General features: G+C 40.3%; 1 protein-coding gene across 4 annotated transcripts; it reads right to left on the bottom strand.

Moving 5' to 3' along the window:
- Positions 1-39,127: 39,127 nt before the first annotated feature.
- LOC129696174 (GATA-binding factor 6-B-like) lies at positions 39,128-62,535 on the bottom strand. 4 transcript variants are annotated; one of them, XM_055633746.1, is made up of 8 exons: positions 62,410-62,535; positions 61,801-62,129; positions 58,959-59,856; positions 49,970-50,181; positions 43,060-43,185; positions 42,504-42,591; positions 42,287-42,408; positions 39,128-40,206 (listed from the first exon to the last, which is right to left on the bottom strand). In XM_055633746.1, exons 2-8 carry the CDS (start codon positions 61,852-61,854, stop codon positions 40,144-40,146), a joined length of 1,563 nt encoding a protein of 520 aa, XP_055489721.1. In that variant the 5' UTR covers positions 61,855-62,129; positions 62,410-62,535; the 3' UTR covers positions 39,128-40,143. The 4 variants fall into 4 exon arrangements, with proteins under 4 accessions (XP_055489721.1, XP_055489723.1, XP_055489722.1 ...); XM_055633748.1 differs by having other exon boundaries at positions 39,129-40,206; positions 50,015-50,181; XM_055633747.1 differs by lacking the exons at positions 61,801-62,129; positions 62,410-62,535 and adding an exon at positions 60,648-60,802 and having other exon boundaries at positions 39,129-40,206.
- Positions 62,536-72,089: the final 9,554 nt, after the last annotated feature.

Genomic DNA, 72,089 nt, shown 5'->3' with positions numbered 1-72,089 from the left:
GATTTACCATCGCCCGGTGGGGTATCGCCTCAGCGCAGAGGGAGAAGAGGAGGGAAGAGACTGCAGCCCTAAGATTTTTGCCTCCATCACAGTGAGGAGGTGCTTGGTGGACTCACTGTGGTGGATGTTAATTTGTGTTTACTGTCTGTTCTGTTGTTTATTATTGTATTATTGTATGTATGACTGCAGGCATGAAATTTCGTTCAGACTGAAAGGTCTGAATGACAATAAAGGAAATTCAATTCAATTCAATTCAAGAGGGAAACGAGATTTTGCGGTGCTTCATCATAAAGAAAAATATTTAAATCCCTCTCATTTTGCACAAAGGTGCTTTTGAATTGCATCCATAATATAGTTTGGGAGTGTCAGACTAACATACACTCTAAAAACTGCAAGGATTGCTTGCACAAAACAGAACCAGTGAGGCACTTTAATGTTCTTCACAAGGAATACAATCAATCAACAACTGCTTATGTAGGGTGCAGAACATTTTGTGCAGCTATTTTAATGTAAGGAAATTTTAAAACACTCCTCTGCATCTCAGAAAAATGGAGGTCACGGAAATGCTCAGGAATGCCATACATAAAAGCTTCATAGACAGCAAAGCTTTAGATTGATTAATCTATTAAGTGGTTCATCTTATCCTTATATGTGTTTCTAATATTTGGCTTGGGGATGGTCTCTCACTGAAAGATATATGATTCACAAATTTAGCAGTCTACAGACAGAAATAATATTTATTGATTGGCATCAGTAGTAATATAAAACATATGGTGGATCATAGATCTCTGAGGCCTTTAAAAAAACATTTTAGCAGTTTTACCACTCATGATTACTTGCTCAATTTCACTTGATAGACAAAAGATGAAGAAGTCAGGGATGCTACAACACATTAGGTATTGACATGAGTTTGCAAAGTAATTCCATTTATATAATAGGCATTTTCCACGTTAAGGCTTAGAATTAAAGATGAGTATTTTACGGTAAGGTTTGGAAACATTCACGACTGGAGAAAAGGCACATGTACCTTTCAATCCTTGTTTTGTTATTTTGACATGGCAAAGGAATTTTGGAGAAATTGAGACAAAGATACAAATACCAGACATCCTCTAGTGCGGATATACCGCAGGCCGATGCAGATTGAAGTACTCTGTAACATTAAAGTAGATCTGACATGCATGAGTTTCCATTTTGTTTCTCGGGTTTACAATAGCCAGAACTGCATCAATAGGCCCCAATTTCAAAAATCTACTGGGAACTATCAAGCTAGTGCCATTTATTTCTAGTTACAACATATTGTTACTGAAAGGTTTAATTTTAATGTTATGGCTGCGCATAAATCAGATTTAAAATATACAAGACTTCAATGAAAGCATTAAAAAACAGGCACTTTGTATTTTGATGGTGCCTCTATCATATCTGCCTCCACAATTTTGCCCACTGTGTCGATAAAGGCGAAACAAAGATGCATCCAACTATAGCTCTGCTTCTTCATTCTCCTATGGACTCATTCAGAGAAGTAGGGTCTTGGCCCGAAACGTCACCCATTCATTCTCTCCAGAAATGCTGCCTGGCCCGTCGAGTTACTCCAGCATTTTGCGTCTCGCCTCATTCAGATTGATTTCTTCTTCTTGCGTATGGCGTGCACAGCCTAAAGTTGTAGGACAACTTGTTCTACTTGATCTATTTGTTTGTGCATGTTGGATTGATTGCATTAGTCGAAACAGGGTGGACCACGTGAAGGTTGCAATCACCCACCCCATTCAGATTGACTGAAAGATTGACAGATGTAATGTGGAAATAGGATCTATGGCCCATCGAGTCCACACCGATGATCGATCACCTGCTCACACTAGTTCCATGTTATCCCACATGCCACATTCCCTACACATTAGGGGTTCAGTTTACAGAGGCCAATTAACCTACAAACCCGTATGTCTATGGGATGGAAATGCATAAATTTAACAACATGCAGGGTAGACTGTTCTTCACAGCACAGGGCATTTAATATCCAATGATAAACCTTTGACAATGATTTAGGTTGCACATTAGCTGGTGAAGAAAAGATATTCAGAAACTCTGCCTTGACTTCTGTGACTTAATGAATACAGAGAAATCAAGCTTTTTAAGGGGGAGGTTCTGCCTGTCAGGACCTGCCCTACACTGTTGCACAAGTAGGCAAAGGCAGGAATGTACTATGTGGATGAGACATAGACCCAGAACAAAACCGCGCAAGAAAATGCTCCTCGGCCCACAAGGACTGTGCTGAACAATGAGGCCAGGTTAAATTAACATCCTCGTCCTACATGTGATTCATAGTCCAACATACACTGCATATCCATGTGTCTATCAAAATGCCTCTTACATCCCACTATTGTAACTGTGTCCAACGCCACCTCTGCACCACATTCCAGGCACCCAACAGTCTCTATGTAAAGAACTTGCACCACACATCTCTTTAAAATGTTTCCCCAATCACCTTAAAGCAATGCCCTCTCATCTTTGACATTTCCGCCCTACGGAAAAGGTACACTCGATCTATGTCTCTTATAGTTTTCTATACGTTGCTCAGGCCTCCCCTCAGTTTCCAATGCTACCTTTCCTTATCACCAGTACCCCGTAATCCAGGGATCGGCAACCTTGTTCTGCAAAGGGGCCAGGGCACATGCCTGTGAGCGGATGGATGGCTACATCTATCACGTGTGCACATGGATCCCGCCCCCATCCCGCCCCAGATGGCAGGCATCAAATCACGTGTTCACAGAAGGTAGACAAAAATGCTGGAGACACTCAGCGGGTGAGGCAGCCTCTTGCAATCCTTGCATGTCTCACCCGCTGAGTTTCTCCAGCATTTTTGTCGATCTTCAATTTTACCATCATCTGCAGTTCTTTCTTAAACGTGTTCACAGAAGGTGCGCGGCCGTGCCGGTGGGCTTTGCGCAGGATGCAGTACAGCCAGAGTTTGGTGCTCGGCGCTCGGCCGCGCTTGGGGCTGGGCGGGCCAGATGATTACGGGAAAAATAATCCACCTGCGGGCCGGATGATTTCGGGTTACGGGCCGCATTTGGCCCGGGGGCCGTGAGTTGCTGACCCCTACCCTAATCCAAGCAGCATTCTGCTAAACTTTCTCTGCACCCTTTCCAAAACCTTCCTGTGATGGGGGAATCATAAAATGCACAAAATTCTTCAAATGCAGCTTAATGAAACTCATATAATGCTGCAGTATGACTTCCTGACTCTTATACTCAATGCCCTGACCAATGAAGGCAAGTGTATTATATACTTTCTCTATCAATCTATCTATTTGTGTTGCCAATTCAGGAACCTATGAACTTGGACCCCAAGATCCCTCTGTCCATCAATGCTGTTAAGGGTCTTGCCATTAACTGGATTACTTTCCCCTTACATTCAACCTCCCAGAAATGCAACTCCTCACACTTGCTCAGAGTAAACTTCATCTGCCATTTCTCCGCCCATATTTGTAGTTGATTTATATCCTGACAACTGTCTGCAACTCCACCAATTTTGTTGTCAGCAAACTTACTAACCACTCCATCTACATATCATCCAAGTCATATATATATATATATATACATATATATATATATATATATATATATATATATATATATATATATATATGTATCTATATATATATCCCAGATATCCCAGCACAGATCCCTGTGGAATTCCACTGGTCACCGACCTCCAGCCAGAATAACATTCTTCCCACCATTATCCTCTGTCTTCAGTGGATAGTGGATACTGTCTTCAGTACTAAAAATGAACGACAAGTCACTGTGGATCACCACAGCCTTTGAGAGGGAAAGGAAAGGAACAATGCTGGTTGCTCTCCAGCCCTCCAGGGCTTTGCTATAACTAGAGAAGATATAAAGATCTTTGTCAAGGCCCATGCAACCCCTCTTTCCTCCTGGGATACTATCCCAGTAACCTGGGATAGATCCCATCTGGTCCTGAGGATTTATCCACCTTAATACTCTTCAAGAGCCTCAACACCAGCTCATTTTTTATTTCATACTGCCCTAGTATATTAATCTTCCCCACATTGATCTCACTATCCTCCACGTCGTTTTCCTTGGTGGGTACAGATACAAAGTTGTTGTTTCATACCTTGCCTTCATCCTCTGACTCCAAGCATATTCGTCCTTCTTTACTCTTGTGCGATGCTGCCTTCTCCTTGGTTACCCGTTTGTTTTGAATGTACCACCAGCCATGTCATTCTCTCAGCAGTATAAGGTAGAAATCATTGCTAACATTTTGCTTCCCATCAGATCTTATTAACTTATAGTCACTGAAATTAAAGTCACTTTTGCAACTGCTAATATCAACACATTTAACATAGACAAGGAATAACGTAGACCTTCCTTTGGCCACAGGGCTTAACCACCCATGGCATTACCAACCTGACCTACAGGACAATGGAACACCAAATCTAATGGATCATAGTCATAAGCCAATGGACCTAATAAGAAAGAAAATAAGAATAAGTTAAAAATTTGGCATTTCTGAAATAAAGATAGAAGATGTTGAAAACATTCAATGAATCAGATTACATCTGTGGAAAGAGAAACAGCTTTTATTTTTTAGGTAGGTCAAAAGCAAAAATAATAATTCCTTATTGTAATGATGGGACTAGTTCTGGTGTCTCTTCTTGTGCCTTGGTTAAAACACCAGCCTTTACCCCTCCCCACCCCCTACCCCTTCCAGACTGCAAATGAGAGTGCATTATGCAAGGGGAGACAATCAAGGGATATGGGTCAGTGCAGGAACATAGTGCCGAAAGTACTACTCAGGTTTCTATTTCTTGTGTTGTAATGTTTCCTCTTGTGTCAAATCCATAAAGAGCGGTGCTTCATTCTAATGATTTGCTGACAGTAAGAAACTCAGACTCGGGCATCATAATGTCTCAAGATGCCTAGTGGACAAGTGGCAGTGTACAAAGTCCTAACACATTGACTTCCAGAAGGAATGGGTGACGTTTCGGGTCTAGTCTAAAGAAGGTCTCAGCCCGAAATATCACCCATTCTTCACTCCAGATATGTTGCCTGTTCCGTTGAGTTACTCCAGCATTTTGTGTTTGTCTTCGGTGTTAACCAGCATCTGCAGTTCCTTCCTACACAACGTTCATGGCCACCTGTTGTGAGGCTGATCCATCCTTGAATGCTTAAAAACAGATTGCATTGAATGACACTTTCCAAAATAATAATTGTCCCAGAGTAATTGGAGAAGGGAGAGCATGGTTCAGTAACAGTGTTAAAGGAGAATATTTAATATTGGATAAAGCATCTCAAACTATATTGTCTAAATCGTCATTTGGACATTTTATGATTAATTATAATTTTATTTTTTTAATCAGAAACATTACCTGAAGGTAGTTTTACTGATTTCCCAACCCAAGAACACAGTAGCTAAATGAGCTTTCATCAGATTCAGATTCAGATTCAGATTCAATTTTAATTGTCATCGTCAGTGTACAGTACAGAGACAACGAAATGCATTTAGCATCTCCATGGAAGAGCGACATAGCAAACTATTTGAATAAATAATAATAAGTGTCCAGAGGGGGGGGGTGGGTGGTGATTGGCAGTCACCGAGGTACGTTGTTGAGTAACTTCATCGTACACTCCATTATGAGAGGCTGTCTGTCCTTGATGTTAATACATGCTAGATGAGGACTAGTGGTGCTGGAGGCCTGAATATTCAAGAGCTGTGCTCACAATGTTCCAAGAAGTATATGAGGATGAAAAAAATAGTGCAAGGATTGTCTGAAGAACACAGCAGTATGCAGTATTCCAATGGAATTCTCCTGGAAATGTGATCATCTTGGAGAGATGAAACGTTCGTGAACTGATTATTAGAAAGGTGCATTTCACCAATGAACCATCAGGCATCCTTCATCAAGCATTGCATGAAGATCTTTATCTTGCAAGGCAGTTGGGCCTGTACCTCGTAAATGGACTAACAGGGGGGCAATCAAATCACCACTGAATACCCAGCCTCAATGTTCAAAGATTCTTTATTATCATATATACCGAGGTACTTAAGGGATTGGACAGGCTAGATGCAGGAAAAATGTTCCCGATGTTGGGGTAGTAACCAGGGGTCACAGTTTAAGAATAAGGGGTAGGCCATTTAGGACTGTGATGAGGAAAAACATTTCACCTACAGAATTGTGAATCTGTGGAATTCTCTGCCACAGAAAGCAGTGGAGGCCAATTCACAGGATGTATTCAAGAGAGAGTTAGATATAACTCTCTTAGGGCTAATGGAATCAAGGTATATGGGGAGAAAGCAGGAACGAGGTACTGATTTTGGAGGACCAGCCATGATCATATTGAAAGGTAGTGCTGGCTCGAAGGGCCGAATGGCCCTACTCCAGCACCTATTTTCTATGTACTGTAAAATTATTTTTTTTGCATACTGTTCAGTAAATTATTACTACACAAAAACACAATCCCAGATAAAATACAAAGTGTATAGAAATAGTCCATTGCGACCATATACAAGAGTTGCCAGAATTTGGCACAATTTTCAGAGACCAAGTTGCTTTAAGTGGGGCTGGCCATAAAGGATCTGACCTGCTCTTGCAGCCATATTATTTTATGTAGTTCAACCAGTTGAATTTCTGGTCTGTAGTGATCCCCAGGATGTTGATAGTGGGCGAATCAGCGATGAGGTAATGCTACAAAGGTCAAAGGGTGTTTGAATCCTGTCTCATGGATAATGGTAAGATTAAATGAGAACTTACCAGTTCGAAGTTTGATCGTTATTTTATGAGGAGTAGCGTTGAGGGATTACGTGAAGAACCCGCCAGGACGCATGCGTGTCATTCTTCAAAGCAGCGGTGTGAAATCACAGATAACAGTAGTGACTGAACATAGTAAGGTTAGAGAAGAGGATATCAGTTGAACTTTATGATCAAGGGTGGGAGCGGAGGGCACGTAATCCCTCAACGTTACTCCTCATAAAATAACGATCAAACTTCGAACTGGTAAGTTCTCGTTTAATCTTACTATTTTACTTCAGAGTCACGTGAGTGACTACGTGAAGATTTCAAAGCTCTGTAATTTCATGCCGTGGAAACGAGTCCATGCATCACATCTGCCTTAATTGACTAAGGGAGGAATTGTGTTAACATGTTTAAACATTAATCCGACATTGAAAATCCATGATAAATTCATTAACAACAAATTATAGCCCCTATTTCATGGGGTGAAATCATATTATAGAACTTAAAATTGATTCTGCAAAAGTTCCAGGTTTAACCACTGGTTTGTGGTAGAATTGTTGGAATGTATTTTCCCTTGACCATCTTGCTGTCTCCAGGATTTGGTCCATCGGTACGTCCAACTCCATAGCTGCCGATGTAGCTGCAGCCCTGGTGGAATGAGATTTGAATATGTTAGTATCCACCCCAGCTGTTGTTAAAACCTGTTTCAGCCATCTGGGAATAGTTTGAACCGACACTTTTTTGTGGGGTTGCTTGTGGCTGATTAGTAGTGCCATCTCATTGCCTCTGATGTTTTTGGTGTTCTCCATATATAACAATAAATGTCTTATTATACAGAGACGATCATCTATAGGGTAAGCCCTAAATTCTATTTTGAGGCCTGATGATCCCGGTCTGTTCTGTTTGACTAATTCGTGAATATGAAAAGTTATATTTCTAGTCGAAGAAGTCATATTGTCCAGCCTTAACTCATGTAAAGACTGTACCCTTTGTGCTGTGACCAAAGCCATCAGCATGACTGTTTTATGCGTCAGTTTTTACAGGGACAGAGCTGTTGCTGGAGACCAGTTCCTTAGCAACGTTAGGACAATACTCACATCCCATATTTGAGAGTACCTGGTTCTTGGGGGATTGATATTAAAAATTCCCCTCATAAGTTTGGTTACCAGGGGGTGAGTCCCAACAGAATGACGCTCTGATCCTCACCATAGATATGCTGAAAGGGCACTTCTGGCGCAGTTAATGGCACTGTAACTGAGCCCCTCATCATAATGGAGGCCTGCCAGGAATTCCAGAACAGACGTTATGTTCATCGAGCTGTAAGTGATGTTGTTTCTGTGACAATATATCTCCCATTTCCTGATGTATACCAGATATTGTTTTTTGGTGGACTGCCTGTGAGCCGCTGAGATAATGTTCAATGTTCGGTCCGTCAGTCCCAGTTCCAGTAGAGGTTTCTTTAGACTCTACAAATTAATAAGTTTGTCGTATTATGACATGGATGGCTATCCCCAGTTACGGGATGAACCAACAAATCTGGTCGTTTCAGGATGGTGATACATGGTTCTAAGACCATGTCGAGTATCACAGGGAACCATGGTTGAGTAGGCCAATCGGGCACTACCAAAATACCAGACGCCGAGTCTTGTTGTATTTTGCGTAATACCCGACTGATGAGGCAGAAAGGAGGGAATGCATAGAAAAACAATTTCCCCCAATGCAGCGAAAAAGCATCTATCGCTGATGCCCCAGGGTCTGGTTCCCAAGAAACATAGTTTGGTAACTGGTGATTGAGTCTAGATGCAAATAGATCGATATCTGGTGTTCCATACCGTGCTACAATATCAGCAAATATTTTTATATCCAACATCCATTCGATGTTTTCATTGAATTTGCATGACCTGGTGTCTGCCACTGAATTTAGGTTGCCTGGTAGGTAAGTAGCTGATATCCAAATATTTCTCTGGATACACCATTGCCAAATTGTATTAGCCAGATTGTCACATGATATCGATTTGATTACACCCATATGGTTAATATATGCCACCACGGTGGTATTGTCTATCTGTAGTCTAACATGCTGGTGATATGACCCAGTACAATATGACTTTAGGCCATAGAATGCACCCAACATTTCCAGGTAGTTTATGCCAAGTGTCTGTAGTAATGATGCCTCCTGTGCATTCCATCTACCTCCACAGCTGGAGATGGAATTGGTAGCACCCCAACAAAGTGTACTGGCATCAGTTTGTAGCACCACTGAGGGGTTGCTAATAATGATAGGGCTGGAACAATGCCGAATGTTATGCCTCCACCATTTTAATTCCATAATTGCTTTGATTGGTAGCTTCATTGGTCTGTCGAAATGACCAGCATTAATTTTGAGTGCTTGTATTTTTGCCCTTTGTAAATTTTGATAATACAAAGGTCCAAATTGTGTGGCTGGAAAAGCAGCCACTATTTTGCCAATCACCCTTGCTACCAATCTGATAGATGGTTCACTGATGTCAATGAGGTTGTTGCAGGCCTCAGTTAATACTGTAGCCTTGTCCTTTGGTAAAGTCACCGACATGTGAACTGAGTCAATAGTGAACCCCAAATAATACATTATGGTGGAATATAACCCAGAACAATATGACTTAAGGCCATGGAACGCACTTAACATTTCCAGGTAGTTTATGCCCAGTGTTTGTAATAATGATGCCTCCTGTGCATTGCATCTCCCTCCACAGCTGGAGATGGAATTGGTAGCACCCCAACCACCTCTGTTGGTAGCTTCATTGGTCTGTCAAAATGACCACCATTAATGTTGAGTGCTCGTATTTTAGCCCTCTGTAAATTTCGATAATGTAAAGGTCCGAATTGTGTGGCTGGAAACGCAGCCACTATTTTGCCAATTATTCTTGCTAGTAGTCTGATGGATGGTTTAGTGATGTCAATGATTTTGCTGCAAGCCTCTATTAAGGCTGTAACCTTTTCTTTCGGCAAAGTCACTGACATGTGAACTGAGTTAATGGTGAACCCCAGATAATCCATTGTGTTAAATAACGTCTGTGGTCACCTCTTATGGGTACTGTATAGTAAGCATCTTTTAAATCGATGCTTGCCATGTAGTAACCTTTGGAAATCAATTGCTTAGCAGTAACAAAGGTTTCCATCTTGAAATGAATATATTGTACGAAAGTATTCAAATTAGTCAAATTTATGATGATACGGCAACCCCCATCTTTCTTGTTTATGATAAAGATTTTGGACACGAATTCCTGTGATTCGTGTTGGGTTTTCTCAATTACTCCTTTTTTATAAAGCTGCTGTAGTTCAGCATGTGCTTTTGATTTTTCTTTGCCTGTAAGCACGAACATTCGGTTCGGTACATGCTGAACTGGAGGGGAATGTTTTTGCATAAATTCTATGGTATAACCCTATACTGCTTAAAAATATAAGTGTAGGTAGTTAACTTATTCCATGCATCCAGATAGAATTGTAATCTCCCACCAACCTCCATGCTCCCTTCAATTTGTAAGGAACCAGACCCACCTACCTCCATGGTTACTAGTGGTAGGTTTGTTACTTTGTCGGCATCCTCCGTGGACGTTGAGGCGCCGGTGTCTGGGTCTGTAGTTGGATTGGTGTTGAGGTTTTGCGCATTTTCCAGGAAGGCCGGTCTGGGCCATGGCCTAAAAAAAGACCGATGTTGAGTGTTCCTGGCCTTCGAGCTTTCACCAGTTTGTCTTAGCCGACTGGTGGGTGCGTAGGGGTGCTGTTTCTGGCCGAAGTAGTTTTTGAACATTGCTTTAATGAGCCCCAGGGTTTTAGCCTCTTCGTCAAGTTCTTTTGCCTGTTTGGATAAGTCACCTCCAAATAGTAATATTGGTGGTTTGGAGGTTCCAGGTTTGCACAGGCCTGCAAATTTGGGGTCTGAAGCCGGTTGGATGGCACTCTTCCTAATACTATTTAACTCATATTGGGAGTTGCAAAATAAAGCCAGTGCATCCTGGTGATCTTGTGTCATGTCTTGTTCGTTTAATGTGCGGCAAAAGCCGTAATTCCTGCTGTTAGGACTTTCAGAACTTTCTGTAGTTTCAAGTCCCTGGCTCTGATTGAAGCTCCGACATGTTTCCAAATACACTGGTTGACACTGGGAACATCTAGTGATTTGCAGTTCCCTGGTGGTAAGTGTCTTGCTGTGGTGTCCAATAATGCCTGTCCTTGTTGCTGGTTGAATGACAAGTAGTCAATATGCAGCTATTTTAGGCTCCAGGTTTTGGCCAGCTTGGTCGGGTTGAATGAACTGGAACACCATATCCAATAGGTTTTCTTGCACCCCATGCACACTAGGGGTATGTTCTGCACACCCCTCTTCAGGGTCAGCCCAGAATTGACCCCCCGTACTCCCCTCTGATGAGGGAGAAACACTGTGCAGCCCTACAAGAGGTACTGCTGTAGGACTTGGTAGCTGCCCACTGTGACTAGGCTCCCTCTCCCGGAGCCTGGCACTTTGGAGTATTTGCTCCAACAGCCGCTCCAACCGGCTCCAATGCTCTCGGGTACTGGCCGCTCGCGGCTGCTCCTCAAGCGCTCCAACCGACTCCAATACTCACGGGCACTGGCCGCTCGCGGCTGCTCCTCAAGCCGTTCCAACCGGCCCCAATGCTCACGGGCACTGGCCGCTTGCAACTGCCCCTGAAGCCGCTCCAACCGGCTCCAATGCTCACGGGCACTAGCCGCTTGCGGCTGTTCAAAGTCGGACTCATTGGAGTCAACGACTTTGTTCGTTTTTTGCTTCGCTTTACCGCCCGGTCATGGCCGGTGCGGGAGCGAAGTCGAGCACAGCTGCTCCCATTACGGGAGATTGGTGTGCCGTTGGCTGCTGCTGGCTGCCCGCAACTCCGCGGTTCTCCCCCGCTAGCTTTTTCGCAGCCTTCTTGTGCCTCGTGGATCTGTCCATGCCTCCACCTGTGAAGTAAGTGGAAAGAACGCAGAGTCTCCTTACCTGCTGTTCCCGGCTTTCAAATTCTGCTGCTAAGGAGAACGTTGTTCCCCCTGCTGTGGCTCGTTGCAATGCGTGTAGCGATATATATGTCACGCATGCGTCCTAGCGGGGTTCTTCACGTAGTTACTCACGTGACTCCGAAGGAAAATTATGTGAATCATTACCATCTCTCTTTGTGGAAGGTATGACTCTAAGCATTGCAGTGTTTTCTCCTTCATGTCCATTGCCTTCGCATTTACCTGGGTGCCTTTATGCCACAGTCCATCAAGAGCTGCCTTGACATTAATGGCAGCCACCCATCCCTCAAGTCTGGAATTTCGTATTTTGGTACACATTCAAAACAAGGTATGATGATGTTTGGAGCCCAGTGGTCCTGCAAATCACAAACTGGGCATCAGTGAGTGGGTTATTGTTCAACACTTGCCATTTGGTAGGACCATCAATGACACCCTCAATCACTGTGATGTGAGTGACAATAGACTGATTGGATGGCAATTATCTGGATTTATCTTACCCATTGTAAACTCAAATTACCTGGGTAATTCTGTGTTGTACTATAACACCTTGGCTGGAGATGTGGCTAATTCTGGTGCACAGACCTTCAGTACTAAAGCTAAGATTATTATGAATGCACTTTACACTGTACAGTGTTCTGAAATGTTATGTGTTACCCCGCTACACAACGGACATGATAACACTGGAGATGGTGCGGAGGAAGGCACCAGGATTGGAATTTAATAATTCAGTACAGAGGGGGGATGGGAGAGGCTGATATCATTTTCCTTGGAGTAGAGATTGAAAGGAGAAAATGTTGAGGGACATAGATAAAATAGATTTTAGAAATTTTAGAAATGTTTGAATGGTGCACTGACTGGCTGACATTTTTAAATTTCATTGTACATGGTTCATGTTACAATGACAATAAAGAAACTATTCTATTCTATTTATTCTATTCTATTCTAGATAGTAGGACACCTTTCCCCACAATAAAACAATTTAAAACTACTGGCCAAGGGCATAGAACAAGGGACAAGAGGATATTTAAGGAAGAATGTTTTCACCGGGAGGGTGATTTCAATTTGGAATGCACTCCCTGAGGGCTGGTGAAGGCAGATACTCTCACAACATTTAAGAAGTATTAGACTAAGTGGGACACATTGGGCCTCATGTTCACAACGGAGGGCTGGTCCCCCAACGCAATATTCCACCGCTCCACTAATTACAATATTGGTGGCCAGTGGGGGGGGGGGGGCTTTCTGGAGTGCTAGTATGGGTGTTGTGGGCTGAAGGGACTGGTTTCCAGACGGCTAGTATGGACATTGTGGGCCAAATGGATTATTGATCTCACAGGGAGCCAATGAAGTGAGGGAGAAAGGTACTGGGGTGAGGTTTAATACTTGCAGGGGGAATATTTACTGATGGGCCGAAGGGACTCCTCCTGGGCTAGTACAGATCTGATGGGTGGAAGGGTCTCTTTTTAAAAAATCTGAGTGAAATCTCTGAAAGGCACTTTTTCTGGACTTTTCCTCGCCTGGCACAGGCCTTTTGGGCCAAAATGCTCTTCCTGGGCTTATAGGGGCATTTTGGGCTAAAGGGAATGGTTTCTCAGCTAATAGGGGCCTTATGGGCTGAAATGAGTGGTTTCAGGCAGGCCAAACAACTAATTTCATTTCATTTCAATTGCCATTTCAGTTTCAAGTACAGGGTAGGCCAAACAACTCAGCTCATTTTCATTTCATTTCATTTCCATTGCCATTTCAGTTTCAAGCACAGGGCAGGCCAAACAATTAATCTCATTTTCATTTCATTTCATTTCCATTGCCATATCAGTTTCAAGCACAGGGCAGGCCAAACAACTCATTTTATTTTCAGTAAGGGCTACAATGTACTTCATTAAGTACATTGCAGACTCACAGTTCATAGAAAATAGGTGCAGGAGGAGGAGGCCAGCACCGCCATTCATTGCGATCATGGCTGATCGCCCCCAATCAATAAACCCGTGCCTGCCTTCTCCCCATATCCCTTGACTTCACTAGCCCCTAGAGCTCTATCCAATTCTCTCTTAAATCTATCCAGTGTTTTGGCCTCCACTGCCCAGTGTGGCAGGGAATTCCACAAATTCACAACTCTCTGGGTGAAAACGGTTTTTCTCACCTCAGTCTTAAATGACCTCCCCTTTATTCTAAGACTGTGGCCTCTAGTTCTGGACTCGCCCAACATCGGGAACATCTTTCCTGCATCTAGCTTGTCCAGTCCTTCTATAATTTTATATGTATCTATAAGATCCCCCTCATCCTTCTAAACCAGTGAATCCAAGCCCAGTCTTTTCAATCTTTCCTCATATGACAGTCCCGCAATCCCAGGGATCAATCTCATTTTATTTTGTTCAATCTCGTTCAGTAGACGCCCAGAATCAGATTTGTGGCCTCTCCCTCGTGATCTTCCAGAGTGACTGACTCACATCCAGGCATCGGGGGTTTTATAGTCCTGTCCCCCGCCGGAAGGGGCGTTACCGTCATCATGGCGATTGACAGGCGAGAGTACCAATCAGCTGAGTACCAATCAGCTGATCCCAAGGTTTTTTTAAACACTCAGAACTTTTTTGTTTTTCATCGATCGGAAAAATCCTTGGGGCTGCCTCAGCAGAGGAAGACTATGAGTAAGATTGCCAAAAATCATGGACAGGGTGAGCTGAGGTGCCTATTTCTAGGATGTTTGGCTCTATAGCACTGTGCTTCTTGATATCATAGATAATGCATTGAATTGTTTGAAGACCGGCTTCTATAGGAGATGCCAAGAATATTATCCACTCCACATCATTGGTTGAACATCATTGTGTGCAGATACTTCAGCCTTGACTGTAGCAATCACACGCAAATATTAGAATTAGGGATTTTCTTGGAGCCACTTCATCCAGTTGACTGTTTAATTCTCCAGAACTTCAGAACTTTGAGTTGAGCCACAATTTGTGAGAACCATATATAACGGTCTGTTCTATGCTATTTTTACAGTTTAATAAGCAAGTAGATGCTGTAGGTACAAAAAGCTGAAGTAACTCAGTGGGTCAGACAGTATCTCTGGAGAAAATGAATAGGTGACATTTTGGGATGAGACCCTTTTCTCCAGAGATGCTGTCTGACCCGCTGAGTTACTCCAGCTTTTGGTGTCTATCTTCGGTTTAAACCGGCATCTGCAGTTCCATCCTACACTTAATAAGCAAATAGTTCTGCACTACATGTCCTTTAGTTTGGCACCACATTTGTTGATCTGGCTCCTGCTGCTTCTGAACTGCTCCACTACACACCAGATTGAACCAAGGTGGATTCATTGGTGTGATAGGAACGGTGGAGTATAATATATATGTTGAGCCACAAGGTTACAGTTGGGGTGGTGAACATATCTGTTGCTGCTAAATATTTGATGATGCCTCAAGAATGCCCAATTTTGAACAACCTAATCTATTCTAAGTTCATCACTACAGTGCTTAAGGACGTCGAAAAATAGAAAACATAGAAAATAGTTGCAGGAGTAGGCCATTTGGCCCTTTGGGCCAGCACTGTCATTCAATATGATCATGGCTGATCATTCAAAATCAGTACTCCGTTCCTACTTTTTCCCCATATCCCTTGATTCCAACAGCCCTAAGAGCCCTAAAGATAGATTAAATTTAAAAATAAGGCATTTTATTAGTTTTTCTCAGAAGGCAGTGTTGTCTTTCTCCCCATATCACATGATTCCTTTAGCCTTAGAGCTATATCTAACTCGCTCTTGAAAACATCCAGTGAATTGGCCTCCACTGCTTTCTGTGGCAGAGAATTCCACAGATTCACAATTCTCTGGTTGAAAAAGTTTTTCCTCATCTCAGTCCTAAAATGGCCTATCCCTTACTCTTAAACTGTGAGCCCTGGTTCTGATGTGGGTCCCCAGCATCGGGACCAATTTTCCTGCATCTAACCTGGGCAATCCCTTAACAATTTTATAATTCTACAGGATCCCCTCTCATCCGTCTAAATTCAAATGAATATAAGCCCAGTCAATCAATTCTTTCATCATATGGTAGTCCCACCATCCCAGGAATTAACCTGGTGAAACTATGCTGCACTCCCTCAATAGCATGAATATCCTTCCTCAAATCAGGAAACCAAAACTGCACACAATACATAGAAACATAGAAACATAGAAAATAGGTGCAGGAGTAGGCCCTTCGGCCCTTCGAGCCTGCACTGCCATTCAATATGATCATGGCTGATCATCCAACTCAGTATCCCGTACCTGCCTTCTCTCCACTCCATTCCATATCTCATACTCCAGGTGTGGTCTCACCAGGGCCCTGTACAACTGCAATGAGACCTCCTTGCTCCTATACTCAAATCTTCTCGCTATGAAGGCCAACATGCCATTTGCTTGCTTCACTGTCTGCTGTACCTGCCTGCTTACTTTCAGTGACTGGTGTACAAGGACACCGTCTTGTTGCACCTCCCCTTTTCCTAATCTGACAGCATTCAGATAATAATCTGCTTTCTTGTTCTTGCCACCAAAGTGGACAACCTCACATTTATCCACATTATACTGCATCTGCCATGCTTCTGACCACTCACCCAACCTATCCAAGTTACCCTGCAGCCTCATAGCATCTTCCTCGCAGCTCACACTGTCACCCAGCTTTGTGTCATCCGCAAACTTGAAGATGTTACATTTAATTCCTTTGTCTAAATCGTTAAGATATATTATAATTGACAGGGGTCCCAGCGCTGCCTTGTGGCACCCCACTAGTCACTGCCTGCCATTCTGAAAAGGACCCGTTAATTCCTTCTCTTTGCTTCCTGTCTGCCAACCAGTTCTCTATCCACATCAATATCCTACCCCCAATACCATGTGCTTTAATTTTGCATATTAATCTCTTGTGCGGGACCTTGTTAAAGACTTTTTGAAAGTCCAGATACAGACATGATGGATCCTCTTTGAGAAGGCAGGACTTCGCCTCCATGAAGACCATTCGATGATCGCTCTTATCAATGCTGTCACAGACTGAAGTATCTGTAACAGGCAAATTTGTGAGGACAAGGTCAGGTAAGTTTACGCCTCATGTTAGTTTCCTTGTTGCCTGCTGCATTCCCAGTCAGGCAGATATGTCCATCAAGTCTTGTCCAGCTCAGTTTATGGTCAAGGTTGTTGTGATTCCCAACCCATGTTTCCAATATGAATCAAATGCCAATTATGAATTTTTAAATTATAGTCATCTGTAAATTAAATTTGCTGTTCACAATATATACACTTTCTTTGGAAAAGGTGTAATCTCAAACCAGGCTTTATATTCACAGATCAACTGTTCCGCACTTGTTGACTGCGCAATTTCTGTTTCTATTTTTATGCTTATCTCAACAATCTTACATTTCATCTTTATTTTTATTTAGAGTGATAATTCCTATGTGGAAAAATATCTGCAAAATTAAAAAGAAAATGCATCCCATGTTTAAGAGCAGGGTGCAATGTTATGGAAATAATTTCAAGGTTTGTTTGTGGTTCTACCAACGTAGAAGATAGAACAGGACAGCACAGGAACAATCCCCTTTGGCCCATAATGTTCATTCCAAATATGATGTCAAGTTAAACGGACCTTCACTGCCTGCACCAAGAGCTCAACTTACACAATGGGCTGTACGGCAGTGGTTAAAAGTTCCATTGCACGCATAACTCAGATCAACAAAGCTCGCCATTTAATAAGATCTTTACTTCCTGTAAGAATTGTTGTGTTTTAGCAAAGTAATATGTCAATAGATCACTTGCCTTTATCATAAGCAAATCTACATACCGGTTTCTTCAGTGACACATGTGGCCACGTTGCTTAGCAATGCATGTTTGTAACTTAAATACCTTTTAATTGATTTGTTGGTTCAGTTACTAAGTTCCGACAAAATTGCTCCTGAATTACTATTTCTATACATTCCGATCTGATACAATGTTTTCAAGGAAATGTGGGGGTGAGGACACATTACATTACCATTACTCATTTGTAAAGTCTTTATTTATGTGCATTAACATGACTAATTCCACCTCAAGAAGTTAGACTGACCTGAAGTGCAGCCTCTGCCTCCATGTATCTAATGTTCTCTAAATGACCATGTATCACAAACATATACAAAATCAGACCCTGAAATCTGTGAATTAAAGAGGTTTGAAGCCGATGCACATGTAGATTGTATTAAAACTGGCCGTAATAAATGAGACAGCTTGTATTCTAAACTTGAGAATAAAATTAGACTTGGCTCCTTACTGCCTTACATGATTTACACCCCGAGAGCAGTAAAAATGCTTTACTGCATGCTCTGTACAGACTGACTCCTCTCCTACACATTATTTGGAATCTGCAGTCGGTGAACTCTTTCATAAACTTTTTTTTTCTTTTTGTAAAATAAGCACAGGAAAATTTTCACAAGGTTCTAGAGAAGATCCTTTCAATAACTGTGCTGAAATGTTGTTACTGGTGTTCATTAAGTGCTGCAAAGTTTAAACATGAAATGTCCATTTATTCTGCTCTCTTCCACATGCCAACAAGTGATTGGTTTGAAACATCAACATCAATGGTCTATCCTGATATGAACTGTCCTTTACAGTTTTCTGCATTTGGAAAGTTCGATTGTTTTCCTAAGAAGAGCACAAATTCAAAACTTTAGGATTGTGCAAATATAATACAATTATTATTGTATAATAATGCAAATAAACACTATTATATAACTGTTGCTTTGAAAATGGTTACATTCAGATCAAATGTTGACATGGAACCCTATGCATGTAACAGCTTGAGACTTCTATCTTCTGAAATAACACTTAACAAATAATGTTATCATACAATATTGCTGTCTGTTTAAGGCAAGTGGGAATGGGCAAAACTTTGTTTAACAGTGGCACAAATGCACTTAGATTCAAAGTTGAGATCAAAAGCACAATTACCTCTGCGCTAGACTTTTTTTTAATCACAAAGTAAGTTGCGAAAGTGGTAACAATGGAGGGATTATGTTGTACGCATATTGTCATGCAAACATTTATAGAGTTAATCTGTAATTCCTTGATCATTTTATTTTAGAAAGTGCTTTTTGTAGACTAATCTGTAAACCCATTGGGCAAAATATTTCCACGCAATAAAGACCTGATTATAATTGGGCAGAATGGGGAGGTGGAATGCTGCATGTGAATCTCCTTTGTCATAATCTGTGTGGGTTGGTGTCATTTCAATTTTAAAGTCATCCCCTGGTAATGAACGAGTTCAATTTTTATCGTTGCCCTTAAATTGATTTTGTCCATGTCAGAACATGCACAAAAATCATTTGCTATGGTAAACATACCTTCACAGTATAGTAATGAATGGCATCAAAAGCACATAGCACTGATAAGAATGAACAATTGCTAAAGTGGAGACAGAGAGGAAACCAGACTTTGTACATACATCAGACTTTTGAATTTAATTATGTTATGGGAGCTCATTTTTATGCCGAGTGTCCTTAAAGTCAGACATTCATGACCCTTTGCTGCACAAATTTCTGAGCTTTTCCAATAAAGGCCTGTATGAGGAATACTCAGGGATCTGTACTGTGAAGATGACTCTCATTCATTCTTATGTTCCTGTCTGGTCTTCGGGCTTACCAATGAAATGGGTGTTTGGAATTCAAGGCTGCAAACCCAGAACCAAGTCGATAGTGTAGGCATGAACTTTACTCTCTTCAACAATGTGCAGCAGAGCTCCCAGAGCATTGGAGCATCACAACCAACTCTGACTCCACAAAATCCTCCAAATCCTCTTTTTCCTCAGAAGGCTCAAATCCTTCAATGTGCGTAATGATATGCTGCACATGTTTTACTACACTGCGGTTGCAAGTGTTATTTTCTACGCTGTTAGAAACATAGAAACATAGAAACATAGAAACATAGAAAATAGGTGCAGGAGTAGGCCATTCGGCCCTTCGAGCCTGCACCGCCATTCAATATGATCATGGCTGATCATCCAACTCAGTATCCTGTACCTGCCTTCTCTCCATACCCCCTGATCCCTTTAACCACAAGGGCCACATCTAACTCCCTCTTAAATATAGCCAATGAACTGGCCTCAACTATATTCTGTGGCAGAGAATTCCAGAGATTCACCACTCTCTGTGTAAAAAATGTTTTTCTCATCTCAGTCCTAAAAGATTTCCCCTTTATCCTTAAACTGTGACCCCTTGTTCTGGACTTCCCTAACATCGGGAATAATCTTCCTGTCTAACCCCTTAAGAATTTTGTAATTTTCTATAAGATCCCCCCTCAATCTTCTAAATTCTAGCGAGTACAAGCCAAGTCTATCCAGTCTTTCTTCATATGAAAGTCCTGACATCCCAGGAATCAGTCTGGTGAACCTTCTCTGTACTCCCTCAATGGCAAGAATGTCCTTTCTCAGATTAGGAGACCAAAACTGTACACAATACTCCAGGTGTGGTCTCACCAAGACCCTGTACAACTGCAGTAGAACCTCCCTGATCCTATACTCAAATCCATTTGCTATGAATGCTAACATACCATTCGCTTTCTTCACGGCCTGCTGCACCTGCATGCCTACTTTCAATGAAACAATGACACCCAGGTCTCGTTGCATCTCCCCTTTTCCTAATTGGCCACCTCAGGATTGCTCTCAGGTAGTGTCCACATTGTATTTTATGTATTTTCTGTCTGTGTTCGTTTTGAATGTGTGGGTTTGTTGGTTGGGGGCTTCTGGAAATCTGAATTTCCCTGAGGGGATCAATAAGCTATTTATTTATTATTATTATTATTATTATTATTATTATTATTATTATTATTATTATTATTATTATTATTATTATTATTAAATCCAATGACTGATTGGTAAACTAAAGTCGTCACCCAGGCCAACTTCTCCAGCACCAAAACCCTGATTGGGCTCAACTGACTTCAGTGGCCAGACCACAACTTCCGCATGGCCGATCCAACCTCCCAAACACTTAAGTCTGAACTCCATCACAAAAAGAGATCTCTGGAGAACAAAGAAGACATGTCAGGGTCATTCACAAAGCCCCCTTGAAACAATGCACCATCCTAACTCATTGGTCAATTCCAATGACCACTAAGGCCACTGGAGTCAGAGAAGGAGCATCTGCAAAGGTAACCAATATCATGAGTTCATACACTGGAATTTTCAATGGCCATCCACACAATCAATGGATGAGGAATACTACATCCCAACAACTTACACATTCAACCCCATATGCTCTAACAATAGCATCATCTGCCCAATCTATCAACCTGCACCCAAATCCACTGGCACTACAATTCCACCTCTGTGTCCGTTAACCTCCTCTGTCTGAATGATCCCCTCAAATTCAGATGAAATGTGTAGGAGGGAACTGTAGATAGACACAATATGCTGGAGTAACTCAGCGGGACAGGCAGCATCTCTGAATAGAAGGAATGGGTGACATTTTGGGTTGAGACCTTTCGTCAGACTGAGAGTGACTGAAGAAGGGCCTCGACCTGAAACATCACCCCTTCCTTCTGTACAGAGAAGCTGCCTGTCCCGCTGAGTTACTCCAACATTTTGTGTCTATCCTCAGATTCAGATCGGCTTATTGTGATGTGCACCAGGTTGCAATAAAATTCCTCGTTCACATGAAGGTCACAGAGTACACAGTGTACATGCTGTGACGAAAAATTCCAAACCAAATGCAATGAGTGCAAAACGGCAAAACGATGCAAGATTGTAATGAAGAATCTGGGTAATGCAAAAGAATATTGAAGCACAATAATATAATATCAGAATGAGATAAGGTTATGGGTGGCGGTACCTCCTGAGATGGGTTGTGAAAGAAGTCAGATAACAGTGGAGAACAGCAGTCGTAGGGTGGTACGGTAGCGTAGCGGTAGAGTTACTCCCTTAAAGTGCCAGAGATCCGGGTTCGATCCTGACTACGGGTAACGTTGTCCCCGTGACCTGCGTGGATTTTCTCCGAGATCGTCAGTTTCCTCCCACACTCCAAAGACGTCCAGGTTTGTAGGTTAACTGGCTTGGCAAAAGTGTGACCTTGTCCCTAGTGTGTGTAAGATGGTGCTAATGTGCAGAGATCGCTGGTCGGTGCGGACTCGGTGGGCAGAAGGACCGTTTTCCGCGCTGTATTTCTAAATTATACTAAACTAGACTAAACAAGCTGGCCGTATGTATGGAAGTCTGAGCTTTCAAACTCCTGTATCTTCACCCAGAAGATAGAAAAGAAAAAAAAGGAATGGTGTTGACTGCTTGCTGTACTACTAGCTGTCACGATGCAACACACTGTAAAGATGAGCTGGATGGATGGAGGTGATGCGCCTGTGATGAACTGGGTTGTGTTCCCCATTTTATGCATGCTCAGGCTGTCAATAGAAGAGAAGTTGCCTAGCCAGGCTGAGATGCATTCCATCAGAACACTTTCCATAGCTCATCTGTAGAAGTTCAAGAGAATCCTCATAGAAATTGTATTGTATTGTATTGTATTGTATTGTATTGTATATCTTTATTGTCATTTCCTGAGTATTCGCATACCCAGAGGAAACAAAAAAACGTTTCTCAACCAGTGTCCATTCAGTGTGCATGAAAAATAAATAGAAATAAAAAATACATGTATCATGAACAAATTTAACACTCTACTAAACATTCAACAGGCGTTCCGATCGGCAGCGGCACAACAGTGGCTCTGCTGCAGTGTGTCCAGGTTGGGGGTTTGTGCGCGATACTTGGCAGGGGGCAAAGTCCATTTAGCAGTCTTATAGCCTGTGGGAAGAAGCTGAGGAGCATCCTGCTGGTTTTGCAGCTAATGCTCCTGTACCTCTTCCCAGATGGCAGGATGGAGAAAATGTCATGCGATGGGTGGTAGGGGTCTTTGATGATGGAGATGGCTCTGCTGATACATCTCTTCCTGTATATGTCCAGCAGGAAGGGGAGTGGAGCACCAATAATCCTGCTGGCGGTCTTCACTATCCTGTCTAGTTGGTGCCGTTCGTACGCCTTGCAGCTCCCGAACCAGGAAGTGATGCCGTAGGTCAATGTGCTCTCGACAGTCCCCCTATAAAAAGTCCGTAGGTGTGTGGTGGGGAGACCTGCTTTACGTAGTCTTCGGAGAGGGTGTAGTCTCTGAAGTGCCAAATCTTCTCAGAGACTGAGAAAAGTATGTATGCTGATGTACTTTCGTGATCACCATGACCATTTTCATCTTTTGGTCTTGGGTTCTATGTACCTTTAACTAACAAAAGCCTCACCAGCCAACTTCCATGTTCCCATCATCCTTTCTGTGGAAATGTGCTTCCTGATAGTGTCATTTTTCATTATACATATGGTATCAATCATGATTAATCAGGAACCAGGCCACCTGCTCATCAGCTACAAGTAACATTAGTACAGATGCCCAAGACTCATTACCCACTTAAAATGAGGTGGTATCAACTACTTGAGGTTCACTGATATCCACTGAAGTACATTTGAGGACATCTTGGTTATTGAGATGTCAATTATTTTCTGTTTCATCACTGAAGATCAGTTTAGTTCAGTTTTATTTGTCACTAGACCAAGTGCAGACCCGTTGGGTCTGCTCCCCCAATGGTGTGATTCCCCCAACCCAATATTCCACCATGCACCCGTCTCCTCCAATGGAACTGAAGCCATTCCCAAATGTAAGATTCCAGCACTCCACTGCCTCCCTCAGCAGTGGATTAAAAAAAAAATCCAATTGCAGCTACCCTGCCTGCTGCAGCAGTGAAATGTTCAGAGTGTTCCTGTCTTGCAACTTTGTTTCGAAGTGTGTTGGAAGCTGATAGGAAGGAGCAGCCGTCAACAAATCAAAAGGCAGAAAGGCATCCGGACGGCAGCCGGTCGGATGGCACGAGAGTTTTATATATTAATAGAAGATAGATAGATAGATAGATAGATAGATAGATAGATAGATAGATAGATAGATAGATAGATAGATAGATAGATAGATAGATAGATAGATAGATAGATAGATAGATAGATAGATAGATCGATAGATAGATAGATAGATAGATAGATAGATAGATAGATAGATAGATAGATAGATAGATAGATAGATAGATAGATAGATAGATATAGATATATAGGTTAACACAGGGTCAATGGTACAATGAAATGTGTTTGACAAGACAACGGGTCACCTCAGCAATGATATTACAAGGATAAAAATAAGATTAAAAAAAAGATAAAATGAAAGTGACATTGGTCGGTAAAAGACAATAATAAATAAAATAATGAACATATATGATGTGTTTATGAGTTCAGAAGCCTGATGGCCTGATGGTAAAAACTGTTCTTAAGTCTGATGGTATGTGCAGCCATGCTCCTGTATCGTGTCTGCCTGACGGTAACAAGGAGAACAGTCTGTGTGCTGGGTGGCTGTGGTCCTTGATGATGCTCTGTGTCTTCCGCAGGCACCGCCGGTGGAAAATGTCCTGAATGGCCGGGAGACAGTTGCCAGTGATGTGCTGTGCCGCCTTCACCACTCTCTGTAGTGATTTGCGGCTGTGGGCAGAACAGTTCCCGTACCAGACTGTGATGCAGCCCGTCAGCAGACTCTCTCGATGGTGCAACTGTAGAAGTTTGTGAGGATGCTGGCGTTCATGCCAAACTTCCTCAGTCTTCTCAGGTAACCAAGCCGCTGGTGGGCTTTCTTAGTTATTGTGTCCGTGTGCAGTGTTGAAGAGAGGTCCTCAGTGATATGCACACCGAGGAACTTGAAGATGCTGACCCTTTCAACCTCAGCATCACCGATGTGGAAGGGGAGGTGTCCACTCCCCTGCTGCCTCCTGCAGTCTACGATCATCTCTTTGGTTTTGCTGACATTGAGAGAGAGGTTATTTTCCTGGCACCAGCTGTTTAGTTCCTTTACCTCCTCTCTATAGGCCATCTCATTGTTGTCTGTGATGAGGCCCAGGATGATCAGGACATGGAGGAACATATTCTTCAGCAGCAGCAGCTTTGGTCTTACTGTGACTATGGAGATTTGGACAATGATGGCTGATGGGTCAGTGCCATCACCAATATCCCTGGTAACTGCTTTCATTCAGAGCGGTTCAGTAAAAAAACATAAAATTCTGGAGTAACTCAGCGGGTGAGGCTGCATCTCTGGAGGACGTGTAGAGGTGATGTTTCGGATCGGGATGCTTTTTCAGTTCTTTGACAATGTTTCCACATTCAATACTCCTGATTCATCCTCTTGTAGATCGGCAAGACCAAGCATCGATGATGCGACTGTTTCGCTGAACACTTGCTCAGACTACCTAAACCTGCTGGATTTCCAGGTTGCTAACCATTTTAATTTCCCTTCCCATTCCCATGCTGATCTTTCTGTCCAGGGCCTCCTCCATTGCCAGAATGAGGCCACATGTATACATGAGGAAAAGCATCTCACATTTCACTTTGGGGTAGGTGACAACCCAACATATGTATAATTAATTCTCTAGTGAAAGTTGATATTATTGAAATAAATCACATGGTAGATGTTAAAATTTAGTTTATGTTTGAGGCACAGCATGGAAACAGGCCCTTCGGCCCACTGAGTCCACACCGACCATCTATGACCCATTCACACTAGTTCTGTTATGGCACTGCCTAAGCACTAGGGGCAATTTACATGGTCAATTAACCTACAAATCCACACATCTATTTTGCGTGAGGAGAAACGGGAGCATCCATGAGGAAACTTGCGTGGTCACAGGGAGAAAGTGCAAACTCCACACAGACAGCATTCAAGTCGGGATCAAATGCGGGTTTCTCGCGCTGCGAGGCAGCAGCTAGGTTAGCTGCGCAACTGTGCTGCACAAAATATTTCTACTCCTTGGAGAGCCTCACGAGAAGGAACATAGTTACAAGATAAAGGGGCTGTCAGATAAAACCAAGGTGAGTAGGAACTTCTTGCAGACAATTCTGAATCTCTGGAATTCTTTATCCCGCAGAGTTGTAGCGGCTACATTAATATAGAGGGGGGTGATATTTGAAAAGGAAGCAGATAAATGTTTGATAGATCAGGAACTTGAGGGCAATAAGAAGAGTCAATGAGGCATGTGTAATGTATTCATGCACATTTGTGTATATGCTAATGAGTTGGTGTTGTATATAAGTAGGGAATGTTGGGTAATAAATCTCACTTGTGATCCAGCCAGCTTGCGTGTAATTTGTTATTCATTCTGCTGTCCGGAATATAACAGCATGGAACAAATTGTCCGTGATCAATTGAATGGCAGGGCAGGCTTGAGGGACTCAGTAACCTACTCCTGGTGCCAGGACAGTCTCAGACATCAATGCATTATGTATACTGTTTCTAATTACAAATAAACTAACAATTTGTGACACAAGGACAATTTCAGAACATTTAGTCATCTGGAATAAGTGTGTGAACAATGAAGGGATTGATTACTTCTCATGCCTAGTTCAGTGGCTTAAAGATAGTAATACAGCACTGAAACTTTGTGGTTCCATTTGTTAAGAATGCAAGTTTTAATGGCATACATATTTTTGTTAGCATAATCATGAATGCAGCTGGACAATCCAGGTTACTAGGAAATCTTCAACATCCATTTACCCTAACAATAACTGGAATTAACTGCCTGTTTCGTACTGTCTTTTTCTCTAACCCTTCTCACATGCCGATTAGAGCATTAGACCAATACTCGAACAAATTTGAATATTTGAACAAAAATGTGTTTTAAGTCTGGATAGAGCTCCTTTCAAGAAAACATTCTATTTGGATGTGTGGGTGAACAGATCAGCAGACTTTGTGAACAAAGGCTAGATCTCCTCGAGGAGATGCAGTTTTTTTAGACAGCATCATGTACATTAAATGTGCACTACACAGCAGCCGCCCCTGATCTAGATTGCAGGCAGTTTGGCAAGACGTATGCCGTGATACACTCGTGCTGACAGTGGAGCAAGAACTAATGCAGATGCAAATTTGATTATGTTTCTAGGATCAATATTTCTAGAATATCAATAAACAAGCTTAAACACATTTATGAAGTTGTTATGTATAATGTCAAGAAAAGTCCTGTCTCGTCGTGAGGTTTCATAATTCAATGCTGTGAGCTCTGTAGAACCAACCATTCCAGACACAATTGAACCCAATTTGCTCTACATGTGCCTGCCTCACGATACTGCCCAGCAACAAACAAGGAGTGTTTAGTCTTGATTCCACAACCACTGTTGTTGGACAATTTGTTTTGTTATCTCTTGGTTAATTTGGTTAAACAAAAAGGAGCTGTATTCTTGGTCAGTGAGTGTCAGTATTATTTTGACAAATACCCTCTTCTGAAAATTAACAGTGGATTTAATTGACTAAGATTTTTTTTTTAAATTTCTAATCAATGCTACACACATAAGCTATTTTTCAGATAGAACCATGTTGCAAAAACATTGTACTAATATGCTGATGAGTAGGTCAAATTATTTAATGGAAGTATTTAAATCTATTGTACACAGTACATTAATTAAGAGTAGACTACACACCCAACCAGATTTCCTGACTTTGATTTTAAATCTTCTTGTATATGGGGGAGCAACCATGAGAAATAGATTTTGAGATTGTAAGCAGTTGTACTATTTTTTCATTGGTGGAACTTTTCTCAAAGATATCACCATCAAATTTCTATCAAAGGAAGGATGTGATGACATGGTCCCTTCTCAAACCTTATATCTTATGACAGAGAAGGACATTCAGCTCATCAAGTCTTGCAGGCTCTCAAAGTAGTCCTATCCCTGTACGTATCTCTCTGTAACCAATTATATCTCACATGTTCATCATCTCCACACTAATTCTTCAAGCACCCACCTTCACAAGATGTAACTTACAGCCATCAATTAACCTGCCAACCAGCACAACTTTGAGGTGTGGAAGAAATCTACATAACTTACAACCTTGAGGCAACAGCACTGCCTGCTGCCATGACTTGAACAGAATGGGGACTGAAATATAGGATTTTATCTGCTGTCTTGTTAGTCTTGTTGTTATCACTCTTTTATACAAAATCGCAAATTTATCTTAATTACACTAACATTAAGTAGCAAAGCAATAGCGTTAACTCCTAATTTGAAAGAATGCTACCTGCAAAAATCTAGTGAGCTCTGTGGTATGGATTTCTTCTTCTCCTACATCAGTTGCTGTCAGTTCAAGATTTCTCATACCGACAACGGTGTCATCTAGCTGAGAACTACGCACTTTGAGAAATTCTCTTAAAGAGTAAGTAAGAAAATATAAACAACATCTTTTTACAAACATTTTAAACATTTCAAAGGGTGTGAAATAAAAGTTAGGACATATGCATGAGCTGAAAGGAGAATTATACATAATTAATTTACGAGTCACAGAATTTTAAAGTAATTAGCTCAGCACGTTACATTCTCAACATATAAAATGAGTATCAGAAAGGTTAGTAAGTCTTGGCATGTAATAAAATCTCACACATCTTGCAACAAAGTATAACATTTATGAGAACATTATACAGTCAGAAGGAATTATACAGTAGAAGGACCTGAAATAGTGCAATTTGTGAATAAATAGGAATTTCTGACAACTATATTTTCATGTTTCCCTGTGCACTAGTAGTTCTCCTTTTCACGGTGCTACGGTGGAAACTTTTTCCACCAACACAGTTGCAAATAAAAAGCTTTGTTCAGTGACTGTTCTGTGCAGAAAATAGAACGAATGAAGACAACATTAACTAACAATAGTAAAAGGTTTTAAATCACCTTTTTGCATCGTAATTTATGGAAGTGTAATGATATGACAAGGAAAGTTTCTGCTTATGTTTTTTTAAGGATAGACTTTTGTAAATAATCATTTCATGCCGTTAAAATATATTAATTCAAATAAACAGCAAAAGGAATGTGTTTAAAATTGGACTGACATGAAATAAAATGTCTGAACTCTGCATATTTTCTGTGGAATTCTAAGTTAGTTCAGCAGAAGAGTTATTTTACAGTACAAGGATTCATCTGGAATGATTGTGAGATGGGCTTGAGTCCATGGGGAATGCCAATACATAAATCTAAAAGATTTTCCTTCGCTCCCCATCTTTCCTTTGCCTTTGAGTTTCATATCAGTGCTGTCAAGATGAAATATTTGTACCATTCTACACCACCACCGTGGAATAGTCATCTCTCTCTGATTCTTCAGCCATTAACAATTAATTTCCCAGATATTTGTGCTGACAACTGGAAGTTGAGTACTGTGGATGGATAGAAATTGATGTGAATTACTGATAGGAAAACGGAATGATCCATGCCCTTTCTCTGCCATGCAATACAATTGCATCACCCAGCCATGAATGCCTTTATTTGCTCAACTCCTCTCTGATTCACCTCTGCCTTCCCTACACAGAGATATTGTACTCTTATTCCCCCATTCACTGAGACACTCAACTCAGCACTCTTCTGCGGAACTAACTTTGAATTCCCTATCTCAAACCAATTGTCCCTTTCACCCTGATACGTGCAATCCTTGTAAGATAATTTTTCCTCATTCTTCCCATTGCCAAGCATTTATGGGTAGTGAGTATTCCTTCCATGGGACTTTCCCAGGGCAGCCATAATCTCTCACTTTGTTCAGCCTTTGGAGTTTTAGTTTTAGTTTTACTTTTACTTTAGAGATACAGCAAAGAAACAGGCTCTTCGGTCCACCGAGTCCACGCCGACCAGCGATCCCTGCACACTAGCACTATCCTGCACACTAAGGACAATTTACAATTTTACCGAAGCCAATTAACGTACAACCCTGTACATCTTTGGATTGTGGGAGGAAACCAGAGCACCCGGAGAAAACCCACGTGGTCACGGGGAGAACATACAAATTCCATACAGACAGCACCCATCGTCAGGATCAAACACGGGTCTCTGCTATAAGGCAGCAACTCTACCGCTGCACCACCATGCTGGATGGATCACCTTAAACAACTTAAGTCAATTGTCCAGAAATGTTGTTACATTATACTGCTGTTTCAAGATTATGGAGATGACAGCTTTTTTCCCTGAAGTGAAACACAATGTCGATCATTTCCAGTATTTGGATTTGGTACCTTGGGGAGAACTGGATGGTATCATTCACCATACAGCATTCATTTTGAATCGTTTTGGAATAACTCTGATCTTTCTGCTCCAGAAGCAACAATCACTGAGCCTCCGGGCCCATCTCTGTCTCGTCAGTGTAGCTCTGGCACAGGATCCCTATCAGTTTAGTCTTGCATCTCCCTTTAATTATTCTGGCCATTCTGTTATGACACTCCCAATCCACCAAGACTACGCTGTATCCTCATAACCAACCACTCCCTCCACCCCTGAGCTCATCTTCTCGAGCCTCCAAACTGCTGTCCACTCAGGGTACTGGAACTGATCTCCTAGCTTTCTAAAACCCAATCCTACAAGGCGGCCAAATGACCTTCAACAACCCCCTCGCTCACTTCACGAGCCTATTGCTTACCTCATATCTCCCAGAGATTCTCGGAAGATCGTCGGTTTCAATCTGTCCGAATCTTGGCCACAATCCCTCCCTTGTCAACTCAAGTCAAAGACAACCCACATTCCACCCCACCCCTAGCTAGGCACTGCCCCAACCCCTCAATGCCACCTATCAAACCAGCCAAGACTCAGGCCCAATCCCTTCTCCCCAACCACCTTCAAACTCAAAAACATGCAGTGCCTGTTGGGCTGAATTGACGGACATACACCATGGGCACATAATGTTTACAGGACGGCCACATACACCATGGCCACACAATATGTACAAGAGGGCAGTGACTACTAAAGCAGATATCAGCACCAATCTTGGCGACTTAGAATCTCTAACCATAAATATTTAACTGTAAATAATAATAATAATAATAATAATAATAATAATAATAATAATAATAATAATAATAATAATAATAATAATAAAAAACTTTATTACGGACTCAAGGTCCAGGCAAAGGGCAACATTACATAAAAAATGTATTGCATATCAAATATCATAAATATATATAAAATCATGGTATATCACATAAAAACATCATAATTTATATTTAACAAAAAACCCACAATACTTAGGTTAAAAATCCAGATTAAAAGATGATCAATGTCCTACAACGAGACAACGATACCAGTGTCTCCACAGCTGGGATTCGTAGCGTGTAGTGCTAACCCTTATGTTTGTCAAGGCCACAATAAGCACATTTTTAGAGTCATTTATCCTGCAAATGAATTAATACATGTGGTGTCTTAGGATAGCTTCTAAAGTACTGACTCCTGCAGCCACAAACATATTACTGGCACTACACCATCTAGGTTGCCTTAGCAGTGTTCTCATGGCATCGTTATATGCCACCTTTAGTCTCTGCATACTTGTCTTTAAATAGTTCGACCACAGGTGCGCAGTGTAGAGTGGTGTGCAGTATGCTCTAAATAGCGACATCTTCACCACATCTGCACATGCACCAAATTTACGCAAGAGGATATTTGCCTGTATATTGAGCATGCGTCATTGCCTATAAATATCCTCATCATCTGTCATTTGTTCTGTAATAATATGCCCTAGATATTTTATCTTATTATGATTGTTGTCAGACAATTTAAAAACAGGATATTTTAGGCATTTATCCTCTTTGGTTCTACAGACCATAACAGCACTCTTACTAGCATTATATTTAATGTCATGTTCCACACCATACACGGAACATATAGTAAGGAGCTGCTGGAGACCAGCGCTGAATGGACTAAAAACCACAAGATCATCTGCATACATAATATGGTTCGCTAAAATATTACCAATCACGCACCGAGTGTTACAGGCTTTCAATTGTTTAGACAGATCATCAATATATAGATTAAAAAGGACTGGGGACAAAATTCCCCCTTGTCTAACATCATTGCAAACCCCAAATGGGGCAGAGACCCTATTGCCCCCATTTTATTTGCATAGTCTGGTGGGCATACCAGTAGGCCAGAATTCTAACATTGTATTCAGGCACCCCTCTTTGACTCATTTCACCAAACAGCTTTCTGTGATTAACACGGTCAAAGGCTTTGGAAGCATCAATAAAGCACATAAGGATTGAAGAGTTTTTGCCTCTATATTTGTTTACAATCTCCTTTAGGGCATATATGCACAAGTCAGTGCCATGTTTAGCTTTAAAGCCAAACTGGTTAGCTGTGGAGTTAACAAACTCAATTATTCTATCCAGCAGAACTCATTCTAAGACTTTTGACAATATGCTGGCTAAAGCTATGGGCCTGTAATTATTTAGGCTGCCTACTTTACCAGCTTTGTCCTTAATGACCGGCACTAACAGGACAGACAACACTGAGTCTGGTAACAAGCCATGAATCATAAAGCCAGTAAAACAAATAGCTAGGAGAGGAGCTATCCTCATACTCGCATACTTAAGATGTTCAGCAGAGATATGATCCAAGCCACTTGCTTTGTTGTTGGACAGCTTGTTCATGGCATGACACACCTCATGTGACATAATCACCATCAAGTCATTACTCTCAATAGTTTCCACCCTATACAAGTCACCTTAGACACAGTTGAATAAAGTGCTATAATGTTGTCGCCATAACTCCGCGATATTAGCTGTTCCGGAGATTCCATCTACATTACATGGTAGAGATGTTTTGCAACTGCTAAGAGCTCTCACTTCCTTCCAAAAATCTGTAGCATTGTTACTTAGCAGCTTCTTAGCCATGGAATCAGCCCTCATAGCTTGCTCATTTTTACAGATGAAGCGAACAGCATACTTATACCTTGCATTAGTGAGCTTCTTGTGCTCAAACACAGGCCCCTGTCTGGGTCTACCTGCCATAGCCCATGATTTGGTGGCTTCACGGGCTTCAGTATGATACTCAGCTACATACTTATTCCCGCCAGGTCTGATGTTATGTGTCTTATTTATATGCATGCAGTAGGGCTTACTGCCTACATATAAGGCGCTTACTATATCATTATACATGGAGCAGATATCTCTCCTATGCTCCATGTCTTTACAATTAACATTGCTACATATTATTGCATTTTTAGGTAGATGAATATTGCTTATGGATTTATCCTTAAAATTGACAGGGGTTTTAAGCATTCCCCCACCTACATGTCTCCAGGAGTGCATTAAAGTTGCTTCACCAGGAGACTGATGTTATTCATTCTTTGTCTATTTTTGTACTGATTTGTGAACTGTGAGAAATGTTAAAAGTCTAAAATGTCTCTTACGTCCAGCAGTATGAACGTGCAATGATCAAAAGCAGAAACGAATCCATTGGGAATGGAATGCGGTGCATGTTGTAATGTGAATAGAAGGTGCTCGGATCCTCAAGCAAATTCTTCATCTCCTCCAGATTTTGTTAAGATTTCTCATGGAGTCGAAACCAATGTGTGAGCCCTGACATTCATTGGCATGTAATTTTACAACAATGATAACTGATGCAGATTTACACAGTAACAAATGGTCAAGGACAGATCCAAAACAGTGCACACTATCGGCCTTTGGTTTATAACAAAGGTACTTAATTGAATTTTCACTCTACATTCTCTCTGTACAGAAACATAAGAAATTAGCAAAGACAAGCATTTAGGGGAATTATGTTTACGACAGATGCCTATTGTATTTACCGAGCAAGAACTGTAATAAAGTGGCTTAAAAAAATGATTTTGTTTCCCGAGGTTTATCCACGGCTCATGTTGGAACTGTGTACAGGCCAAAGTTCATTTTTATCATGACTCCAGAGTGGTAAACACATCTACACTTGTGCACTTTGTTCCTTGACAAATCACTCACAGTTGCACAATTTATGACCTCTTTGTTTCAGACGAAAGAAACACGCATTAGACTTGCCGAAGAGAGTTGCTTTATTTCCTTTTCTGTAAAAAAAAGGTGCATCTGTGGATATTTGCTCAAAGGACATGTTAATGTTCTCAAAGTGTAGGGACACAGGAAATTAAAACGTATATATACATTCTTTTGACAATTTAATCCTGAATAACACTGGAATCACCTAAGACAAAATCATTGATTATGTTGAATAAGGAATAAAGGAAACTAGTGCTTACATATTATATATATTCCCTTAATAAACTCTGGTTTATTTTAATATTCAAAATGTTACCAAGAGACTGTGTAGTGATAGTTTTACAACGTGAATGGTTTAGGTTCATTGTTAACAAACAACCAAAAAATATGCAAAATAATAGCAGTTATGCAATGGTTCAACACCCGTATGTTTGATGACCTAAACAGGCTCCTGTCGGCCCTGTGTCTCTTAGCTACTGGGGAAAGTGCTGCATCATGTTTGGAGGCTTGCTATTCCTTTAAGAGGCTTTGCCATGCAGTCATGAGTCATTAAAACTGTTGTACCAGACTTGTAGCTGCAGTTCAAGCCAGATTGTCACAAAGGTTAGGATCGAACTCGGACATATGCAGCTGTAAGTTGTTGGTAAGTGCAGCTTTACCAACTGTGCCACTGTGGTGCCTCCGCACCCTATCCAAAGCCTCCACATCTTTCCGAGATGGGTCTTCAAGAACTGCACACAATACTCCCAATGTGGTCTAACCAGAGTCCTATAAAGCTGCATCATGACTTCCTGACTCTTATACTCAATGCAAAAACCTATGAAAGCAAGCAATACCATATGCCTTCTTTACCACTCTGTCTACTTATGATACGATAACATTTTATTCATCCCCGGAGGGAAATTGGTCTGCTGACAGTCACAACACACACGGTGCACAAATTAAAAGTGCAAAAAAAAATAAAAAGACAAGCGACTGTTGGGTGGCTGCCATGTCCACAGCGCCTTCACCGGAATGAACCAGAATGTTCAACAAACAAACAAAGACTTATCTCCTGGTCAGAGGATTCTAAACTAGAGTGCCCCCCCCCCCCCCCACCTCCACACCAGGTCCCCTTTTGTTCTCCCACCGTCCCTCACAGTGGTCCCCCCACGCCAAGTCCCCATTGTCTTCCCAGCCTGACAATCCTCACGTTCCACCACCGCCGAGGTTCCCGCTGCTACCGAGGCTCCCGTTGCTGTCGAGGCTCAAGCTGCCGCTGAGTTTCCCATCGCCACCACCGCTGACCCCTGGTTCCTTCGACCCAGGCAGGCCACGCCGCCCGGCTTCTCCGCAGTCCCCTTTGAGGCCTGTGGGGTGAATCGCGCCTACTGGGGCACATTCCGGTCATTGGTCATCGCTCCAGACATCGGCACCGCGGTTGTTCAGCTGGTGGATCGAGCCATTTGTGTTACCACTTTCAGGGAGTCATGGACTTGGACACCCAAGATCCCTCTGTACATCAATATTGTTAAGGGTCATGCCATTTTGCCAATTCAACCTCCTAAAGTGCAACACCTCATACTTACTCAGATTAACTCCATCCGCCATTCCTCTGCCCATTTCTGTAGCTGATATATATCCACTGTATACTTTTACAGCCTCACAGTTTGCGACCCCAGCAATGTTGGTGTCATCTGCAAAACTAACAAACCAGCCCATCTATATTTACATGTATATATCACAAACAACAGTGGTCCCAGTATAATCCCTTGTGGAACTCCACTGATCAGCTCCAGTACATCGGCGAGACCAAGCGCAGGCTCTGCCATTATTTCATTGAACACCTCCGCTCAGTCCGCCTTAACCTACCTGATCTCCCAGTAGCTCAGCACTTTAACTCCCCTTCCCATTCCCAATCTGACCTTTCTGTCCTAGGCCTCCTCCATTGTCAGAGTGAGGCCCAGCGCAAATTGGAGGAACAGCACCTCATATTTCGCTTGGGTAGTTTACAGCCCAGCGGTATGAACAATGACTTCTCTAACTTCAAGTAGCCCTTGCTTTTCCTCTCTCAACATCCCCTCCCCCTTCCCAGTAAATGCCTCCGCTCCTGACATACTAAACCGATAGGAGAGTGCTGAAGTAACTCAACGGGTCAGGCGGAATCCATGGAGAACAACGCTAGGTGACGGTTTGGGTCACGACCAGAAACATCACCAATCCATGCTCTCCAGAGAGACTGCCTACCCGCTGAGTCACTCTAACATTATGTGTCCTTTAGTGTAAACCAGCACCTGCAGTTCCTTGTTTCCACTCTAAACCGATTGTACCTTGTTCATGGTATGCCAGGGGTGTGAAGAAATACTCTCTGATTGTCAGCTCCACCCATGATGAAGAAGCATGATATCATCCTGCATTAAACCATCCCATTGATTCATCGCCAAGCACAGTCAGAGCACAGCAACTATGGTATGTGTACTATTTAGAAATAACACCACGGTTACTCACCCAGGGCACTCCAAAAGCACTCATAAACCTATAACCTCTACTATCAAAAAGGCTCCCGGCACATAGTTGCCCAATCTCTCAGACGATGTAAGCCAACTATTGACTTGTCCAAACCTGAGAAGCTAGCTACAACCCTATATGATAAATTGCCTCAAACCCCCAATATATTGTTGGACTTAACCAGCTGTCCCTAGTCAAGAGTCAAAAATCTTTTGTTCTTAACAGAGTTAGTTTAGTTTAGTTTACTTTACTTTTGTTTAATTTAGAGATACAATGCAGAAACAGGCCCTTTGGCCTATCAAGTCTGCACCGACCAGCGATCCCCATGCACTAACACTATCCTACCACACACACTGGGGACATAAAAACATAGATAGAAATATAGAAAATAGGTGAAGGAGTAGGCCATTCGGCCCTTCGAGCCTGCACCGCCATTCAATATGATCATGGCTGATCATCCAACTCAGTATCCTGTACCTGCCTTCTCTCCATATCCCCTGATCCCTTTAGCCACAAGGGCCACATCTAACTCCCTCTTAAATATGGCCAATGAACTGGCCTCAACTACCTTTACAATTTACAACTTAAAATTTTACCAAGCCAATTGGCCTACAAACCTGTACGTCTTTGGAGTGTGGGAGGAAACCGGAGCACCCGGAGAAAATTCATGCAGGACATGGGGAGAACGTACAAACTCTATACAGTCAGCACCTGTAGACATGAGTAAACCCGGGTCTCTGGTGTTGTAAGGTGGCAACTCTACCGCTGTGCCACCACAATAATATTTGGCAAATGGTGTTAACAAATCTCTAGAGTTGAGATACAGATTTCAAAGCACTTATCACTTCCTGTGCTTTAATGAGAGTCTATGGAAAGAATAGTTTGCTTCTTATCCAACAACATTTCTATTTATTCCCCCTCTGTAAAATAAAATCTTTGCAGGGTCTACATTATATTTACTAAAAGGAGAAAAAAAAATCAAGATGGTGTTTTAGCAATGTTAATATAATTCTCCCTTTGTCTTTTCTTTCACTGTTTCTGACTGTTTTTGACCTTGCCACCTTGTGATGTCAATAACTTGAGAGTCTGTACATCTATAAGTGATTGTAGTTAAGACTTGACAAACTGTACTCAAAATGTTTTCTTTCTTTTTGCAGGGCTTTTAACAGCTCTTCAGTTTATTAACAAATGAAAGTGACAATGTCATAAATCATGTCAGAACATATTAACGCGCCACTTGTGTACAACTTCATTGTGACAAAAAGTAACATAGTGGGGTCAAAAGCGCATCTCATAACGCAATGGCCCAGCAAAAATTTAAATGAACACATTTAAAGCTTTTGCGCCAGTCGTGAATATGGACAATAAACCATTTGTAACTATGTTTTATGGCTTACATCATCAGTCTCATTGTCTCCCATTTCAGCAGGCTGGTGATTGCTATTAACTAGAAAATAACTGGCAAAGCCTAAAAAAAACTATGGCTATAAGAACACACCAGAGACTGGATATTTTACAGAAATTTCTTGAGACCCCAAAGCTTTACCAAGAGCTGTCAAGCCCGATCAGAATTTAATGGAACTTTGAATACTGCCCAGGAACAGGCCCTTTCACCCACAATGGCTGCTGAACATGATTCAAAGCTAAACTAATCTCATCTGCCTGCACATGATCCATACCCCTCCATTCCCAGCACACCAATGTGCCCAGCTAAAGGCCTCGTACACACCACTATCATCTCTGCGTCCACCACCTCTCCCCACACTATGGTCCAGGTACCCACTGTGTGAAAATCCTGCCCCGCATCTCCTTTAAACTTTGCCTCTTTCATCTGACGGAAAAAGCTATCTATGCCTCTCATAATCTTATATACTGCTAATAGGTCTCCCCTCAGCCTACGAAGCTCCAGGAGAAACAATCCAGGCTTGTCTAACTTCTCCATATTGTTAATGCCTTCTAATCCGGGCAGCATACTGATAAACCTCATCTGCACCCCCTCCATAGCCTATGCAATAACAAAGAATGTCATTGTCCCTAGGTAAAGTAACAATAAAGTAGTGTTGAATCATTGAATCATTAAATCCTCATCCTTCCAACATTGGGGCATCCAGAACTGTACACAGTACACAATTGGTTAAACAGCAGTTTAACCAAAGTCCTATAAAGCTGCATCATGACATCCTGACTCTAATATTTAAGAAAGAACTGCAGATGCTGGAAAAATGAAGGTAGACAAAAATGCTGGAGAAACTCAGCGGGTGAGGTAGTATCTATGGAGCAAAGGAATAGGTGACGTTTCGGGTCGAGACCCTTCTTCAGACTGATGTGGGGGCGGGAAGAAATAAGGAAGAGGCGGAGACAATAGGCTGTGGGAGAGCTGGGAAGTGGAGGGGAAGGAGGGAGAAAGCAAGGACTATCTGAAATTGGAGGGCAGTGGGGAAGATGAGGAGGGATAGTGCGGGTGACAGGAGGAGGTGAGGAGTGGGGGAGTGGGGGATAGAGGGATATGATGGGGGGAGAGGTTATGGAGGGAGAGAGGAAGAGAGGGAGGGAGTGACTTTGGGAGTGACTGAGAGGATAGGGGAAAGGAGAGGGAGAGAGAGGTGAGGGAGGGATTGGGGAGGGGAGGAGGAGAGGGGAAAGAAGAGGGTGAAGAAGAAGGGGAGAGAGTGCTAGGGATGAGGGGAAATGGGCTGCGCCTGTGAAGTTGGGGGCTATGGGTGAGTGGTGGAATATTGTGTTGGGGGACCAAGCCTCCTGTGTGACAGGGACCCAACGGGTCCCACTTAATCTAGTAACTATCTATTGTTAAATTGATAAATGTAACGCCTACAAATTTGAATGAGTAACCAATATAAATCAAAAGAAAAGTTATACAAATGTAAACTACTCTTCTAATGACATTGTGATTATTAATTCTTCCTTCGCTCCATAGATGCTGCCGCACCCGCTGAGTTTCTCCAGCAATTTTGTCTACAAAGGGTATTATGTTTTTGTTCCTAAATGCTTGAATCAGAAATCTGAAAGGAGCATTTCATGTTTTACTGAAAACTAGAATCATTCGATGTAGAACAAGTATAAGATAACGAACCAATATTATTTTCAAAAAAGTCACCTTTTAATCTGTTTTCAAGGAACAAATAACAATACAAGCAATGACAATAAAAATGCATTGACCGGCCTAAACGCCAGTTTGTCTTTTTATACACTTTGCATTATCAAAGCCAACAATCCTCAAGACATTTGTTTCAGTAAAGTATTTACACTTCATCACATAGGTAGTAAAGTTTGCATTTTATTTTGTCTTGCATATATTTAACCTATTGACAGGCGATATCGACGTGTTTATTTTTTTTTACAAAACTTACAAAAGGTAATGCAACATCGAATTTACCTGAGAGGAAATTTGTTCTTAGCATAATGTTTCTTTTCTCAAACTACCAAAAGGACTACACGGGTGATTCTTAATAGACAGAAGATGAAGTATCCTGTTACAGATACTGACGTAGTTATTGTCTTTAAATTACATAAGTACCATTAACTTAGAAGGTTTACATTCATTACAAGAAGGTTGTTTAATTTTGAACCATTTTGATTTAACACTGATCACTGCAATGCTAATTGCATTTTGTTTTGTACAATGAAGTTTTCAATCCGTGGAAGAATGCGTCCACTTGTTACCCTGTTTCATACACATTGACCACCATGAAGTCAATCACTACAATGGGAACTCACATTACATTAACTAACCTTTATTGTCACTAAGTCACTTCAAACATAATTTGCTTCCATACATAATCATTGTAGGGACCAACTGAAACAGTAATGTGGGAAGGTTTGTTTCCATCACACACACCAGTGAAAATGAGGCAATGTTAGATTAGTCCTGACTACAGTACAGAACACACCTCAGTTGTTTCTTCACATCAGTTTTGGCATCTGTTCCATCTATATTCCGAAAGTACTCATTACAGCTTTTTGTTAAATACAACTAAATGGATCCAAAATAAACAGGCAGCTTTACTAGCTGCTGGAGGATGTGCCTTTCCTTGGAGATAGGGCGGAAATTATGTTCAGAGATGTGCTGTTATCTGACTCCATGGAGCTGTTCGTCATCTGTCCACATTGCCTGCTGGAAGGGTTGAAAGTCCTGTAAAGGTGAAGTCAGTGGAGAGAAAAGAGTTAGAGAAAGTCTGGCCAAAGTTCCCTAAATCTTGCGAAAATTAGGTGCCATTTTTATGCTTGTGATTTTTATTTTTCATTTTTATAATGCCATATATCTGAAAATGTGAAATATGCTGAGCCCAGGATGATTTAAAAATATTTGCCAGAGGAAGGGGTGGAATTAAATTAGATTTATAGTGCCCCACCAAAACTATCTGAACGGAACACAAATTTCAGATGCAGTGGTTTGATCCTGCCTGCCCGATTCTTGATCTGCAAACTTAAGTGCACTACTTCCTGGGCTGCCTGTTTCTGCTTGGACTGATGTTGCCGAGACTTGGCGGTCAACATAGATGAAAGAATGCATTAGATTGCATCTGAACTGAGTGACATGCTGTACAATGTCACAGAACAAAACAAATGCAACTGACTGGAAACAAAAATGCAAAAATCAATTAGCAAGGTGAAATAAAGTTTCATTTTATTCAGCAATGTAAGTGCACCTAAAATTACCAGCGTTGTCATTTTCCTAGCTCTCAGAGGAGAACTTAACGCAACCAAAAATCCTCAATTTGCCCTGATGTGAAATTTCACTTTTTACCATCAGCAAATATTGAATAGTCATTAACTTAGTTCTGTCTTTAAAGAAATAACATCATTCAAAATAAATAATCTTTTCCCAGATATTAATGAAAAATAAAACCCACCGAGAACAAACAGGGGCCCGGCGTGGGAGGTGGGGGACGAGAAGGAAAAGGGACATCGGGACTATATTGAATACTTTTGTAACTTTGTCACTGCCCTAAACTTGCGTACTTGTGTATTGTATGCAAAACAAGAATTTCACTGTAACAAGTAAAGTATCAATCAATTAATAATATGCAAGACAAAAACAATCTGAACCATGTCCTTTCTGAACCTGGTGATTATCTGCTTTGACCATGTAAAGAAATTAGCTGATGGATTGTACAACTGCTTTGATTTTTCTCTGTACAAAATGAATGAATGAATGAATTAATTAATTAATTAGTTGATTGATTCATGAATATGTTTATTGACCAAATATTCACATTTAAGGAAGTTGCCTAACTAAACAGAATAAGACAAAATTTGGGGATGAGAATAGATTATATTCGCAGCATGGGATATTTCAATGTATATGTACTCAGCAATACAGTGGATTCTCCTATAGTTTTCCTGTTTGCAGCTTGGCATTGAGTAGACATGCAATGGAATGAGATATTTGAATAGATGAAATAAAGGAAGAAGGGAGAAGCTTATATATATGGAATAAACAGCATGGACTTATTTGGTCAAATGTCCCGCCTATGTAGTGTAAATTACATCATGCTTGTTCTGCCATTAGTTTACCTCCCATGCTTTGATACTATTTATTGTTCCTTTATTCTATAACATAGTAAAATCATATTTATCTTTTTACTTATTGCTTGCTTACAAATTAATCTCATTTTGCAGACATTAGGCTACCTTGTTAATTTTGATATCAGTTTTAGACAGCTGAACACATCAAATTTGATGAACGCATCAAATTGGCATAGATTTTAAATTTGTACAGGCAGACTCCCCACCATAACAAGTATTGACAATAATTTCAAAGATATTTTTGACATTGTTCGTCATCTTAAAGCTCCCCACTCCACAGAAAATACTTTCAAAATATATACTTGTTTTTATGTTACTTCAATCTGACAAATTTACGTGAAGAAGGGTTTCGGTCCCAAACATTGCCTATTTCTCATCGACGCTGAGTTTCTCCAGCATTTTTGTCTACCTTTGACTTTCCAGCATCTGCAGTTCCTTCTTGAACAAATTGACATGTTTGTGTAGGAAGGAACTGCAGATGCTGGAATTGGTGATGTTTCGCTTCTCTCTGAAGAAGGGTCTCGACCCAAAACATCACACATTTCTTCTCTCAAGAGATGCTGCCTGGCCTGCTGAGTTACTCCAGCTGAGTCTACTCCAGCATGACAGAGAATTTGGACAATGCTTAACTTCTGCAAATACTGTTCACTTTTACTCGTCCAAGTAACAGATTGGAAGCTTACCCCAGAAGCTGAGACCGTGGTCTGGCCAGAGGGTGAGCAGCTTTTCACTCTCGGTATCTCCTCCTGATTCGATGCAGAAGATGATGAGGAAGATGGAGTCATTGCGACTGTATTGCTTGTACCTGCAAAAAGATCATTTGAGCTAATGAAGCATCTTGCTGAAGGTGAATATAATACTTATCTTTCAGATTTTTTCAACTAATAATTGCAGACTCACTTGAAGTGCTCTTGGACTTGTTTAAATTTTTAGGTTTTCTTTTTCGAGTCTGGATTCCTTCTTTCTTCATTGCCAGAGGCCTTGGGACCTTTGCATGTGAAGGAAAGTATGTATTTTTGAAAATGTTGTGAAATCTTAACTAAGAAATAACAAATGTAAGCACATCACATCAAAATATTTTCATTTTGATGCTTTGGGAAATGTATAATTCCTCAATTATGATGTACCATATATTCATAAAATTACTACATTCCCCTGTTCATTGTAATAGAATATTTGCAACCAATTGTGTATTACAGTTTCAAAGTAAAATTCTCTGAAGCACAGCAGTTAACAGGAGCCAAATAGTCAATATTAAAGATTGCTTTTTTTCCTTTGATGCTGTTCGTATATTAACATACTCAAAGTAAGTCACTTTATTTGTCTTTTCTGAGCAGATGAAATGCAGACATAGAAAGTTGTCTGTTAATTCTATCTGCACATAGCTCTTTGAATTTCTGCCGCTATGGAAAAATCTTGATATCCAAATGGTCAATAATGGAAGAATGTAACATACCCCATGAAGTTTCATATAAAGCCCACAAGCATTGCAGACTGGCTCTCCCTCGGCATTCCTGCGCCATAAAGTGGTGGTGGATGTATGACAATTGGCACAGGCCAGGCCAATCCGTCTGGTGGATGACTGCAAGATAACAACAGAACTATTGTATCCAGGATGTACAAAGTATGCATAGCTACAATTATAATTATTGCAATCATTTTCTTACAGCTAATATCATAACGTTACATCTTAACATTGTCAAAAATTGGCTCAAAATGTAAAGCAAGCCTAAACTAAATAAATTATAGGAACAGGATTGGGCCCCTTAATCCTGTTGTGTAATTTAATAAGCTTATGGCTGGCCTGTTACCCCACTCCAAATATCTGTCTTTATCCTTTATTCCTTAATATATTGTGTTCACAATAATTTCTCAATCTCAATTTTACAATTAACAATCTACTTATGGTAAACTTCACTAAGAGTCATATAATCATGTAGTTGTGCAGCAAAAATTGAGATCTTCAGCTTACCACATCCACAAAATATTTACCCATCTACACAATCCCATTTTCCTATATTGTGTCGTTCTATGCCTTGCCTACTTAGGTACCCTGTCTAAATGCCTCTTATACATAGTAATTGTATTTGATTCCACCACCTCTTCTGGCAATACCAGATAAAAACCATTTTCAATATAAAACACCTACTCCTCAGATCCCCTTTTTAACTCCTATGTCTCACCATGAAACCTCTTGTTTGTGAGCCTCCTACCAGGTGAAAAAAAGATATTGACCATCTACCTTATCTCTGCCTTTCATATGTTTCTATCTAGTCATCTGCTCAGCTTCCTTTGCTCCAGGGAAAACAACCCAGCCTATTCGGTCTCTCCCAATAACTAATGTCTTCCAATCCAGACTACATACTAGTGAAACTCCCTTGCATTCTCTCCAGCACAATCACGCTTTTGTGGCAACCAGAACTGTACATAATACCCCAAGTGGACCTAACTGGTGTTTTGTTAAATTGCAACATAGCATCCTGATACTTATATTCTATGCCCCAATTTATGAAGGCAACATGTCATATACCCTCTTCACCTCCCTATCTATCCATGCTGCCATTTACAGGAAACTTTAGACTTGGTTCAAAGTCGCTCAGTTTATCAACATTCCTTAGTGCCCTTTCATTTCCATATCGGACCCCAATAAGACTTCCCAAAATGCATCACCTCATACTTGTCGGGATTAAATTCCATCTGTCAAGGTTCAGACCAATTTTCCAATTCATCTATATCCTGCTGTAGCCTTAGATCAGTGATTCCCAGCCTGGGGCCATGGCAAATTTCAGGGGGCCCACAGAAAAAATTGGGGATTTAGGGGGCCACAGGTTCAATGAAGGGGGCCACTTTTTTTCCGCTAATAATGTCAGGGTGGGGGCACAGAAAAATTAAAGAGCCCAAGGGAGCCACGAGCTAAAAAAGGTTGGGAACCCTAGATAACCCACCTCCCTATTCACAACATCACCAATGTTCATGTTCATACCTCCCACATTCACATCCACTGTTAATATATTTTAAAGGTCCCAGCATTTATGTCTATGGTACATCACTGGTCACAATCTGAGAAACATCCTTCCACCACTACCCTTTGCCTCTTGAGGAAAAGCGTTCCAACCTTCCAATATAGGAATATTCCCATGTATTGTTCCTCATACAACTGGCTTTCATTTTTAGACTATGAATCCTAGGTGTGCTGTTCTCAGCCAATAGAAGTAGTTTCCATCACTATCTAACATGAATATCCTGAAAAGCTCAATCAAATTGCTGAGTAAATAACGACAAACTTATTTTGTGAAATCTCTCAGCATAATATTATCATAGAACAGGGATCTTTTGGGTAAAGCTACACTATAATTTGCTCCAACAGTGCTTGGAACTGATCATAGCATTCCAAATAAGGCCCTGCTTCCTGGATTTTCCAGATCTTTAGCATAACTCCTACCTTCTTGAATTCTTATCTTATAGCAATAAAGGTTAGTATATCATTGCATTATTATTTGGTACCTGTTCATGACATTTTAATAATGTAATTACATTACGTAATAATTTACACTTTATGCAACTCCAGAATAAGTGACAAATAATAAATTAGGCTGATGCAAACATTTTAAGTATTAGTCATAAACAGAGCAAGATTGACTCAATAGGCAATACCCGTGGGTATATTTATTGCAAATAAAAAGTGACAAAAACAAAAACCAGTATCACTATGACATTAATTATTTTTATTTTTTCAGTCTCATTTCAGTATGGGGCAGTTTTTCAGTAAATTATAGATCACTAATACAAGTAAACTATTAATCTCAACTATTTTAAAAATGGCACCAAATTTGTAAGTGGGTGAGGTTCCACTCAAAGATGCAGAAATACCTATACCACTCAAATGCAAAGAGAATGCAAAGGCAATTCAGCTTTGTTCTTTGAAAATTTATCAAAGTTTACTTTTAAACAATTACAACAAATGATTTTCTGTGGAGCTGTCTCATTGCTTTGGCATTGCAGCCACATAAAACATACATTATGACTGAACTGGTTCAATTTCAGCCTTTGACCCAAGATATAAAGTCACACCCTATGCAAAGCTACTGCATTGGCTCCAGTTAAACTCAACCAGTTGCAGTGTAGATAAACTTCACGGTAAAAATTAATGTGGTTCAACATTTTTATATAGTCCAAAAACCATTGCTGAAAATGTCAATGGCTCTTTGATATCATACATTAAAATTTCTTCCATTCTGTGGTTAGCTCAGAAATAAATTTTGATTTCTACCTCCTCACAAATTTCTGGACAAGGTGCAGAATCCTACGTAATTCTTCTGAATAATAAAAATATATTTGTCACCCTAAAGTTCACCTCCTGCTTGTGGACTAGATTTGTGACTTAAGGTGTGAAGAGGTTTGCACACTAATTATTTGTGTCTTAAGGATACTGTTCAAATGACATGATTTCTGAATCTAACGTGCTGCTCAAATTGAGGGCCAAGGAAAAATATTATATAATTAAATAATTTGTATAATAATTAAATAAGGAATAATATTACTCCCATTGATTTTTATAATATTCAGTTGTAAATGTTTGCCCTTTGTAATCATTTGGACCTTTCTTTTCCAAAGTTAATAATTATTTTCCTCTCTTTATTTATCTTATTGTAACAAATTTTGATTGTAATCCATACGGGTGTCAGGGGTTACGGGGAGAAGGCAGGAAGAATGGGGTTAGGAGGAAGCGATAGATAAAGTAGATAGATTCAAATAGATTAAATGACATGGACTTGATGGGCCGAATGGCCTAATTCTGCCCCTATTTCTTATGACCTTAGGACATTATAATTCAATTTAATTCCCTCATTTGTGTTTTTCTCTATCCTTAAATTGTCATCGTCAATAATGAACCCTACAGCTTAAAGATCCCAAACTCCTAGATGCCATTTTTTCTAATTGCATAGTTTATTTTCGCACAATTTGCAGTGTAAAAATAACACGACCTCAAGAGTCAGGTAAAATATCCAACTCTGTTAAGTTCTAAGCCAATATTGATAACCCTATCAAAAGCACTTTAGCGAGCTCTTTCATTGTGTTGAAAAAGGAGAATAGGGTTTGGGTGGGAAAATAGATCAACCATGATCGAATGGTGCAGCAAAAATGACATCAAATATTTTTAAACTGTTTCTGTTGGCTAAAAACTGTTGGCTAAAACTGTAAACTGTGACTGTTGGCTAAAAAGGCATAAAACTACCTCTGTCTGACAACATTAATGCAATCCAGCACAAAGTGGTTGGAAAAAAATGCTCATGCATTGCAACTGTTCTTTTCCTGGAGCAGCTTTATGTCCTTCCAAAAAAAGGAACACTGCTTGTAAACCCTGCTGTTTTATTTTTTTCTCTCAAATTAATTCATGGCCTCAGTGCCAACTGAATGTAATAGGTTGACCTCCAGTCTCTGCTGAAACTGCTGTCTTCCAGGATACTCTATAACAATAGCCCAGTATATATTGCTCCTGGACATAGTTCTAAGAGGTCGTTTCTTGGATTGCAAACAACACCAAAGCAAAAACACTGCAGTTTTAAGTCAAAAATGAACCCATAATATGTGCTACAAAAGTGCTTGAACTTTTTTTGGGGGAGGGTGGGGGGGGGTGGTGATGTAGGATTTAGGCTTGACTTCATTTTTGGATCTCACTAATGGCCCTTGGAGAGGTGGAGATGAGCATTGTTCTTGAAAAGGGGTGACAGTAAAAAATATGTGACATCAAAGAGCCTGTACAGGGTAAATATCACAAAGGCATCAAAGTATGGTTTCACTGCACTGAACAATATTTGCAGGGGATAGAAAAAATAATGGAAAAGTACAGTTTAAAAATATTAAGCAGATGGCATAAACAACTTATTACTTTCAGACGAGTGTTATGCTAATTATTTTCTGTTGAATGACCTTGGATGTAATTCAGTTAATTTGGAAAATATTGGGAAATTATTTATTACATCACTCTACAGAATTATGTATGCAGACGTGTATTTATTAAGCCACTTATATGACATGTCAAGGTGATTTACTGCCATTACACTTTTGACATGTAATGTAATATGAACACAGTAGTAAATATGTTTCAATGATGTTGGTTGAGGTGAGGATATTAGCTAAAACGTCAAGAAATATCTCTTCAAGAAATCCCACTTACTCTTCCTCAATATAGTGCCATGAAATATATATCTTTCAATCAACCTGGCAGAATAAATGAGACCTAGGTTTCATGCATATGTTAAAGGCAGCATATCTTCCAGTGCTGCACTCAAGTGATGTTGATAAGGTTTATTTCTCTTCATTTTTTGTCTAAACCAGCATTGCAGTTCCTTGTATCTAGCAGGTTGTTTCCTCTCTGCATGGGAAATGGAACCAGTTCATTTGTGACCCAGATCCCAAAGTACTGCCAGTGAACACATATGAAGACTGGCTTACAAATGGTTCCTTGAACTCATCTTTCAACAACTAGGATTGCCGATTAACTTGTAGATTTACAGCTTGCAAATGGAGTCCATGTTGGGTTATGTTTACTTGCTGACTGAAGATTGTGGTAAATTATTAAATACGTCTGAGTTCAAGCGATTGCTTTCGTGTATCTCCACCCCCCTTCTGATTGCACCATTGCATGTGCATTTTTACTTGGAAAATCGTATTAACAGAGTCTGAGGTGGAGGTTCAAAGTTTAATGCTAAAAACGGGGTGGGGATACGTTTAATTGTTGGTAGCGTTTCTACATTTTAAATTGCCGTTACCTTATTTTTAAATTATCGACCTGTTCTATCCTGGATCGTGAGCTATCTAACAATAAATCTAAAAATTCCATCGTGGTTTTGTAGTATCTGAGAGCAACTGTATCCTGGATTCTTAAACCTAAATCCTAATCGTGGATAAAATACGCCTGAATTCGCTGCCATCATACGCATTTGCCTTCATCTCCTTGTTTTAGTGGTGACACGTCCCTTCATAATGCAAGCAGAAGATGATTCCCTGTCGCCTTATCTCACCCCACCGTGACCATTTGCCTCGTTAAATTAAGTGGCTGGGAGTGTTCAATGTTTTCCCACAATAGACTTTAACACAGCAGTCGATGTGATACCTTTTTAAAAAAGGCACATTCAGTGGGAATGGCTCAGTAATTAGAGAACCCAATTAACGCCTTTTAACTCGTTTAACCTGGAGAATAGATGCAATGATCATTTTTTTTCTGGGAGGGAGGGGTGGTGGTGGGATGCCTCCTTTGGGTTTGCCAGGTTGGGTTTTGTTTTATTTTTCATCCGTTTAACACCACGCGTTCTCTATTCTGTAGTTCGCACGCGACTGTTGACAATTTTTCCTCACCACGTAACAGATTCATTTAATGCCACGGGCAGCAAAGAGGGGAAAAACAAAACGAAAAGAACATACACCCTGGCATGGCCTTGCTGGGGACATTATATATCTGTAACTTTCGTGTATCTGTCTCAAGATTTAAAATAAATGGACTCATTTTCAAATAACTGGGGTTGCATTACGAAAACTGGTTAGCCTAGTCGATGAAAGAATTGAAATACACAACTTTACTGCATTCACTTCGTCTAAAATTAGAATTAGAAAGCTGCAGGAGTTGGTTGAACGTCTCTTGCCTAATAGGGACGATTCACCCATAACAACCGGATAGTTGTGTATTTCCAATAAGAATTTGTTTTAATTTTCGATTTACTATGTTGTTAAGTTTCTTCACATGGCATGTTATCCCTAAAAGTATATTCCTTCAATACGTGTGCTTAGGTAAGTAATCTTGAATGTTAGTAATTATCAACGAAAACTGGGCTGGTATGTCATAGAAATCGTGAATGGATCTGAAACATATACATAGCAAGGAACTGCAGATGCTGGTTTACACCGAAGATATACGCAAAATGCAGGAGTAACTCAACGGGACAGGCAGCGTCTCTGGATAGAAGGAGAGAGTGATGTTTCGGGTCGAGACTCCTCTTCAGACTGATTGTATACATTTGTTTGTATATTTCTGAAATGCACTTTAATGCGAAATGAAACCTGAGATGTAACTTTATATTCATGGAAAATCCTGTATTGGGACAAATCCTAATTGAGAAATAAATGCTTAGAGTGGCTGAGTAATATCATAACAGTGGATGCTTTACAGTCATAGTATAATCTATTAAAATACAGATTAAATTGTTGAGTGCAAAAATAAAATCTTAGTGATGCATTGGATTACAAACGCTAAAAAAAAGATAAAACCAATGTTTCTCTAATTAACAGAAGCTTAAACTCTGCATGCTATTCTTGGAAGTATTGCTGCCTTGCAGACTGAAGTTATCATTCATATTTAAAGATAGTACCTGCTGTGTCTGGATTGGACTGGCGGGGTTACATAAGCCGCTTACCATTCTCTTCTGCGGTTTGATAAGAGGTCGGCTGAGTCCGTTCATCTTATGGTACAAACCGCAGGCGTTGCACAAGTAATGGCCGGTGCCATCGCGCCGCCAGAGGGGAGTGGACATGGAGCCACAATTGACACACTCGCGGGCCTCGGATAGCTCGTCCAGTAGCTCTGCCGTCCACGAACAAAAAATAAATAACACCAGTTGTTGAAATAACGTACACAACATATTTCACCAAAAATTGTGCAAAATGGTTCCAATGAATCAACGTCTGTGCACGACTACATTATGATTGACTAAACTCCAAAAATATACACGATTGTCTGTAAAGCGTTTCGTAGATTCTGAAAAGACTTTGAAAAGCAAACCTTTCCTCCCGACCACCTCAGTGAATCAGAAGAAGAGTTTTAAATGATCTGGGGAAATAATATTTCGCTATGAATGGAATTCTGTTCTCCAGCGGTATTTTAAATTGTGTACATATCACACATGGTGGACATTTTTTTTTAATGCTTAAGGTTGATGATTACCAATATTTGAAGAAGATTTGAATTTCTATTTTAATGTCTAACGAGTTTCAATTTTTAACTTTGTCTTATTGCATTTGTCCAAATTACCTCAATATACCAAATGCTTTCCCGTGCATATTTTAAGGAAGTGGGCCAGCCATTAAAACAGGGAATTGATTTGCCACGACAGAATATTAAAAAACAAAGGCCTTAAGGGTAAGCTCATTGACAAACATATATAAAGTGAGCTAGGAAGGAACTGCAGATGCTGGTTTACCAAATATCATAGAGCGGAGGGTTTACACCGAAGATAGACACAAAAAGCTGGAGTAACTCAGCGGGACAGGCAGCATTCTCTAGAGAGAAAGAATAAGGGTGGACTCTGAAGAAGGGTCTCGACCCGAAACGTCACCTATTCCTTTTCTCCAGAGATGATGTCTGACCCACTGAGTTACTCCAGCTTTTTGTCTCTACATTTATAAAGTAAGTTTTGGTCTGGATTTACTGGCCCCAGTTTTTTAATGGAGGTGAAGAACTCTGAAATTAAATTGATGATTTTGTCCAATCGAACAACTGGTGGAATTTTAGAGGAATGTATCGCCTTAAATATCGGGTAGCGTTACTGCAGAGGATTTGTCTCTCCGAGTTCTCGAATGGGTGCTCGTGCTTATTGGAGAAGGATTTGTCTTCCACAAAGCACGACCTCCCGCCTAAACTATACCACATCTAATTCCAAGTCAAAACAGCACCAGCGGTGAACCCTGGGCTTTCTCTGTTGAGCTGGGGAATAGTTGACTCCAATGCTTCGCTTAAATGGACACAAAGTGCTAGGATAACTCAACGTCAGGGCATGCCTCTGGAGAACATGGATAGGTGGCGTTTCTATATGGATAGGTTTCTACATGGATAGGTTAGAAACGTCACCTAACCATATTGTCCAGAGATGCTGCCTGGTCTGCTTTGTGCCCTTTTGAGTATTAATCAACATCTGCAGTTATTTGTTTCTCCAATTCTCCGCTGCTAGTGATTTTTAGTTAACCGGTGACTTAAGAAAACGCTTGGTAGCGAGCTAACAAAACCGACCACAAATCTAGCGAGCAGCTACACGATGCAGAGATGTTTAAAATAAATAGTGCTACATGGATAAATGGCACATCAGTTCTCAATCTGACTGGCAACATTTCTGCCTTCGATTTATACAAATCATTTTTAAATAGAGAGTTTACTCGTTGGTATTCTAATGGTGTTCATATCCATTGATTCTTCCGGTATTACTCTATCGATTGCAGTGACAACTAGCGGTTCTAAATTGACCCGAAACTTCCTTTCCGTTAATCAATGCAGTCACTGAAAGCAAGGCGCTGGCCAGTGAACATAAAATGATGCAAAATGGCAAGTCACCGAGTTACGTGTATTTCGTTAATTACACGTTAATTACGTGTATTGCTTTCTCGTTGGATAGCCGTTCAGTGTTGATGTGCTTGGAGATGTATCTTACAGAAAATATTATCCTACAAATTAGGTCAAACGGGAAATGTAACGATTAAAATTTTACCTATTGCTTAAGTCCCAAAGTGGATGTTGTGATTACAACTGAAAATGCTGGAAATACTCGACAGGCAGATCGTGCAGCATCTGCGTGTCAATGATCTCCCATCGGAAATATTTCCTCTGTTTCTCTTTCCACAGATGCAGTGAGTAATTCCAGTATTCAATTTTTATTAGATTTCCTGCATCTATAGTTTCTTTTTTTAAAATCTTCGTGCCTATATACACTGCATTGATTACTACAAAAGACATATACCAAGAATGGGGGACGTTTGAAAGAAGATGAGTGTGTGTCCCTCCCTCTCACTGCCTGCTGCCTGGCCCTCTGAGTATTTCCAGCAATGGAGTATTTGATTCCACAGGCATGGAAACATCAGACAGGGAACCAGGCGCCATAGATGTTTCAATTCAAAATGGAAATCCTCAGCATATCCGCATTGTTCCACAATTGGTGAAAAAGATTCTAATTATTAACACGTTGTAGTACTACTCCTGTAAAATAGACTGCGGCATGTCCTGCAATAATTCTCGTCTTTTCATATTTGTATATATGACATAAATATGAATGTTGTCAGATAAACATCTGGGCAAATAAACTTCAAAGGTTTCAAAGGTCTTTTATTGTCACGTGTACCAATGATATGCGAAACTTCTCCTTTCCTATTCCAAAATGTTGGCGGTTCCGCTCCGAGTCTCTAACAGTTGCTACATTTTTTTGTAATAAATGTTCGTAAATCGCAATACTTCAAATTGTCAACGTCTTGTGCGGTGATTAATTAAAACCAAAACACTCGACGCGAAATAAATTAACCCCCACATCCCCGCCACCGACATTCGGCATCCTCATCTTCCTTCCCAAGATTGCTGGAGTTGTCGAGGCCAGGGCCACGGTTATCTGGTAGTTTTCAAGTGAAGGAACACGCGCTCTTTGCACTTTTCTCCGACCTTATAAAAGCGCTCGACCTACAGCCTAGGGCAATAAATCAATGGCGCTATAATGCCATCAAATAAGACGGCTGGACCTTCCTATAATTGTCCTGTTAATAATGATGATAAATGAACAGGGAATCCCCGTGGGATCCATGGGACGAAATAATTTTACGCTGGCAAATCCATTTACAAATTATGTTGTACCATTGTAATAAGCGTGTTTAATTTTAAAAATGTAACACGTTCAAAATGCACCTTTTTCATCCCCTTCAAAATCTCGAAGATGGCCCGAGGGGACAGGGAGAGGTGTAACGTCCTGCTAAGGGGCTGCAAAATGCTGGAGGATTTATATGTAAGCTGCAAGCCTACACTACAAAGAATTACTCGAGACAATGTCTCCCAGAGATTGATCACTGCAACAACAAACATCAAAGCAGCGAAAGGAGAGAATTAATCCTCCATATATATATTCGCAGCAGTTGCTGTACAAACGCTGCCTTCAAACAGTTGAGGTGTTTCCACAGTCTAACAGTTTACTTTGCGGGTAGTTTAAAAGTTAATTGGTTTAACGCAATTGTCTCTACATTTACAATTCGCTTTAATATCTAACTGAAGAGATGTAACAATGTGGCTCAAAAGGGAGCTAGCAAACGAACGTCGAAATCCATTGCCAAATGGTGCGAGTTTACGTTGAAAGGTGACTATCCACGGTCTCGGCTGTATGGTGCAGATGGATATAATTAAAAACGACAATGTGCTAAATGCAGAAGGCAAAACACTTCCAAGTTCTAGAAGTGTGAGACATCAGAAAAAGGAGCCAGCCAGGATGCCAGACCCCCAAGGCCTGTTTCAATGTACAGAACCGTCTCCTCCATTCAAACAAGACATCGTTGATTCAACAACTCATCATTATGTCAGCATTCAACAATGCGTAAAGAAAATAGTCTTTGTCAGTTCCGATTTTTGGAGTGTGTGTTTAGATATTTTGGACCATATTCCGTCTGGATAGAATTCATATCCTAAAGGCGAAATGCCGCTCATAACCACGTATTGGTTATGATTACATTTTCTCTGCAAACTCTTGGGCAACCCCCCAACTCTAAACAAAACTGAGAAAGCAGCTGCCTTATTGCGTTGGAACAGGGGACTACATTTATTTAACCCATCTCACATATAGCTGCACAGTGGCTCCAAGTATGAAATACTTTACATTTCAAAAGGTTCCGACTGAAAGTATTTATAATTAATTCACCGAGAAGTGAAAATAATTAAATCCCATCTCCTTGTCGTCGTTTCCTATTTTTCACCAGATCCAAAAATCTAGCTGCTATATTTCGTCAAACTGAACCATTCTCAGTTGTTTATAATTCATTTTACAATAACAAGTACAATAACTTGTACACCTATCTGCAATGATCTTATAAAAACTTAACCCAGAAATATTCTGTTCACTATAAATTGTGAATCCATCTAATGTGAAATATTGTAGCAACAACCAATGATTCATAAAATGGCTTCACTTTATAGATTTAAACTTAGGTTGTGAACTGTGTTTTTTTTAAAATTTACCTGGCCTTATCTTATTTACCTGATTGGCAAAAAAAAATGTTCGTTTAATTTACGAATTAAGTTAAGAAGCAATTGTTATAAGTAACTATAGCAAGGTGGATACGGTAGCGCAACGATATAGCTACTGCCTTACAACACCAGAGACACGGGTTCTATCCTGACCACGGGTGCTCTCTGTATGGAGTTTGTACACTCTACCCGTGACCCGCGTGGGGTTTCTCCGGGAGCCCCGGCTTCTTCCCACACTCCAAAAACGTACACATTTGTACTTTAATTTGGTTGGTAAAATAGTAAATTGTCAATTGTCTGTGTAGGATAGTGTTAGTGTGCAGGGGTCACTGTTCGGCGCGAAATCGGTGGGCCGAAGGGCCTGTTTCAACATTGTATCTCTAAACTAAACTAAACTGATGAAAATATAATTTGCTGTTTCTGTTAAATGATTTATGTTGTGAAATATTTGAATGCATCTAAAGTTGTATTTAATTTGTTGGTTTCCGCTTAATCTGAGACTTCGGTTTACAACCCGATCTATGGTTCATGAGTTTTACCCCTTCGACTTTCTCCAGGCAATCTTGGCCATAACCCCTACCATCAATAGACTCAGAGACAGCAGGAAACTATGATCTTTAGAATGAACATGGCATTGTCCACAAGTACCTATACTGACAATTCCAAGGTTGACAAAAGTGCTGGAGAAACTCAGCGGGTGCAGCAACATCTGTGGAGCGAAGGAAATAGGCAACGTTTCGGGCCGAAACCCTTCATCAGCCAATTCCAATGTTAGACCAGCCTGGGGACTTAGAGATGCGCTACGGCATATTACTGTGGAATATCCAAAGGAAATACCTATTTTATACATAAAGGTGATTTACCTATTAGAATTCTATTACTGCTGACAGTTCATACGTACGCAGTGCAACTGTGTTAAAGATTGTTTTTGCTGCAAGCTACAATTACATTGTGATCTTGAAATCATTTTATCTATTAAAATCTGGTCCGACAAGATAAGAATGACTAATGTCATGTGGAAGAAATTAAACTTGATTTTCGGATTTGCGGTTTAACCTCGGCAGCAGGGCTGTTTTAAGAATCGTTACTGGTCCGAACCAGATATGTTTCCGTAAGAGGCGTAAAACGGTAACACGCCTACCGTTGTGATAGCTCGCAACCTTCTGCATCGCTGCTAGGGGTTTCTATGGCCTCGGAGGTGTCAACATTACAACGCCAAAAGTATGCCATTGACAACTCGCCAGCATTATGACAACTTCTTTCTACACGTTCATCCAAATAATTATTTATATTTAGTGTCGGTTGTTTGCTGCTCAGGAGTTTATTGAGGCGAACGTTGTAGGCCTAATGATTTTTTATTTTGCTTGGAAAGGGGCTACATTTTAAAATCTGCATCTTACATGGATAAAAAAATATCGTGTGTTCAACTAAAATGATGTTTAAATTTGGAAACTATAACATGTTTTTTTTAACTACTAAAGCTCGCTTATTTTCAAGTAATGACCTTCAAATTCCGATATTTTAATTTCTGAACCTAGATTTTCAGCTCGTCAAATTGATTCGGATTTGGCTCACTTTTGTTTTTCTGCATCTTTCCTGGAGGAAAGTCGTTTAACAGTCACTATTCATATTAAAGAAATGTCATGTGAACAAAATTCATCCGCGGAGACAAGTTTAATGCGAGGCCAATATAAGTCACCTGCACTCTCGGAGTTGAGCTTCAGACCTGCATGGTGCAGGATTCAAAAAAAGCAAATCGCTACTATTACAAAATTAAGATAGACACAACATGCTGGAGTAACTCAGCGAGTCAGGCAGCATCTCTAGAGAAAAAATAATAGATGAAGTATCGGGTCGGAACCCTTCTTCAGTCACCTATTCTTTTTCTCCGGAGATGCCGCCTGGCCCGCTGACCCGCTGAGTTACTCCAGCATTTCGTGTCCCGTCTTCGGTTTAAACCAGCATCTGCAGTTTCTTGGTACACTATTGGTAAACAGTTATCGGGTGGGTGGCTGGGGAGTGGGTGGAGTTTGTTGCCCTACTCCTTAATAAATATAACAAAATTACTTATTCAAAATTACCAAATCAAATAAGTTATAACCTTCCGATGACATGGATGCAGATGGAAGTAGTCACCAATGATCATAGAATCTTTGTATCTTTGGATCATAGCTCTAGTATCTTTGGTAGACACTGTCCTTTTTATTTTTACTTGTAATACTTTATTATATTACTTGTTAGCATGGGCAATGGGGATGGACGCTTATTCCTTTTATTGTAATATCTGTTATCTTGTTCATAAATCGGAGAGCAAGACTAGTTGTGTTGGCGGGGAACTGACAAGGAATCGCCGTAAACAATCTTAGACGTCACTGACATAATAACTCCCTCTGGGAGCTCATTTCACTACAATATTTCCCATTGGAGTTCAATTTTGCCAGACATGTCTTAAAAGGTGGGCATTTCTTTAAGTCTGTTTGCAAGGCTGGATGGTTTTATGCATTTCAGATTCACCTTGTTCTGATTTGAGAACCCTGCAAATCCTGCATTGGGGAAACATAAATGCCTTAAAAAATCGGAATTTGATAACCAGTACTACAGTAACGTTTCAGATTCGTTTATTACTACTCGATGGACTAGAACATAGATTTAGATTACTGTCTGTGTACGTGTTTGTATGGACCCTTATGACAACAACCCATCTCCTTAACGTCTGAAAGCCTTCGTTGAATTTCTGCAAGGCGAAATTGCTCACACTCCTAAAATATAATCATTTAATACAATAAATTAGTCTAATTTGGTGTCAGTTCCAGTATACGACGCACCTATGATTAGGATTAAGATTAATAGGATTCCCATGAGTATTGGAGAGATAATGTTACACGGAAATAAGTAGGAGAATGGCACCGGATGCGATGCAAGTGAGAGCCGACATCAACTCGATGGGCCGATCGGCCCCCTTGGAGTAGTAGGGATGAATCAGAAACGCAATTCCTGGGATTATGATTCAAGTATAGAGGGAAGTCAAAGTTCACCAAATTTGGGTGAAAATTATGACATTACTTTGATTATTATAACCCTCGTTCACCAGAATAGGCGTTTTTTTCAATGGCTATCAATCGATGTGAATGCGCGGTCTTAAAATTCCAAAATAAAGTTACTTAACAACCGAAATCTCCCAACACAAATATATTTCAATGCGCGTTGTGACACTTGTGAATTCATCAAAAAAGAAACAAGCGTACAAGTTCATACAGTTAATTGTGCATGTTGTCGTTTGCGTTTATTTGGCAACATGAATTGACACTATCGAGTTTGACGTGTGAATTCGCCAGCTAAATCAACTGCTAATTTGTTGTTTTGCCGTCTTTGTAGGAGTCTCCATTGTGTATTTCAAAATTATTGCTTGCGTCTCGGAAATGTAACCCGTTGCTCTTTCTTGTCAAGTCTCGCCATTTAAGGTGGTGTCGCAGACTTTAAAAAAATGCATATTGTTATGCTTTCTTTTCTTGAATGTGCTCCAATATTATCAAGGTTTATCAGCTGCAGTAACTTAAAAATCTACAGCCGTTGGTGGTATGTCTAAGTTATTGAGATGGACATTCTCAGTGAATTAAATGTATAGAAATGAACTGGCCTCAAAATACTAAACTTGGATTTTGTTTGGATTATATCAATTGATGTGATTTTTGTTGGTTTTGGCCATGCTTTGTACACGATGCCCACTTCTGTTGTATGATGTACAAGGACTGCTCTGCAGTCACATACTATAGTGTGTCCGCCCACAGTTTCTGTGGTCCGACAGGATCGAGGCTTAAAGCAGGAACGAAGCTAAAAGGCCAGTACAGAATTTCGTTCGCTGCTTGTTAAAAAGACAAAAAAATCGTGCACGAAAACCACTCCTGACAAATCCAACAAAGGAACGAGTGAGTTGCTGGGAAACTGCAGTAAAGACCACTCGATTTCACAAGCAAGAGCGACGCACAAAACTACCACGTTTAATTTACCATTATTATAGTTGAAAAGGGACGCTCTCGATTTCAGGCTGAAACCATCCCGTCAATGTTGATCAAACATGACTGTGTAAGAGAGAACAGGAGAGACTCTATAAGATAGACATGAAATACTGGAGTAACTCAGCGGGACAGGCAGCATCTCTGGATAGAAGGAATGGGTGACGTTTCGGGTCGAGACCCTTCTTCAGATTAAGTCGTTCCTTCTATCCAGGTACGCTGTCTGCCCCGCTGTTACCCCAGCATTTTGTGTCCATCTTCGGTTTAAACCAGCATCTGCAGTTCCTTCTTACACAGGAGATAATATATACATGGATGTCGGCCATAATACAAGGCATGTGGTTGTCTAGCACACAGAGGGCGACTTACCTCCATTGGGTCCCCGAACAGGTATATTTGTAGGTCTGCTTTGCAAACTCTGCAACATAGGGTTTTCGAAGGAACCTGTAGCAGTCCAAGCCGAAGCCAGCTGGGGCCCAACGTAAGAAGCGTAAGGGCTGGGATAAGATCCATTAAGAGGTCTGGTCAAAGGGCCAGTGTACTGATCTCTGCCATTCAGACTGTTACTGTAGCCAGAATCTCGAGCGACTCCGTTGGAAATGGGAGGACTGGGGGAAAAGGTGAACCTGCTGGAAACCATATCGTGAGGTCTGCTGGAGCTGTATGTCGAGCTTTCCGTGACAGGTTGAGTCCAGACCGAGTGGTTAGTAACGGGGTGACTCTGTTGGCTTGATCCGCTACCTTGGAGATAGGGGATGGTCTGGATCATGGAGCTAACCCTGGTGGTAGGAACGTAGACGGGAGAACTTGTACTGGAGTGCATGAAGTTGTTAGGAACATCGTGTGGGTAGGTACTCGGACCCTGCACCGATGCCACAGGCAAACTTTGGTACATTTCAATCGATGGATGTGCCACAAATTCCCTTTTTATTCCTCTGGGCAGAAAGAGTTTGCCTGTTTGATCCAGATCCGCCATGAAGGTGGCGAGTTCGTGTGAAGAATGCCCAAAGGCGTCTACTGGCCTCCGCTGCAGGAGGTGATTCCTATCAGTGTCCAGAGTGGGAGCCGAGGCTTCCGCCAATCTCAGGCCTTCTTCTGATCCCGAGCTTCCTTCTCCTCCACTATGGTGGCGGCCAGTAAATTTTAGGTAAGGCTGGTCAGGCGGCGAGCTTAGGCCGTTTGGTCCGAGGTGCTTTGCCACGTTTGACCAGTCGGGTTCATTCGGGTCCATCCAGGTTCCGAAGAGTCCAAACGCCAAACTGTAGTCCTAGAGAAATCAAATAGACTGTAAGCGTAAAGGATCAATGACTGAGCGAGAGAGGGGAGAGAGAGAGAAAGAGAGAGAGAGAGAGAGAGAGAGAGAGAGAGAGGGGGGGAGGGTGGTGGAGGGAGAAGAATACACAGAGCAAGATAGACATTCGCGGGTTCGCTGTTAATTAAATTAACTCGAATCTCTTTTTATCGTTCTGACGCCCAGGAGACAAACGAGACATCAGACACTTAAATACCTCTTGCAAAACAAACTCCCCGAACAATTCTGAGTGTTTTATTTCAGTACAATGCAATTTGATATAATAGGGAAAGAGTTGACGTATTATCCAGAGGTCACCTAGGGCCCATAACCTTCGGTCGACTGCTCTGTGTGGTTCAATCGATAGGTCCCGAGAGTACACCACTTTAAAGTTCACGGACTATTTCCAATTTATCCAAACGTTTGTCTCCTGATGTTGACCATGAAATAGTTACTGGCGGCCTTTTTCCGCTGGCCCGAGAGAATATTCACTACCGCTCAAAAAAAGGAACAGAAACAGTCGCGCAGTCGTGAAGTTTCGCCGCGCCAGGAGATTGCTTTTTAAATTGTCAGAACACTCGCCTACTTACACGGAAGATAGGCGAATTAAAAACAACAGCGAAAAGTTAAACCAACGGCCGTAAAGTTAACGGAGAGAATGCGTGTGTGTGTGGTGTGAGAGTGAGGGAGAGAGAGAGAGAGAGAGAGAGCGACAGTCGGGTGGACTATAAAGCTGTAGAATCGCCCATACATCGCCATTTACCCACCTGGTTTACAAGCATAGGTTTTTATACGATAGCCACCCGAACCACCGCAAACTCTGCCGTTATATGTTAAGTTTAAGAGATCTCTAGCATTCCTTCCGAACCGAGTTCGCAAGCCAAGCGTGCGACGGAGCATACTGCAGCCTCGGCGATAGCATGTAACCCCCCCCCCCCCCCCCCTAGCGCTGTGCCATTTGAAGACCTCGATTTATAAAACGAGATAAAAGCACTAACTATATCAAATACGAGTTGGCTTGCACTTAGAATCCTGGTAATAACCAAGTGTCCCTATCCAACCAAGAGAAATCCAAGACTCGCGAATTAGAAAGTAATTAAAAGATTCCCAACGCTGCGAAACCGCTGAGGTTTCAAAAGATAAATCGGTCAGAAATGATAGAACCCATACACCGATACAGATAGGCCCAAAGCGAACAGTAAGTAATATGTCTTAGTTACGCCAGACTAGAGAAAGATAATTCCGAGATAAGAAATATAATAGATAAGAGCTAAAGGCACGATAAATAACCACAAAATGATCCAGTACTATCACAGCAGTCATGCTACACTTGAACCAGTCCGTCGAGCATCAGAAAGAAGTGTGGAAAGTAAGGTGCCGACCTAACGGTGGATTGCCATCAGTCAGGTGTTTGTAGAAGTCCAGTGTGTCTTAAGACCAGTATGTCTAGGTGCTGGGCGGTAGAGTGCGCGTCTCTGCTCTCTGTTGAGCTATTTGAGTGGAGGCAGCGCCTTTAACACAATTCACTGGAAAACTGGAGATCCTGATTGGATTCACACGGTGCTGACTTAAACAAGGACTCCGCAGCGCCTCCACCGTGGTGCCAGTCCCAACAAACAGCATGACCCTAGCAAAACTGGCCCGCAGATAGACTGAAGCTCTCTGCGCGTCTCGTTTATATCTCCAGTCTCACAGATAGGTAGAGACGGGAAGACTGCAGCAATCAGAGACAGGCTGCCAGATACAAAAAAAAGATAGCTTGGGATATAATGTGAAAATGATTGAGTGGAGAGGGAACAGCAGAGCCTTTGAACTCCGGCATTAACGCGCTAACTAAAAGCACGGCGGACTACATTCAAGGAAAGGAATGTGACACCGACCTTATACTCGTAGACATTTTTAAATTAAAGATGTACATACATTATAATGCGTTGTTGCAGGAAAATCAATGAGGCGATGCTGATAAACATTCATTCCACCTGTCGTGTGATGATTTCAGTTACTTTTGGGCGCGAACTGATCGGAATGAATACGCTTGAGGGCACAATGTGCAAAGTTTGGTGGGCACAGTTTAAACACTACTTTGCCTGCATTGTCTTATAAAGGTCGGGCGGCTTCCTCGCACTGACACGTTGCCCGCTTAAAAATGGTTGCTCTGAGTTCAGGTGCGCAGTTCAAATTTCTTTCATCAATCTTAGCCAAGTCGCTGGCGGTGTCCAAAGTCCGAACGATATTCGCCGCACAAAGATCTATAAATGCAAGGATTAAAATGAAAGAGAACATTTAAAGAGGTACAGTTTCACTAAATGTGGTCATTACAAGATCACTTCACGGTGTTTTCGTTTTAACTGGATATCCATATATTTTACCCCGGTGCACAGTTGTTAGAATCAGGGAGGGGGTCGGGACCGATTCAAGGACCCTTTGGAAAGCAAATGAGTCCGTCACCCTTTCCACACCAGAAAATTCAGACCCGGGCATTGAACAGCTGACTACAAACCAAGACAATGACACTTTCTCAATGCAGACCTAGTTTCAGAGCCCGCATCCCTCAAAGTGTAGTCTTATTCCAAACGCTCAAAATATTGTCTAGTCTTGCTCTGCAAGAACTGCCAGTCTCTGTGCTTCCTTCTTGCAGCAAGCCTGGCGTATTAAAAGCAACAATGCAGTTATCTCCATTTCTCGCTGGCATATCCCACACACAACCCGATCGATACTGCGGTTACTCTTTCAGAAATATCGATATTCAAGCGCCATCATATCTCTGGCAATGCGGGTGTTTAATTCTGACTCTTAAGTGGTTTGCAATGTGGTTACCATTATCCAACAACAGAGACATGCGTTTGATTTCGTTATCAGTTCTGTAAAATCCTTACGTCCGATCCTACGAGGGAGTTAAAATCTTTTAGTATCGCTCGCTGCTGGCTGCACGAGAAGAGCTAATTAATTAATAGTCTGTCCTGTTAATTTGTCTGCGACTGGATTCGAATATTTGTAAAAGTCTGTCGGTTTAGCTAAACCATCTCGGCGTCAGGGGCCTGACACCTTCCATTGACTTTCCAGGGGATCCTCCTTTGAACCTTGAAAGTAAGTGATAATTTACTCCCTGGGTTCATTACCCAAACTGCATAGCCGACAGAATGCAAATGGAAATAAACAAATAGTCAAATAATCACCATAGCGACTAAATAAATGTTTTAAGTTGTGGATGACAATGTAACGAGGCCGATTTTTGTGTGTTCTCATTCGTAAGAATGAAAATCGACCATACCTTGCCTATATTGCATTATAAAGTGTAACATCTTTACAGGTAAAATGTATGTATCGAAAACTAAACTCAACGATAATCGTGTTCAGGAAATGGTTCAGGAAATATGTTAAAAGTGTTATAATTGATGGAATAAGTGTGCTGCAACTAATATATATAACGGCATGGATCTAGTATATTTGTACATATGCATGTGTGTATGTGTTCACATAACACGAACCTGTTCACATAACAGTGCAGCTTGTTCTACAATCAAAGAGTTCATCCTAAATGCCTTAATTGTGCACTTGACTTGCATAAAAGTTTATTTTATGTGTTCATTCCGTGTGGTTGGTCGGCTTGTCATATAGATAACTCATCTAAAGCATAGTTTTTTTTTTAAACCTATAGAATATCCTTGCGGTTTGTACTGCTGACACGTTTAAAGTATTCCATTCTCGTGATTTTACCTGAATAACTTTTCTAAGATAGGTCCGAGAGTAATTTACACTTTGTTTTCTAAATGGCAAATCTGGTTGATTATTTCAGTACTGAAGGAGTGTGTAAAATTTACAGTAGAGGGGCAGGGAAGATTGCACCACCTCGGATGCGTGAATGCGAATTGATTGCCGAATGATTTTTGTTCGGTTTTAATTCCGATTGTTTCACGCGGTGAAGGATTGGGGGGGAAATGCTCTCCCGTATCGGTTATTTTTGCGCAGAAGGGGAAGGCTGAGACTTTGCACCGGGTTGAGTGGCTGGCACTTCCCTGCAGCCGAGCACGGCTGCGCCGCTTCCAAAACGAGTGTAGAGATTGTGGTGGTGCCGCGGTCAGTAGAAGAGTGATGAGGTGGCTGAACTAAACAGAACAAGCTGTGTGTGTTCTCCTCTGATAATAATGTAAAAGCATGGCACACAGGAATGAATGTTGGACGCCGTACTGTCTCCCCATCCGAGAGCTCTCTTGCATTTTAACAGGCTACAGGGAAGAAAGGAAAATAACATCAACAAATCCACACTCTCACGATAATTTACAGTACGCTTTAGCACAATTCAATCCAACGACTTACACACAAAATATCATTTATTATTTTATTCTGTCATTAACGCACGAACCACGCCATAACAACATTAGATTTTTGATATGTTTTCCGTGAAACATTCTCATTTCTTCATCCTAAACGATTACAATAATTGTGTGTTTCATGCAGTATTTATTCGATAGGAGGCAGACGAACATTGCATTAAAATGTACATTTTAATATGATTTTTAATGTGCAAAACGCTTTTGCAAGCATGCCTCTCGATTCAGCAATTATTGCATCGACATCCATGTTACAACGCTGTCCAGTGACACATCAGTTTCAAACCCAATCGTTGTACAATTCATTTGCGTTATTTAAATTTTTAAGAGGGAACCAACATTGAACAGTGAGATATTTCCACAAATGACCTGAAAACCAATGACATTGGCTGTTCGCTGCTCCGTCTGAGCATTACTGGTGATTGGCGCCAGATTTTGTGTAGCCACATTTTTTAAAATATTAGTGAGCTGAAATATGACTGTTAACGGTTAGAAATGAAATAAATAATGAAAGCGAGTGAAACGCAATGATTTAATCGAACTTCAGATTAGCGATTTACACGCGTGGTGACATTGATAACGCGGCTATCACTTTTTTTTAAATGATCTCGCGAAGTGTGTTTCTCTTTTCTAATTTGCTAAACTTTACAGAAAGTACACCGGAAAAATACGGCAACTCTTTTATGCATCGAAGGCACATACGTTTGTGTTCAAAATCATATATTCGGAGCAAAGCTCGTTTTAAAATAAATTGGGGTTAGTGTGCTGCATACAAGGTAATGAATAAAAGGTAATGTTTCCCGAATACATTATTTTGATTTACATTCACACTTTTAGATGCAACAGGATAAGGAAAGACTGATCCCATAAAATTTCTGCCAACGCAATCAAATTAGCGAAATTAAGACATTTTGCTCATATTCAGATAAAATAATGCTGTCTCTCTTTCGAAATTACAGTGGGTTGCAAAAGATGAATAATTTATCTGTTGTTCAGTGCAGTCGACGTGACATAGTTGATGCTGAAATAAATACATCAAATATTGGTGGTTTTATATAGTGGCTTTTTTGCTGTTGCTTAGTTTCACAGCTTGGCTACATTCTTGGCTTTTAATTAAACATCCAACCAATATCCCAAAGCAAAAATAACAACAGAGAGATGTTGGCATCAAAAAAGACGGAAGAGCGAAATATGGGAGAGATACACCATTCTCTGAGCGCCTTTATTATGAAACTGTATAACGGAAGGCATTAGTTATCCTCTTCAATTATTCATCAAATAAAATTAGGATCATGGCTGATTCCACTAAAAAAAACGTTGCATTCATATAAATCGCATTTCGGTTAGACCCTGAGCCGTCCCGCCCCCCCCCCCCCCCCCCCCCCCCCCCCCCTCCATTGAAGTTTCATACACTTAAAATGAAAATAATATATTACTATTCAACGTATCGAAAAATGCCTTAGATTCTACTTTTCAAGGCTGAAATTGGGGACAGTTTGAGTCACAAGTTCCGTTATAGATTCAGCTTTCTCTGAAAATCACGTGGCTGTGTTGGTCGGGTCGGTGGTTCAGCAAAATATTTATTTCCATGGGTGATGCTGGTCCTTTAAAGAAAAATAAGGAAACAAGGTTTTAAAATCTGTAGAGAACATGATTTCTGAAGTCAGAAGAAGGGTCTGGACCCGAAACGCTACCCATCCCTCCTCTCCAGAGATGCTGCCCGCCCCGCTGAGTTACTCCAGCATTTTGTGTATATCTTCGGTTTAAACCAGCATCTGTAGTTCCTTCCTACACAATGATTTCACCCAAGTTCTTCGACTATGGAAAACGCTTGGAGGCTTTAAGTTAGAAATGTTAAAATCAGCTAAATGTCTGTGTTAACTTTCACTGAGAAAGAAGCATGGACGAGTACGTATTTGGAAAATTAAACTAGTAATCTATTAATAATTATTTTTGCGTGGTGCATTTAACGAAACAAAACACAGACATATTCAATTGCAACTAATTGTTGACACGCCTTCCTTGAAAATATTTTACGTAGATACATTTGTGACTTATTCTTTTCATTTCTCATGTCACAGCAGAGTTCTAACCTGCTGAGTACCCCTTGTATTTTCTGCATTTATTTCAGATTTCTAACATTAACTGCTGTTTTCTTTATTTCTGTGGGATTGTTCTCAGTTACAAATATACTGTTTGAAAGGCTGAGTAACCCTCAGTTTCTAGAACATCAGTATCTGGTGATATAAAGAGACAGCAGCTGCTGGAATCTGGAGCAAAGATAAAACTGCTGGAAGAATTCAGCGAATCAAGCAGCATTCGTGAAGGCACACGAACGTCGACTTTTCGGATCGATAAATTGCATTAGCCTGATGCAGGATAGCGATCCGAAACGCCATCAAATAGCGGGTGGACATTGTAATATTAAAGAGTGGGTGAAATCAAAATCAGCCTTTGGAATCTGTCTCTTTCAAGCTTAGACACCACAGCCTTTGAAACAGCATTATATAGAAGGTTGATGTCGCATTATATATTGCTTAAAGAGGACTGGAGAATTGAATATAGATTCACTAAAGTTGAACATTTTAACGAAGATATTCGTGTGCAGGAGGGTTGGGTGTCAAAGATGAACTATATTGTCATCGATGGTAGTAGAATCACTATTTCTTTATGAGTCAACAGAATAGTAAATTAAAAATCTAGAAATAAAGAACTACAGATAGATACTGGTTTATACCAAAGAGAGACGGGAAGGGAATGGAAGGTTATGGTCTGAGCGCAGGTATATGGGACTAGGGGAGAATATGTGTTCGGCACGAACTAGAAGGGTGGAGATGGCCTGTTTCCGTGCTGTAATTGTCATATGGTTATATGGTCATTAGAGACACAAAGTGCTGGAGTAACTCAGCGGGTCAGGCAACATCACCGGCGAAAAATAATGGGTAACATTTCGGGTCGGGATCCTTCTTCAGACTGAGGTATCTAATAATTTCCAATTCCCGCAGGTAGAATTTCGTTATTTACAAAACCCCTACAAAGGTTACTTACTCTTAGATTTCAACACAAAAAGGACAATTTATGACATGCAATCGTTGGGGGGAAAATACCATAAATAAATGAATTTTAATATATTTTTTAATGTTTTTTTTAAATAAAAGAAACATCATTAACACAATAACGTAATGAAATAAATATAATAAAAGAAGCAGCCGACTGTTGATGAAAAATGAATATTAACGTTAATTTGCAAACTTTAATTTGATAACCATAACGCAAACTTTTTTCAAGTCCTCTTAGAACGCTACAGAATAGATTTTGGGGATACTTTGGGGCTACTCAAAAGCTAAAGTATATATTTTGCAAAGTTTTCGTCAACATTTTCAACCGATATAATACAGATCAACTAAAAGTATTTTTGAAATAGGGATTTGCATTTACATTGTCTCTGTGAAAAGGTGGCATTGAGTCTTACATTTAAATCTGCTCATCATCTTTGGGTGAAATATAATAAGCAGATTTTTGACTAAATCCAAATATATATAAGTAAACGGAATATCGTATCTTCCCATGTTCTACGGAAGGTAAACAAGGAGAAGGAACAAAGATAGAGTTGGCGCTAGCACTGTCATAGGTCATCTTATCTTTCCATTATTTCCAATCCAGATATAAACCAAACAGCTAGTGCTTTCTTCTTCCATGCAAAATAATCCTTTAAACGGACCTCTCTTTTGATCCCGTGTCTCAATTTTTCGCTAAGTACATTCCTATCTGACTCACGTAAAGTCAGACTTTCTGTTCTGTAGTCAGAAAGGGTTCTGCTCTTTTTCGTCAGGTCCCTGTGTAAAACAAAATAGTCACAGTGTAACTGATAGTTGTGACCTCCCACGTGTGTAGTTGTTCTACAGGATGACCAAATTCTGGGTGGAAGGAAAATTCCAATTTGTTAACATTTCCTGTGCTTCATTGTCAGGGCATTGTCAAAAGTTACTTGTTTTAGAATGGGATCATGTGAATTTGAGTGAATAATATAAATATTGTTTACAGCCTAGAGCTAAAGCAGTAAACTATTGACCTGAAGGTTACAGATACTCAAGAGAACGTATATAATCCCTGAGTAATTCTGAACATTGGTTAGTTCTGAGGCAGATAGTAGAGTTGTGTAATTAATAGTTTATCCACAATAGTTTATCCATAAGACCAGAATTTAAAGTCACTAGCTGTAATTTTAAAGTTAATGTCATATCATATTCATTTTAAGTGAAAAGTTTACATCTATTTGGTATGAACAGCCAAATAGAGATTAAGCATCAGAAATGTCTAATTATTAATGTCATTTAGAAGGAAACTTTTAATATTGATTGTTCAACATTGTTCAATATTTAATATTTTTATCAATGAGAAAAGTTGATTTCTTATACAATGGTGTGACAAAATTTGACATGGCATACTGTAATTGGATCAATAACTATTTTAAATCCTAAATTTTACAAAACTGCAAGGTAAGCTCGTATTCAGTGTATCATTCCATTACCATTTTTATAATAATAACCTGCAATTCATGATCACAATATTTAACTGAGAATCAAAAACAGAAAACATATGCTTTCTCAACTGCTGCAGAATAAATAGACCTGTGCATTCTACTTGAATACAAAACTGGTTCATTTTTTTTATCCAATACATCAAGATGAAAATTTTTTAATCACATTGCAATTAGCAAATGTAGGAGATTTCCGAAAGAAAGATTTACACCATCTTACATGTAAACTGACTTTTGTTTTAGTATCGACAATGGAACGTGAACTTATACATTAAACTTAAATATTTTAATTTACCTGTGGACGTATTACCAAGATCACAATATGCAGTTTTTTAATTGGTTTGCTATGATCAGTGAACATGCACAATAAAGCTATTTTGTTTTGAAGAAGTGATTTTGCTCAGACTTGGTGTGTTTCCCAGTGCTTTTGTTTTCAATATATCTTAGTCCCACTGCTTAGAACCTAAAACATTAGAACTACAAAGCATTTCATATCTCAGTCACAGGCACCATTTTGTGTTAACAGTGTAGGTTCACCCAGAGAACATTGGCATGCTTATTGTGATAGAAACGCCCATAATATCGGAACTTACATCCAAGTTTGCTAGCAGGAGAAACCAATTAACAATTAAACATTTGTGAGTTTTGTTTTCGTTATCAATTTGGCTTGAATTAGTGTGATGTACAATTGGATATTTCTTATCCTGGTAGATGATTTTGGAGTTTCTCAGTCATTCCCTCTAAAGATACCACAGAGAGAGAAAGAGAAAGATAATGTGATAGGAGGAGAGAAAGAATCTCCTCCAGTATATGGACACTATGGCTAGTTAGCAAAATATTTTCATGGAAATTATAATGCCCTGAAACTCCACAATTTGTAACCACATTATGATTTTGCTTTCCAAAGAGGAATATTTAAGTCAATGCCAACCACGAGTCTCCATAGAAATGTAAACATTGAAATGGACTATTTTGGGAGACGGAGTTTGCAGATGCGCCTACTTCACATATTACTTTATGTTGTCCTGTCATCGTATGTACAATGTGTCATTGTTTCTGTTTATTTATCCACTTACTATCAGCTGAATCTGTTTGGCAATCTGTCCAGTGATCGGCTAATGACATTTTTATTCTATTCCTTCCCAAAGCTGACAAAGATCATGTGAAAATTTGCAGTTTAACAAGTAGGCTGAAATCTGTGGCAAGAGATTGCTGTTCAATCACCTTGTGTACCTTGCTGCTGAGCAAATAAAGATATGCTTTGCAACAAAAAAAAAACAGATCATTGTCTTACCAGTGCAAAAGATGCTGTATTTGGAATATAATAATGACAGGAATACCAAACAAGGCCAGATAATGGTTGTAAAATGTTACGTTTGGAACATTAGAATTTATTTGACTTAGATCAGGCAATTGAGGTGGTTTAATGTGTTGAAGTGGTTATGCTCTGACCGGGTATATGTTTTTTGGACTAAATTCCCAGATGTCCATCCATTACATTTCCATTGGAAACGTGGAGCCTTATACTTCATGGAACAAATAACAAAAGAAAAATGGTAAACGTGACAATTTGGTATAAATTATTGAGCAGTTTATTTTCAATATAGTTTATTATTGCATGGTGATGCTACCAAAGTTTATTTAAAAAATCCATACTACAGTTCTGTTAAGTTCAAAAGCTATGAGTTAATGAAAAGCAAAAAGAAATTGCAAATTCTGGAAATCAAGAACTCAGCAGGTCAGACAGTATCTGTGAAATGAGAAACGGCCAATAATTTGGCATGGTTTTGGCCTAGTTGATGTTTAAATTGGGGATAATATGTGGTAAATATTTGTTCTGCATTTTCTAATAATAATTATAGAATTTATACTGTATAAGTGATTTTTGCACAATAATGCAACATTTGATAATAGTATTTTTATCAAGGGTATAAGTGCTTTCTTTTTACTTAACTTTGTCAAGAATTTTTGAGCTTGGTATATTGAGAAATTTTGGTGCAAGCAACAGAATCCATAAAACATTTACGAACACATTTCCCAGATTAGGGAAAATGCATTGGAACAGAAAGATTTCCAGTGTCAGGGGTGAGCCTGAGTAGAGAAATACATTTTTCCATTTCTTAATTGTGTCCCTTAGCCAAAGTGAAAATATAAATGTAAATGTGGAAGATTGTTTACTTTGGTGCATACCTGTCAGGAATTGGCTCTACAACTCATTTATAAAGATTCTTTACAAGCACAAGAGAGGCAGGACACTTTTATCGGATTAGTTTATTCTGCTTTCAAACATGGGCCATTGAATTACAGGATAATGTGAAAACAGGGTGAATCAATCAAATCTCTTCAAGTGCATTTGTGATAAATTCAACAAATAATCATCTTGCTTGATAACAAATAAGGAATTTTATTTAATTTAATTGATCATACAAATTAAGCAGGCAATTATTTCATCCTTCTCAGAATGAGAAGATGATCACTATCAGTGCTGTTATAATATATTTTGATAATACCAATGATGAGGAGCATTAGAATTAGGTCAATAGCTATAGACTGGATTAACAACAATAGCAAATTCAGGTCATTTGCTGATTGTGCTTTAATAAAATTCTTCACAAAATTACCATCCAATTTACCTCTGGGAAATGCTTTCATTTTGCATTACCCACTGCTCATCCTCACCCTTGCACTTAATTTTACATATGCAACTATTCCAAAGCTTTCTCAACTAATATTTTATAATCCTGCATCTGTAATTATAAACTCACCCAAACTCACTCACATTTAATTTCCTTTGTCTATCATTACAGTGCTCATTAATTTACTCCGGCTTTTGGGCCAACCATGACTTTAAATTCCCTAGCCTTATTTTCAAAGCAATTGATGGCTTTAATCAATTTTTATCCCTCCAACCTATTCCAAAACTATAATATTTGGAATTCTAAGTCTTGTGTTCGAAGTCTTCCATAGAATATTACTCTCATTTTAAATTGTCCCAAAATTAGCCTCATACCTTCAATTGTCCAGGATCCAAGATTTAGAATGTTCCTTATATTAATTCAAGCTCTCTGAGTGTCAGCTTCTTAATGGAGATCCTCATGGAATGCCTTTTGGATCAAGCTTTTGTACATCAGTCTCAGCACTTACAATGATTATGCACCTGCATTATCATTTTCACATAAAATGGACTATATAAAGGCATCATTCTTTATCTTTGGTTATGTGAATGATTAAATGACTCCAGAAGCCTTTGATTGGTATTTTACATTGTATAAAATCTGTGTTTTGTTTTAATACATGTTTTATTATTGACATAGCTTTCTTAGAGGTGCAATTCCAAT

Source organism: Leucoraja erinacea, chromosome 4 (assembly GCF_028641065.1).
Source record: "Leucoraja erinacea ecotype New England chromosome 4, Leri_hhj_1, whole genome shotgun sequence".
In the NCBI taxonomy this organism is placed as follows: Eukaryota; Metazoa; Chordata; class Chondrichthyes; order Rajiformes; family Rajidae; genus Leucoraja; species Leucoraja erinaceus.
The sequence above is the reverse complement of the archived record's forward strand: the minus strand, read 5'-3'. Positions and strand labels throughout refer to the sequence as shown.

Bases quoted from the DNA above. Each gene is read 5' to 3' on its own strand.
- LOC129696174 (XM_055633746.1), bottom strand. From the start codon at position 61,854: ATGAATGTTTATCAGCATCGCCTCATTGATTTTCCTGCAACAACGCAT. The intron at 50,182-58,958 runs GTAAGTCGCCCT...CGTGGACGGCAG, and splicing joins TGTTCGGGGACCCAATGGAG to AGCTACTGGACGAGCTATCC. The intron at 42,592-43,059 runs GTATGTTACATT...TCACATGCAAAG, and splicing joins TTTATATGAAACTTCATGGG to GTCCCAAGGCCTCTGGCAAT.